The following is a 72,089-nucleotide window of genomic DNA, read 5'->3' as shown; positions in this document are numbered from 1 at the left end:
TGGTCATGTCTCTGTCTTCTTTGGTAAAGTGACTATTCATTTCTTTACATTCTTTTGATGCAGTTGCTTGTTTACTTGTTTTTGGATATCACACGTTTTGGGTATTAGCGCTTTGTCATATATATTGTGTGGAATGTTTTTTCACATTCAGTAGGATGTTTGTTGTTTGTTTTCATGATAATTTCTTTCAATTTATAGTTTAGTTGGTTGAAACTACATATACACATATATTTTATTTTCCTTGCTACTGAAGTCAAATCCCTGAATGCATCATAAAAGCCAAGACCATTGTTGGTGTTTTGTCTATGTTCTCTTCTATATTTTTATGATTTTGGAGGATCAGGAAATTATTTTATGGTCATGGAGGTCAAGGAAATAGCTTAAAGGAGTGTAGCACATGCTTTGCATGTGGAGTCCTGGGTTTGCTGGCTTCTTCTATCATGAAGGAGCAATGAGCTCCCCAAAGAAAAACTGAACAAAAAGGAAACATATGTATGTATATATATATATATTTAATATCTCAGTATTTAATTTTGAGTTAACTTTAACTTTTGGTGTTTCACTTTTTTGATACCCTATGCCCTAATTTTAGAATTAAACTGAATAGTTGAAACTATAGTGATATTTTCTCACATTATTCAGTTGATTCAACTTTGAATTCCCTTTTTACACTTTTCTCTGCATCCTTTCATTATCAACTGTAACCTCTCCCTAAGTGTTCTCTTTCTCTGCCTTAGTCATTTGTTAAATTCTTGAGTTGTCAAATTTGTACACAACAAATTTGCTCACTCCCATTTTCCAGAATTGGTGATCTCTACGCCTAATAATTAAGATGGACAATTCACATGACTGAAATTCACTTTAGCAATATCAGAAATAAGATGGTATTTCCATTTTCTCCATGTTTTCTGTTTTATCACAGGGATAACTTTTGTTCCTAGTAACAGTTGGAGGAATACACACACACACACACACACACACACACACACACACACACACACATATATATATATATATATATATATATATATACAACAGTCCCACCATCTTCATTTTTGGTTACCATATCTGTTCCAGGGACTCCCTTCAGAAGTTATCATTCAGAATAATGAACTCAGATGTGTCTTATGTATCACTGTATCACTGTCATGCCATTGTTCATTGATTTGCTCATAACATCTCGATTCGTCCCTGTCGCGTGCTAGTGTAGCCCAATGGCATATTGGGTGCTATTTCAGGGTCAGGGGAATGAGGGCCTACGTTGTTACTATTTTTGACACCTGGAATACACCACGGGTAGCTTGCCAGGCTCTGCCGTGCGGGCGGGATACTCTCTATAGCTTACCGGGCTCTCCGAGAGGGACAGAGTCTTCTGAGGCAGCCTCTAATCGCCTTTACAGGTGTTCCCAGTCTACCAAGTGTAAGCTTTTGGTCGACTGGCATGTTGTAACAATTTACACACCGATAAACACACACCTACCTGCATCTCTGGTCAGCACCTGGGACATCTGCAGCCTCAGGTTGATCTCCTTGAGGCTGATGAAGTGTGCCTGGAGGTTGTTGAGCAGCTGGCAGAACAGGGCCCTTTCGAGAAGGTCTTTGCCAGATCAAACACCTGTGCCGAGTCCCAGGTCATGTGGTGGTTGGCTGGCAGCACCCCACAGTGGATGAGCCACTGCGCGCACTGCTGCTGCGGCTCTATGTCCAAAAAATTGATACATTATTTTACTTTACGTTATTTTAATATCATAGACATTATATAAAAATATGTTATTTTTACTTTATTTCAATTTAATTTATTTTTCTTTCATATTAATAAAATATTTTATTTTATTTTATTATTTTTTGGGGGTTTTTTTTTTGGTTTTTTGGGGTCACACCTGGCGATGCACAGTGGTTACTCCTGGCTCTGCACTCAGGAATTACTCCTGGCGGTGCTCAGGGGACCATATGGGATACTGGGATTTGAACCCGGGTCGGCCGCGTGCAAGGCAAACGCCCTACCCGCTGTGCTATCGCTCCAGCCCCCCAAAATATGTTATTTTATTTTGTAAGATAAAGTTACAACTTTATTTTATTGTATTTTACTACTGGACACTGTCCAGTAGCTCACGCGGTGGGATGTAGGGTGTCTTATGTACGAAGTAAAATAATGTGTAAAAAAATATAAGTGCACTCGTGCGGAAGGGGGTGATGTGTGTATGTTGTTTGCGGGCTCTCAGGGCGATGCGCTCTCTCTCTCTCTTTCTCTCTTTCTCTCTCTCTCTCTCTCTCTCTCTCTCTCTCTCTCTCTCTCTCTCTCTCTCTCTCTCTCGCCCCTCTCGTTGGGTGCTCTCGAGCTGCTGTGTATGGATGGGAGATCGGGATGGCTCCTCCTTGTGCTCTGCTTCTGTGTGTGCCGCTGTGCTCTCTTCTGTCTGTCTCTCTATCTCCGTCTCTGTCTCCGTAGACTCTCCTCTGGTCTCTTCTGACCTCTCTGTCTGTCGTCTCTCCTCTGGTCTCTTTTGATCTCTCTTCTTCTGATCTCTATCTCTGGAGCCCTTCTTGCTCTCACTTCTGACTCTGACTCTTACTTCTAACTCACTTTGTGCTCTTTCTTCCCCCTGCTTCTGGCTCCGATGACTCCCTGATTCTCTTTTGCTTTGTGCTCTGCTTCTGTGTCTTCTCCCCTCCTTTCTCTTACAGTCTTAGTTTATATAACAATCACATGGGGTGATGACACAAAGGTGATTAACAAATCAACAAAGGGGATAAGACCACTCCTCCAGGAGATTAACAAAATCTCATCTAAAGAGATTACTCCAGATTACTAGGAGATCTGTTTAAGGGCAGGATCCCATCCAGGGTGTATTGCTTTCTTCTTTCCTCAGCTAGTGATCTATTTAAATAGTTATAGTAAATCTACATCTAATATTTCTAGCAATGTCATCCTGTATGAGCACATACAGAGATATATCAAATATATAAATATATATAAATATAAATATATATAAGAGATATATCAAACTTAAAGTTTGGTTCTTCCTGAGGACATTTCACTATATATTCTAGATCACAGTCCTCAGGCCAGGTTAGTCTTCCTAACCCCAGCAGAGTCCTAGTCTCATCGTTACTTTTGGATCATGACAGCATTTGTCTATGACCATGTTTCCATGTAGGGAGCCATTTTACAAGCCCAGCTCTTATCCTCTAGTCAAGCGGAGGCTTACTTGGGATTCCTGTAACAAGGTCACCACTGCTGACCTTACTGATCTTATCAGTTCGCCATTCCTCTCTCACTAGCCAACGCCCATGCCTGATCTGCCCAACGCCCATGCCTGATCTGCATTTTACTATCGTTCCTATGGGGGTCCAAGCATTCATACCACCCCCTCCCACCAAGAGGTATAAGTATTGTAACTGCTGTGAATAAACTCTCTCTCTCCTCCTCCTTCTTGCTCTGCGTCTCTTCGTTCTGTTGCATCCCCTCTTTAGCCCCACGAAAGGTCCTCCCTGCGGGACAGGATGATGCCCGCAGGGGGGACCCCACATTTCCAACTTATAGTTGAGTATTGTGGCGCTTTGGCCTGACCCATTTTGATGCCAGGGTAGCTCACTACTTGCCCTGCGTCCATTCCGTCCCTCATCGAGACCCTGCTTTGGGGTGCTAGGAACTAAGGGCAACTGATTTGAGGAAGCAGATGCCCAGCAGGAAATATTATTGGAATCAATCAGCTCCCAACTTACAAAGCATAATATTAACTGTCTTCCTGTGTCCATACAGAAAGGACATTGCTTTAACGCAAACTAAGTTCCCTGTGGCAAGGCTAAAAGGACAAACCCAATGTTATCGTACAATAATCTATCAACTTTTTTTAAAAGCTAATTTGAAAAAAAAAAGCTAATTTGATCCAGGTGCTGTGCTTACTATGAGATAGCTAATATTTTGAAATATATACATGATTAATTTTGAATGATACATTCAGTTTTAAAAACAGGCATCCAGTGTGTTAACACTGATTCTGAGTAGGTATAAATGTCATTCCTTATTTAACCACATTGCTGAAATCTTTTTTATTTTTTATGTGGGAGCACTGCTAATCTATTCAGCCATTGATTAAGCTGATTGAATTGGGCATGAACTCCACATTGCTGAAATCCTAAACATCCAAAAGGCCTTTGACTATTTTGTGTTTTCTTTGGTTGTTAATGTAACTAACTCAATTATTCCTTTAAATATTTAACACTATGTAAATTAATAAAAACTAATATATTATAAAGCCAATTATTATTATTGCTATTATTATTTTTGGTTTGGGTCCATACCAGAAAGTGTTCAGGACACTAAAGACAGGGACTTTGGGATGATGTAGATATAGATTTAGACTTGCCATTTACCACCAAAAAAATATTTTCAAGTGGTTGTGGCCTTGCTGCTATTTATGTAAGCACCTGTCAGGCTGTTGGGACATTGTTCGGGTTGTGTGAGAATCACTGCTCAAAGCCCTCTGGTCAGTTGAGAGTTTCCAGCTGCTGATAATTTAGGTTCTGCTTCTACCTTAGGTCATGAGTTTCACTCTTACTAGGACAACCCTGGGCTAAAGACAATAAGAGGGTAGGGAAAGATTCTGGCTATTTTTCCCAGCATAGGACTTCTCTAATAAGCCATTTTTGGTTTAAAGCTACAGCTTGATTGGGGAGTAGGGGAGACTTTGACAAATATTGCAGTTTTATGGTTCCTTCTCCCAGGTAAGTTCCTCTTTATTTCTCTGAGAAACTCCTACTGGTTTTGAGGTGTCTGAGCCAAGCATCACTCCTTTGGGTAAACCTGCCTCACCAGGACCAATTTCCCAGTTAAAAACTCACAAAAAACTTTTTCTTTTTTAAAATTTAATTTTATTTTTATAAAGTTGTTCATGGTGATTTATTACATTCAATATTCCAGCACCAACCCCACCACCATTACACCTTCTCACCATCATTCTTTTCTTTTTTTATTCCCATTTTTAAAAATTTATTTATTAGTGAGTCACAGTGAGAATACAGTTACAGATTTATACATTTTCGTGCTCATGTTTCCCTCATACAAAGTTCGAGGACCCATCCCTTCACTAGTGCCCATTCTCCACCACCAATAAACCCAGCATCCCTCCCACCCCCCCAATCTCATCTCCCCCCCCCCCCCCGCCACTGTGGCAGGGTCTTCCCTTTTGTTCTCTCTCTCTAATTAGGTGTTGTGATTTGCAATAAAGGTGTTGAGTGGCCATTGTGTTCAGTCTCTAGTCTACATTCAGCACGCATCACCCTTCCCCCGCATAGCTTCCAACCACATTTTATTTCGTGTTCCCTTCTCTATCTGAGTTGCCCTCTCCCCAGAATGTGAGGCCAGCTTCCAAGCCATGGAGTCAATCTCCTGGTACTTATTTCTACTATTCTTGGGTGTTAGTCTCCTACTCTGTTATTCTATATTCTGCAGATGAGTGCAATCTTTCTATGTCTGTCTCTCTCTTTCTGACTCATTTCACTTAGCATGATACTTTCCATGCTGATCCACTTATATGCAAAGTTCATGACTTCATCTTTTCTGACAGCTGCATAGTATTCCATTGTGTAGATGTACCAAAGTTTCTTTAACCAGTCATCTGTTCTCGGGCATTCAGGTTTTTTCCAGATTCTGGCTATTGTAAACAGTGCTGCATTGAACATACAGGTGCAGATGTCATTTTGACTATACTTTTTTGCTTCTCTGGGATATATTCCCAGCAGTGGTATTGCTGGGTCAAATAGGAGCTCAATTTCTAATTTTTTGAGAATCGTCCATATTGTTTTCCAAAAGGGCTAAACCAGTCGGCATTCCCACCAGCAGTGTAAAAGGGTCCCTTTCTCCCCACATCCTCTCCAACAGTGGTTGCTTTTGTTCTTTTGGATGTGTGCTAGTCTCTGTGGTATGAGGTGGTATCTCATGGTTGTTTTGATCTGCATCTCCCTGATGATTAGTGACGTAGAGCACTTTTTCATGTGCCTTTTGGCCATTCGTATCTCTTCCTTGGGAAAGTTTCTGTTCATTTCATTGCCCCATTTTCTGATGGGGTTGGATGTTTTCTTCTTGTAGAGTTCAACCAGTGCTTTATATACCATTGATATCAACCCCTTATCCGATGGGTATTGTGTAAATATCCTTTCCCATTCTGTAGATAGTCTTTGTATTCTGGTCACTGTATCTTTTGCGGTGCAGAAGCTTTTTAGTTTAATGTAGTCCCGTTTGTTGATCTCTGTTTCCACTTGGTTGGCCAGTTGCATGTCATCTTTGAAGATACCTTTATCTTCAATATCGCCACCATCATTATTTTCAATTTTCCTAACCACCACCCAAGCCTGCCCCAATAGCAAGCCAAATGATTTACTTTGCATTGCTTGTTATGATTAATTCACTAAAAATATGCCAGGTCACAGGGTGGAATTCCCTCCTGTGAGTTTTAGGGTTAAAAGTTTTGCCAAGGAACCATACTGTTTTAGGCTTTTTTCTCTTTTATAGGTTATTGCTCATACTCGAGAGATATGGGCAACTCAACTTTGATGCCCAAAGATTCCCCTCTGGGTTGCTTATTAAAACATTTAAAGAGTTCCGGTTAGATGGCCTAAATAAGGAGTGTCTTGTTGGCCTTTGTAATACCACTAGAGCATGGGGAAAGATGGCCAGTGAAGGGCAGCTTGCATTACCAGACCATTCTGCAGTTAGATTGTTTTTGCAAAAAGCAAAAGAAATGAGATGAAATTTCTTACGTCCAGGCCTTGGCATTGTATCAGGATTCAGAGAACAGAGCTGTCTCACCTGCTGCTCGCAGGAACCAGAACAGACCCTGTAGGTAATATTCTGATGTTAAACTCCCCACAAACTGCACGCATCGGCGCCCCAAAGACTCCAGCCCCACTGGAGGATCTGCTTTCACCTTCCTTTGCGACTCTGCCCAGGAAAAAATTTCAGAGGCTCGAGCAGCCACAGAAAAGGGCCCTCCCTGACTGAGATCACCTCAGAAGCCTCCCAGCGCAGGCTCCCTGGTTCCACAACCCGAGGGCGATCTAGCTCCTACTCAGTTCAGAGAGATGCTAGTGGGGAAGCCCACCGTGACCATAAAGCACTCAGGGGAGCATGAGCAAGTGCGAAGGAGCATGCTTGAGAGGAGCCTGCTGCCTCCCAAAGCAGCTCAGGCAACTGGGGCTGCCCCTCTCCATCAGAGGCCAGCCCAGCAGGGTGCACCTCGAGTGTGCCTGCCCTACTGTGAGGGCCCCGCCCTGTCCAGCAGGTAGGACCCTTTGTGGGGCTGAGGAGGGGACGCAGCCTAATGAACAGACGCAGAGACAGAAAGCAACAAGAAAGAGGAGATTAGCTATTTAATATCAGGATTGAAGTGTGTCACTAAGGCTATTAATTATGACAAGCTGAAGGAAGTTATGCAGGAGAAAAATGAAAATCCTTACCAATTCCACAGAAGGCTAATACAGACAATGAGGAAGTATACAAACACAGATCCTCAATTAGAGGCAGGAAAAGTCCTGAGAGCCTCTTATTTTATAAATCAGTGTGCCTCTGACATAAGAAGGAAGCTTTAAAAGTCAACTATGGGACCCCAGGTCCCTCTAAGCCAGCTTGTTGAAACTGCTTCCAAGTGTATATAACAATCGAGAGCAGGTCGAGAAAACAGAGAAAGTCCAAAGAGATCAGTTTAAATGATGAGACCAGGCTCAGCTGATAACAGTTGTTGTCGATTGTGTCCTGAGACCTCAAAGTAACTTTAGAGACAGACTCTCAACTAGAGAGTCATGGGGTGTCTCCAGCCCTTCACGTGTGAACGAATTCAAGCCCTAAAAACCACTGATCGGTTTGCAACAGACTGGAAAACGAGGCCAGGAATTAGAAGGTTAGCACCAAACGGTTCTAACTGGTCGTGTGGACAGCACCAATGGCCCTGGCTTCCCCCTGGCTAGAGCGGCGATGTACTTTAGACTGCCTGAATGCAGGGTAAGCATGTGCAGGCACTCCATCTGCACAAACCTGCTAACTACCAGTAAATGGTCAACTGCTAAACTAGGTCAGTTTTTCACTGGTATGAACCATTTGGGTTTTTTCTTTGCCCACAAATAGGAAAAGAAGATGTTGCTGAGCATATCAGGTGACCCTGATAAGGCATTAAATGACACCCACGGGGCCCACTGACATCATTAATAGCAGGGTCTTGTGGTGGCAGAGGTGAATCAGAAGAAAGTGACCATCTCTCTTCTCGCCTCACTCATAGGGGTCCACCAACATCACACTTAGCTCTAATCACCAGACTGTCTAAATGCGGGGTCCAGGCAGGTTTCCCACACCAGTGGCCAAACCAGGCAGTCCTCAGTTTGGTTTGTCTCTGTATGTAGTGTGGGGGCGGCACCCAGCACCCAGGTCTCACACATGGGGTCACACAATTCCTGACGACCCCCTTCATGAAACTGCAGAAGCCAGGAATCAAGCCCAGCTGGACACCCCCCACCACACACATACACACACACACACACACACACACACACACACACACACACGTGTTACCAATATGGGGAAAAGAGGGCCACCAGTTCCCAGCTGGTGCATGACCCCATAACAACCAGGAGGAGGACTGGGAAAGTGGGGACATAGAGTGACCAAAGTGAGGAGCAGTTCCTAACTTCTCAGATTCCAAGGGTAGGGCCCCCAAAAGCTGATAATAATGATAATAAAATTAAAAATAAAGTGGACCTCCCTGTTAAGGCCTGGGGTCGATAATTTGCCCCTCCGAATCCCACAGAGTCCAGCCACTAATGTAACATGCAAGCGGAGTTTATTCAAGCCAGCTAGCTGGGGTCAAGCCTTTTTGGCATGCAGGCCAAAGCAAGACCCTGAGCAAGGGAAAAGCTGCTAGTTTTATAATTATTGCTTACATCATAGCCCGCACATATGAATTCAAACAAAAACATAGTGAAAATGCAAGTTTAATGATTCAAAAGAAAACACAATTTTGAATAGTACAAACAAATAGTTACAGATAGGTCATCTTGACATGTTTTTTAGAACATTCTGGTGGTTGCCCTGCTTGCATCTAGGTGGCTTCTATAGATAGCGGGCAGGGGTTATTAAACTATTTGCCAAGTCCGAGTTTTTTCGGCCCAGGTGTCCTTCCCTCACCGATGGCCAGTGGGGAGAAGCAGGGTTTTACAAAAAACAAAAAGGTTTAAGTAAAACAAGACGTGAAGCAGGAACCAGGCATGATGGAGTTGCTCCTGCCCGCCTCGTGTGCAACAGTCCCCACTGCTGGAGTGCATGCAGCCCAACATGGCCTGCACTGGAGGTTCTCTGAGGCAGACCCACCCCTCTGAACCCCTCTTCTCCACCTGGAACTGGGGGAGCCCGCAGCCCCCTATCTTCCATCACCACGGTGCATGGCCAGTCAGCTTGTGTGTTTCTGGAAGCAAACAGTCTTCGTGATTTTCCCTGCTGAGACAAAGCCGGGCTCTGAGCAGATGTGAGGAATGCCCAGATGTTCCCCAGAGGGGAAGTCAGGAGGGGTGGAGGGTGTCCAGCGTGGGTTAGAGGAGGGTGGGAAGTCCTCGGGGCCTTTTCTAGTATTCAGGGTGTGTCTCTGTTCTGTGATGACATTAGCTGGGGGCCATGGTAGGATGGGGAAGACGGGACTGTCAGGGGTGCTGATTCCGGCTGGGCCACAGGAACACCCAGAGTTCTAAAGCTTGCTGCGGTTTCTAAACACTTCCTGGGGTGTTGTTCCCAAACTTTCCCTGCAGTGCTGAGCTCCCATGAGCCACTGAGGGTAAGCTAACAGTAGGTGGTGCCACTTGGTGTGGGACTCTTGGGGGACAGACACTTACTCAGGGGGGTGCCTTCCTGCTGGGCTGTGGTTTGTGAGGAAGGCCCTGAAGGGGCTTTCCCACCCAAGCTGAGGCAGTGCCACCTCCTGGCTTTGTGCATGGATGGGGAAGCCTACTGAGTGCTCCTTTCTTGATGTTTGAACACTGTGGGCTAGCTGGGGGGATAAAATCTAGCTGCTCATCCCAAAAAATGCACCTGAGGGGTGGAGGAACAGTAAAGCAAAGAAGGCACTTCCCTTGTATACTATCCCCGGCATCCCATAGCATCTACTGAGCCCCACCATGAGTGATCTCTGGGTCAGGCCCTTTGTTGTTGGAGGCAGGTCTAAGATACAGGTATACCCAGAGCAGCACCAGAGAGCAGATTCAGAACAAGACCCCCAATCCCCCAAAGATCCCCTTCCTTGTTTCTCTACCAACAAACATCTGCTGTACAGGAGGTAGGCACTGGAATCTCAAAATCTTGCCGAGGGGCCAGAGTGATAGCACAGTGGGGGTGGCATTTGCCTTGCACTCGACAGAACAGGGTCCAATCTCCGGCATCCCATATCGTCCCCTGAGCACCCCCAAGAGTGATTCCTAAGCCCGGAGACAGGAGTAACACCTGAGGATCTCTGGCTATGACCCCAAAACAAAACAAAACAAAAACATCTTGTAGAGATAGACCAAGACCCCTACATGGGCACGAAGCCCTGAGAGTGCAGTGAGAACAGACGGGAAGCTGCACTCACACCCTCATGGGGGTTTCTGTACTGGGGGTCCCCATGCCCCCAGGTCCCAGCCTCCTTGCAAAGGAAAATACTGAGCAAGACAACGAAGAGCAGCAGACCCAGAGAGGGGATGGCGGTCATCAGCAGTACCCTGTGGTCTCTCCTTAGCTGGCATGGGAGGGGGAGAGAGTCCCCTCAGAGCCCAGAACCTGCACCCTTGCAGCCTCCCTGCCCCCACTTCGCATACCCCTTGTACCTCAGATCAAAACATGGCCCCAATTATGCCAGAATTTATTGATTTATTTTTAGATTTGGGCTACCCCCCCAAAAAAGTGTTCAGGGTTTACTCCTGGCTCTGTGCTCAGGAATTACTACTGGAAGGGTTAGGGTGACCATATGGGATGCTGGGGAGTAAACCTGGGTCAGCTGTATGCAAAGAAAACGCCCTCTCCTCTAGACTATTGCTTGAGCCCAGGTTTGTTCTTATTTTGGGAAAGGGAGGCCACCCCTGTTGGTGCTCAGGGCTGACTCCTGGTCCTGTACTCAGGGATACCCCTGGTGGGGCTCAAGAGATTCTGTGGGGTGCTGGGAATTGAACCCGGGTAAGTTGCCTGCCAGCCAATTGCCCTACTTCTGTCCTATCTCTCCAGCCCCTTGATTTACATTTTTTTTTCTTTCTTTCTTTCTTTCTTTTTTTCCCTTTTGGGCTATCTTGGAGGTGTTCAGGGCTTAATCCTGGCTCTTCGCTCAAGAATCATTCAAGTACGACTCAGGGGACTTTCTCGGGATCCTGGGATGGAACCCAGATCGGCTGCGTTAAGGCAAGCACCTACCTCACTGTGCTCTAGTTTCAGCCCCCTCAAGTTTTCCTTCAGTTTTTGTTTTTGTTCTTATTGTTATTGTTGTTGTTGTTTTCTTTTCTTTCTTTCTTTTTTTTTTTTTTTTGGCTGTTGGGCCATACCCAGCCTTGCTCAGGGCTTCCTTCTGGTTCTGCACTCAGGGATCACTCCTGGAGGGGATTGAGGGATCCTATAGGTCAAAGGACCACAGCAACTTCATTTTGGAAAACCAGACTCCATTTTGTGCCTCAGAATCATGAGTTTAAAACCTAGTAAGAAATAAATGCCAGGCTAAATGGCATGTGTTGGGGCCAGAGTAGGCTGTTAGGATGAGCCCATGTAGACTGTCCTGCAAACGGGCAGAAGCACAGGACCCATGAAAATGGGTGAGATTACTCAGTGTCCAGACTGGTTTGGATGAGGCTGAACATCTCTTTCTTTAAGTTGCTAAATATGTAAATAACATAAATTTCAGTAAAGAGTTAGTCTTCCTTTTCTCACAGATCCCAGGTGCTTACTTAGCCTGTTTGTTTTCAGTTTGCAGGTCCCAGGTACTAAGCCTGTTTGTTTTTAGTATGCAGAAAAGTTTTCGGCTTTGCATGTTCTTCCTATAACTTCTTGATAACCTCACTGTACTGAGCCCTTTAAAGGTGTGTACAGTAGGATGGTAATAAAAGGGATCTCAGGACGCTCTATCTTTGTCACATGATCTGAGCGAATTCAGGACCTCCGTGAAAATTAATTTCTCTTGAATTCCTTGTCTCAGCACCTCTGACTGAACAAATATTCACACAACAGGCATGGGACAAAACCACCCAGACATCTCACCACAGATAACAAGGATGATTCAAAAAAATGCAACAAGATGTCTTAACTGCTCTGTTTTGCTTCTGTACCTCCTTGTTTGCTCAAGGCCATGAGAGTGCTCAATCAGGGGGTACCCAGACACACAGGCAAGAGGATAAAGGGCTTAAAAACTTCTCCCTGAGGGCGGCCAGGGTTCCAAGTCTCTCAGGGCCGAGTCCCTTGTATGAGTGTGTTTTGCTGTGTGAATAAACCTCGAAAAATCTGTCCTGTCTCTATGTGTCTCAGTCATCGGTTGAGCTCAGCTTTGTGGTCATTTAACATTTGGAGATTCCATGGGAATACATGGCCTCGTCACTCCCCGACTGTCACTCCTCGAATGAGCGCTTGTCTTCTGTGCATCTGCACACCTGGAATTGGCCGGTTATCTGCACTCACGTCTGGTCTCTGAACACATTTGTCTGTCTGATTTTTGACTTCTGTCACCTGGTTTGAGAGAAAGCGAGAGTGAGAGAGAGTGGGGCAGTCCCACAGCGCCGGCTATAGGATCTGAGTGTGCTCTAACTGCAGTTCCATGGACCCCATCAGGCTTATGGGGATTTGCCCCCGTGAACTCCAGGGAATGGTGGCAACCAGACAGGAGTATTATAGCCATACTCCAATGCCAAGGTGACCTTAAGATCCGGAGAGAGGTCTGAATGGACAAGCACTTGAGTGCTGCCCATCCATGTTTGTATTCTTTTATTTTTTATTATTATATTTTTTAAATAATGTAGGAGTATTGCTGTTTATTCAGCCATTGATTAAGCTGACTGAATTGGGCATGAACTCCACATTACTTTTTTTTATTCTATTCTGAATGTTAACTTTATTTTATTATTTTATTATTATTTTTCCCCTTTTTTTTGATTCACAGTGAGATACAGTTACAAAGCTTTCATATTTGAGCTTTGGTCATATAATCATCAAACACCCATCCCTTCACCAGTGCACACTTTCCACCACCAAAATCCCCAGTGCTCCCCCGCCCCCCACCCATTCCAACCCTTCCCCTGCTTGTGTGGCAGTTTCCCCCATACTTTCTCTCTACTTTGGTCACATTCGATATTTCAGCACCAGTCTTACCACCACTCAAACCTGCCGAAAAGGCAATGCTAGATGATTATTTTTTTTGTATTGTTTGTTATGGATAGAATATAATGTCCAGGAAATTCTGTGGCGCTCTCTCCTGGGAGCTTTAGTTTCTAGTCTCTGGGTCTTGGCCATTGATGTGATTACATGGTGCCAGGGGCAGTTTGTGGGTGTGACTGCCAAGCTTCTGGAAAACTGGGGACCTGGGGAGAAGGAGGCCCAGTCCCGATCCAAGCAGGCTTGGAGATCTGTCACGGGTTCCCACATATCTGGGTTTTCCTGCCGGTCCACTCTCTGGTGAGGTTCATCCCATTTTGGGTGAGGCTCGTGCCCTCTTGGGTGAGGTTCGACTGAGCATGTGGAGAGGAGAGTGGCCTTGGGCATGGCGGTGGTTGGGTTCTGGATGTTTTCGGCTGCTGGGGTTCTGCTTGGGGCACGGAGAGAAACTCAACCTGCCCCCCTCTGAGGTGCCCCAGTGAAGACAGCCTGGTGTGGGGTCAGGGCATTCTGCAGCGCTCTCTTCTGGGAGCTTTAGTTTATAGTCTCTGGGTCTTGGCCATTGATGAGATTACTTCATATTTGTGTTCTTTGCTGACAATCTGTTGGTCTGTCCGCAGCCTCTGTCTGTTGGTTTGTCTGGCATCTTTTGTAAACACGTGCTAACCGATAAGGGACCCCAGAAGCCCTTAAAAAGGTAAGGTGGGTGGTTGACATCAGGGTTCACACTTTGTATTATATATACTGTAGGGATTGGCAGGTGCCTGGTGACATGTCCAGCTGTGAGTGCAGCAGGCAAGAGTTTCACTGCCCAAGAAGTCCCATCCTGCCCCCCAAATCTGGCATAACCCATTGTTTTTGGTTATGGGGAGCACCCGGTGGTGCTTGGAGCTGACTCCTGGCTCTGCACTTCCAGATCACTCCTGGAGGTGCTCAAGGGACCCTATGGGGTGCCAGAGATCAGACTGGGTCAGCCTAAAGTGTTCTCTTGTCCTATGGCCCAAGGCCAGCACCGCCCCCCCCCTCCACCTTGGTTCCTGCTCTGGCTGGCCACTCTGCCCCGGGGATGTGGGGTCGTGGGAAGTCGGTCACTCCTTGGACCAGCCCTGCCTACCATCCTCCTGGCCCATTGTATGCTGACCCCGCCTTCTTGGGACCCCCGGGGTGCTCTGAGACAGCTCTGCCTCACCCCACCCCAGGGCTCTTTCCCTCTCAGGCCTGTGGTCAGACTAGATTCTGCTCTGCTCTCCTGCAGCCTCATGGTCCCCTTGGTTCGGAATTGGACCATCCAGACTCCTGGACCCTCCGGGGACTGCACTGGGACAGCCCTGCCCCTTCTGGGTCTCTGGTGCAGCCCCAATTCACCCTCTCCCCACAACCTGGGGATATCATGGGCCAGCCTCACCCACTCCCCAAGTACCCCAGGCCCCACCCCATTCTGACCCTGGCCCTGTCCACTGGTGTCCAGGCTATCACTGTTCCCCTGTAAGGGACTTGGGACCTGCCCTGAGTTGGCCCTGTCCTCTTCTGCCCCCAGGAGTCCTAGGGTGCCAAAGAATTGGCCCCAGGCCAGCCCTGCCTTTACTGGGGCCCCAGCTCTGGTCTGAGACTAACTCTGGCTCCCCTGAGACCCCCTTGACCCACCTTGGTGCCCCTAGGGCACCCAGAACCTGCCTCATGCAGGCATGGCCTCTCCTAGGGACCACAGGGTCCGGTCAGAGCCAGCACAGACCCCTCGAATTCCCAGAATCTGCCCATGGCCTGCCCTTCTCTCCCCATGGACCCCAGGGCTCACCAGGATTAGCCTTGCCCACCCAGAGAGCACTAGGACCACCCTGTTGGCTCTGCCCCTGCCTGGGCCTCAGGGGACTGCCCAGGACAGGCTGTGTCCAGTCTCTGGACCGTGGGCCCTCCCCCACTGGACTGCAGCCCTCCTTGTCCCCTGGGGTTATACAGGGCGGGCCTTGCTGCTTTGCAACCCCAAGGGCCCTCCAAGGTTGGCCCTGTACCCCCAGGGTGCCCTGGGCCTTGCCAGGGCCAGCCCAGTCCCTCCCAGGGCACCCGAAGCTAGCCCTGGGCTGGCCCCGACCCCCTGGACCCAAGGGACAGCACAAGGAAGGCCCTTACCTCACAAAACCCCTGTGGTCTGGCCCTAGCAGCCTGGCTCCCCCGGGAGCCCCAGTGCCTGCCCCAGACTAGCCCCACCCCACTGGGCCCCTGAATTGGGACCCCAGTCGCTGCCAACATGGAAGTTCTGCCCTTGGCCAGCCATCCCCAAAGTCCCTGGGGCCTATGCCAAAGCAGAGACTTGCCTAGGTTTCAGCCCTGCTCTCCCTGGGGCCACTGCCACCAAGGCCTGTCCTGGGCTTGTCAAGCCCCCTCTGGACCTGCCACCCCTGGCCCCCCTCACTGGACTTGCTAGCCCCCCATTCGACAGTGTACAGTTTACTATTGAACAGTATACACTTGGAAAGTTGTACAATGTACAATGAAACAGTGTGCAGTTTACAGTTGGATGGTGTACATTTTTACAGTGAATAGTTGGACAATGTACAGTGTCCAGTTGTACGTTTTACAATTCGACAGTATACAGTCGGAGACTTGGTGTAAAGTTGGACATTATAGAGTTGGAAAGTGTACAGTTGGACAGTTTGACAGAAAGTGTAGTTAGATAGTGTGCAGTGTACATTTGGAGACTGTAAAGTTGGGGAGTGTACAGTGTCCATTGGACAATGTACATCCTACAAATGCAAAGTGCACAGTTGGACAGTGTACAGTTAGTGTATAGACACTGTACAGTTGGACAGTGTACACTTTAACAGTATACAGATGGATAGTGTACAATTGCACAGTGTACAGTGTATGGTTGAACTTTTACAATTGGAAAGTGTATAGTTGGACAGTGTACAGTTGGTCAGAGTAAAATGCATAGTTGGACAGTATACAGTATACAGCTGGACGGTGTACAGTTGAATAGTGTACCCTTGGGTGATGAACAATATACAGTTAGACTCTGTACAGATGGACAGTGTACAGTGTACAATTGGACTTTGTACAGTGGAACCATTTGACAGTGTAAAGTTGGACAGTATACAGTTGAACAGTGTACAGTCTACAATTGGACAGTGAACAGTGGAACAGTTGGCTAGTGTAAAGTTGGACTTGTACAGTTGAACAGAGTAGAGTGTACAATTGGACGGTGTAAAGTTGGGTAGTGTTCAATGCATAATTGGACAGTGTGTAGTTGGACCAGTGTACAATTAGGCAGCATACAGTTGGACAGTATACAACATACAGTTATACAGTATATAGTGTACAATTGAACAGTGTAGTATAGCTCCACATGTAGTATAAATTTGGGAAGTGTAGTGTTAGACAGCTTACAGTGTACAGTTGCACACTATACCATTGGAAATTTGTACTTGGGACAGTGTAAAGTTGGAGAGTGTACAGGTACAACTGGACAGTTGTACATTGGTACAACTGTACAGACAGTGTACAGTTGGAGAATGTACAGGTGGACAGTGCACAGTTGGACAGTGTACAGTGTAGAGTTGGACAGTGTACAGTGTAGAGCTTACAGGGTACAATAATACAATGTAATGTTGGCAATGCAGTGTACATTTGGACTGTATGGCTCATGCGAGTCAGGGATGAGAGAATGATAGGCACCTTCTCCCAATCCACCTCAGCTACCCGGGAGCCGCTGGGAAGCCTAGGACTGTGAAAGTCTGCGATAGCCCCTGCTCTGCACAGGCCTGAGACCCGCCAACCCCTGAAGTCTGCTTGGTCTTCCAGGCACAGGAATTGATCCCCACTACCCAATTTCTTGGGGAGCCATGGACTTAGGTTAGAGCGAGGGTTTGTTCTTTGCAGGAAAGGAGAAACCAGTCCCAAGCCTTACCCAGGGTTTGGAGGGTTCTTGTATCACCTCGCAGAAAAGAATTTCAGGAGTAGACAATCAGTGAAGTAAAAGATTTTATTTGAAGGGTTTTTGAAGGTGTGTGTGGGGTGGGGGCAAAAGAGACAGAGAGAGAGAGAGAGAGAGAGAGAGAGAGAGTAATGCACTTAAGAGAGAAAGCAGACTTCTCCACGGGTGGAGAAAGCCCCTACATACGCATCCCAGCATTAGATATGAAAGCATGAAAGCATACATCCCAAGAGGGGAGATGCGGGTGACACATGTACTCGTGTACCACATGTGCTCGGCCATATGGGTACAAACAGCACATGGGCCAGGGCAGCATATGCGCTCCCTCCCTTTGTTCAAGGTGTCTTTTATAGGGTTTTTCCAGGCTATGCCCATGTGGGGCTTTCTAGCTAGATAAGAGTTCGTGGCTAGGGTTGTTGCTAAGTTTGTAGAGTTGGGAGTGGCCTTCTTTAAAACTCCTTTTCTTGACCTTTGGTCCTGCTGAATCTTCCCTCAGAGAGTGAGTTCAGCCTTCTCTGGTGTGGGCTATCTGAGGGTTCATCGGATTAAAGCAAGGTATTGAGGGTTCTCAAGTAATTTCTCTCACTCAAGACCCAGCTGGAGAAGATCTTATTAGGTCTTGCTTTCTATATCCACAAAGTGGGTCAGACATAGGACTGTGGCTTTATTACTTCCCAGAAATTTCACCGCCATGACGTGGGGTGGGGGTGGGGAAGCTTCGCTTACCTGTCTGCCTACATCACCTGACTCAGTCCATCCCAGTCTCAGTGGGCACTCACTGCCATCCAGACTGAGGCAGCCGCTGTCACCTCTTGGTGGACACGATGAGAACTGCACCATCACTGCAGACAACAGGTTCTGGCTCCAAGATCCACTGGCACAGCCCTGTCCCTCACGCCCCCTCTCCTGCACCCCCGGGATTCTGAGGAATGGGCAGTGCTGACATTGTACAGCCGGGGCACAGGCTGGCGCACTGGACAGCCGCACCACCCTGGATGTGGGCAGCTGGTACTTGTTGCCCAGGATGTAGTCTCAGCCGGTACAGGCCCGTGGGACCGCTGCCTCAAGCCAGCCGGTGGTGGGCACGGTCACCCCAGCCAAGGCGGCTTTAGACTGTGGGCCCGTCTGTGGGCACCGGCCTGAGGAGCTGCGGGTAGCCCTTGCGGAAGGACAAGCCCCGTCGGCCAGACCAGGGTGGGCACGGTCGGGGCCACTAGGTGCTTTGGAGCCATGCAGGAGATTTGCGGCCACAGATGCCGGCAGCGCCTCGGCCGCTTCCCGAGGCCGGAGGCCGGGTGAAGCCCACCCGCAAGCCCTCGCCGGTGCCGGTGCCAGGTGGGTATCAGACACGTCCTGCCCCTCGGGAGAGAGCAAGGCCCGGCGCGGAAACCTCTTTGGGCCGGACCACGTGCGCTGCCCCCGCACCCACCGCGGCACGTGGTTCGGGACCTGGCGGGGTCTTGCGCTCTGATCTCCCCCTGACCCCCGGCCACAGTGCGCTCCTGGGAGACAGGCGGTACACGCCTCCCTGAGTCCCCGCGACTGTCCGGAGCCGAGTAGCTAAAGACGTCCAGCCTTTCCCGAGCCAACAGGGCGCACAGCCCTCTTACCCTGTTGGGGGCCACCCGTCTGGGACCCAGAGTCTCTCTGACAATCCCTAGGTGCGAAACCACCTAAGGGAGCTACTCCCGCCATCAGGGGCCTGTGCTCAGCCACCCAAGGTCTCTCTGTCTCGGCAGGGGCAGCGTCCTTCTCAGACCTGCCTGTGCCCCGCAGGCAACCCAGCCGGTCTCCTTTCTCTTCAACCAGCTGCCTCCTCCTCTTTCTGCAGCAGCACCTTCAGTGTCCTCTGCGTGTCACTCCCACCCACATTCCCCTCAGCTCACTGGGCCTCCCAGGTGAACTCCTGCAGCACCGCAAAGCGTGCCTGGGCACCGATCCCAGTCTGTGTCCAATGCTCTGTCTTTTTGCAGGGAGCAGGTGCGGTGGAGGGCCTCAAGGGTCAGGGGTGGGGAGGTGGAGAGCAGGAGCCGAAGAACATGCAGTGACTCCCAGGGGGCACAGCGCTGGGCCACCTTGATTGCACCAGCTCCTTCCCTTCGAATTGATGCTGAGAGCCTTTCCCACAACGTTTCCCACTGAGAGACAGGAAGCAGTCACTCACTTCCATATAGGCTGTCTCAGAAGCTAGGAGGAGGTTTGGAGATGGTCCTGACCACTCAACCTGAGCCTCCCTCTTCCGGATTGTTTCCAAGTGCCACCCATACACCACACACCAGCCCAGTCTTGCCCAGTCTAGCCCCGTCACCACTGTGCAGCTCAGCTATCCCACCCTTACATTCCATGTCATGTCATCCTATCCTAACTGGAGCTTTTGGTTCTCAAGAATCTCCTTCTAACTGGGCCTGTCAGAAATGGGGGTTGGAGGGCCCATCACTGCCTATGAGATGGTAGGAGGAGAGAAGGTTGGAATGCACCTAATCCAAATAGGATCAGACTGCTTACGAGAGAGAGACAGACAGACAGACAGACAGACAGACAGACAGACAAATTCAGACCCAGCAAGAGCGCATAGATCACCTGGTAGCCAAAAATGCACAGAGATACAAAGTCAGACAGATAGGACAATCACCCTGAAAACTAATCAGTACTAATGCAGCTAAACTCAAGCTCATTTTTTTCTCAGAGAATACTGTGTTTTTAGGAAAGTGAATTTTCTCATTGATTTCAATGGGAGTTTTAAAGTGTTGCAATGCAAGAAATAAGTGACCTTAGTTTTAAACCCATAGCAGGCAGAAGATGGGCATTCTATGAGTGCAATAATTCTATGTCTGTCCTCCTGACTCATTTCACTCAGCATGATATTCTCTATGCCCAAAGATGGACAGCCTCACTTCAAGTGTAGTTCAAAGTACTACATATAATTGTAGTATTTCTAAGTTCTAACTCACTATTTCTCAGAGCTTTTTATGAAACTGCATTTTTCTACTAATTTCAGTGAGATTTTCTATTGTACTCAATAATAGGAACATGTGACCCTGCTTCTGTAGAGAAAGAAGGTAGAATATGGAGATTTCCACTATAAGTGTAGTTTAAAGTATTATATGGAACACTAGTGCATGTGGGGCCAGAAATATCATACAGTGGGTAGGGCGTGTGCTTGCACCTGGCCAGCTTGGGTTTAATCTCTGGCATCCCGTGTGTTTCCTTGAACTCAAGAGTTACTCCTGACTGCAGATCCACAAGTGACTCCTGACCATCACCAAGTGTGGCCCCAAAACAACAACAAATAAAGCAAAAAGAACGAACAAACAGAAAAGCTCCTGCTCACTCTTAGTCAGATAAACTGTATTTTTAGGAAGGTGTTTTTTGTATTGATTTCATTAGCAGATTTAAAGTGTTTCAATATATGAAATATGTCACCCTAATTTGCAACACATATCAGGCAGAAGTTGGATAAACTCACTACAACTGCAGTTCAAGCAACTACATATAATATCAGTGTGCCTAAGCTTTAGCTCATTCCCCATTAATTTCAATAGCAGATTCAATATGTTGCAATATAAGAAAAATTACAGAGAATGTAGAGAATGTAGTTATACTGGAAGCTCCAAATCTTTCATTCAATAGGCATAAAAACATATGTATATATGTTATATATATATATATACACACATATATATAGGAGGGTGGGACTGTGCTGGTTGGTGACAACCTAGGCTTACTTCTGGCTCATGGCTCAAGGATCACTTCTGTTGAGGTTCTGGTGCCCTGGATCAAACCCAGGTCAACTGCATGCAAGGCAGCATCCTTACCCATTGTGTCCTTACTTCCTGGTCCCATAATGTATGAGATTTTTTAATGAGTCATAAATGTACAAATGCACATATATTTAAATGTAAGTGTATAAATGTATTTAACATGAAGATGCTATCACCTACCAACTTCCACAATAATATTAGAATCTCTCTGGACTCCTCTTTTCTCACTGTCCACATAGGTTCTTCTTTCAAATTGGGTTGAGTGCCTCTGAAAGTCTTTCTGTTCACCCTACCACCCCATCCCTAATTCCTGTTATTAGCACCTAGCATATTTATAGTACTAAAATACCACTTTTTTTTACCTCTTCAGCAGTTCTTGGTTAATTATTATTATTTTATAATAATTATTTATATTATATATAATATATTAAAAATAATAATTACTTAACTGTATCACTGTAATCCTGTTGCTCATCAGTTTGTTCGAGTGGGCACCAGTAATGTCTCCATTGTGAGACTTGTTGTTACTGTTTTTGTCAGGGGTAGCTTACCAGGCTCCGCCGTGGGGGGCGAGATACTCTTAGTAGCTTGCTGGGCACTCCCAGATGGACGGAGGAATCGAACCCCGGTAGGCCGCATGCAAGGCAAATGCCCTACCTGCTGTGCTATCGCTCCAATCCAATAATTACCCATTAATAATTATTAACTTTAATCCAAAGCTCTTAACTCTGTTAAAGAACTTTGAATTTAGATCAAACTTAGTTCAAGATCTACATGATTAGCTTCACCTGTCTTCTATATATATCCATTCTGTTAACTGCTTGGCTACCTGGTGGAGGTAGTTAAGTTCATAGATAACCTTGAACCTTACCTTTTTCAACCATACCATTGAATATGCCTTTTCCTAAAGTGAAATATTTTCCACTTTATCTTTTTTGTTCTCCTATAAGGAAGAACTGATTTAGTTTTCCTTTGAATTCCTATTTCACAAATGTTCAGTGTTAAAAGTTTTTTATTGAGATTCTATAATTTATAAAACAGTTAATGATGCACATAATTCCAATGCCACACCCATCACCAGTGTCAAATTCCTTACGTACAACCCATTAAAATGAAAACTCCTTTTAAGAGAAAGAACTTTATTAATTTTGTGCCTTTGCAGTATTTTATGGGGAGTAAATAATGAATGCACATCTGCCAAATAAATGAGCAACAATTATAAACACTTGAGTTTTTGAAACAGTTGAACATATCTAACTGTACTTCATCTACTGAATGCCTCTCACTGTCTCCTATTTACAAGTATCTGGATTATCTCAACTCAACTAAAGGACTGATACTTTATATAACTGGAAATACTAAGACCACTGGTCAGTCAGAAACCAGTGGTGGAAATATTTATCATTCTGACCTGCAGTAACCTTTGCAGTCCTACTGCTAAATATTTTGGTATTTACCTTTGATTATAAATAAGATTTAATTATAAGATTTGATTATAAATAAGATAATTAATAGTCATCTTTTCACTGAAAAGTCTCATAAAAGTGCCAACAGATTCAGGAATAGAAATAAAAATTACACACTGTTGATATTTCAAGGTCTAGGGTACATTCATTAGGATTCAGTCTTCATGTAAACCAGAAGATATGCAGTTTCTCTCCTAGAAGGAAAAATTACAACAGTATAGTAGAAATTACTCATATTTAAATTAAAATTAGACCTTAATTCATCATAGAACAAATTTAAAATTTTCTGAGTTGTTAGATCAAATCTTCATCTCAGGATAAAAAGTGTATAATCTGGTAAAACAACTTGAATTACTATATTAACATTTAAACTAGTAGCTGAGGAACTGGAAAGTAGTCTGACATGCACAAAGCTGGAAATTCAATCCCTGTACCACATAGCCCCCTCCCTAAAACTATTTGGTGGCCTCCATCACTGCTAGGAATGGCCTCCAAATTAATATGTAGACAGATGATTCAAATAGCTGGAGCACCCTGGACATAATCCACAGCACTGAATGGTTCTCAAGTGTGTCAAAATAATAATTATTTTATTTAAAACAATAATAATTTAGCAATTATTATTAAAACAATAAATTATTGAAATTGTTTAAAAATAAAACAACAATTTAATAATTATAAATAAGTAGATAGATGTTAACAAATGGGGAGACAGAACAGCCATGCTGATTCATTCATGTGTTACCTGTTCTGCTAAGCGGTTTCCCCAAAGCTCACAATGCCTAAAATATTTACTTGCTATCCATTTGAAAAGAAAATTTGCCAAACCCTGATCTTAGAACTGAGGGAATCACAGACAACCAGAAAGTGGCAGCTGTGGGAGATGTTTAGAATAAAAAGAAGAGAAAGATTAAAAGATCAAGGATAGAAGAAGGTTTTAAGCCTAAATTTTACCTAATACATCATGTAATTTTTAAATCATCAGTCTTTCTTCTCAGTTAAAATAATCTCAAATATTATTTTCAAATACTACTTTTCATGCAAAATGTCATTCCTAGAGGCCCCACCTGGAAAATTTTAAGAGCCTTTCTTTCTTCTCTTCATTGAGCTTTTTCTCATTCATTTTACCCTACTGTAGTTTTCTTTACTGGTTTTAAATATACTTATTGGTATTTACTAAATGCCCGTCATTGTACCAAAGAAAGCGGAAAAGCTACTTGCACATTAATACTGTTGAAGTCCAGTTGGTTTTTTTTTTCTTTTTGGCGGAGGGGATGCATTGAAATAGATTGAAAGATAAGACTGAACAGTCACTGTGGAGTTTTCCTAATATTAGTGATAGTTAAGTTCAACAAAAACTCCGTGTAAGAACATCAGATTTTTACACTTCTCTTACCAGCGGTAGTTATGATCTCCAAAAGTGCAGCGGATGTCTTCCCAGGAAACCTATAAGAACATAAATCAAATTATGCATCCAATTAGTATTTTGCTAAGCAATCAGAGAGTACAACTTCAAGGATGCCACCATTTGTTATCACTCATTCCTTAACTAAAACCCATACCTAGTAATTCTCCAGATCATTTTGTAGTAAGATGTATAATTTCTCTTTTAAAGTTTAAACTTAACTTTTGCTAAAACTTTCTGTTTGAACTTAGCTCTAGAGTTCTAACCTTTATATTCTAATTCTTGATTTTCATAAATTTCTCATAGAATAAAATTGCTGAGTAATGAACCTAGAATACCAGAAATCTAGACAACTAGCTAAGCAGACTTACATAGGAGGAATTTTAAGCAGAAAAACAAAACAAAAAATACCAAGAACAGAATCACAATGTGTTTTGACTTTGGGAACCTATCTAATCCTGGACTCAGAAATTAATTGAGTTTATAGGTCATTTGGTAAGTTGTTCCTTACCCAACAAACATTTGAATCATTGAAGCAGAACCATTTTCCATCCACAGAATTCCGTATATAGGCACAGTAATGACCAAAATCAGCCATTCCCACATGTGCAATCACAGCAAAGAGTTCATATTGTCCTTCAAGCTGTAAGGACATGAGAAACTAAATGATTCATTTATTATACTTCATTTTCTAAAGAAGAAACCATCAGTTCATCAAGAAATTATTTACAGCCTACTCTTAGCCACATTGGTATTTCTAGAGGACTGAAAAACAGCCCTTGGCCTAGAGAAGGAGAGACACAGAATGATCTCTCTCATATTCAGGATGAAAAGAAAGGGGAGTAACAAATGTCCAAAAGCAATAGAAACAAGAACACGAGACCTGGTCTTCAGTAGGAGGCATGCCACTGGGGACAGGGACAGCAAACAGGATGGGGAGGGTGGGGGAACACTATGGCAATGGCTGAGGGAAGTGGTCACTCTGGAGGAGGAGGGGGTGATGGAACATGGTAATGTTTTAGGCATAATCCATATCTGCAACAATACTGTAAACCATAGTGCCTAAAAGGAAAAAGTTCCGGCCATAGAGGCAGAATGGGGGATGAGAGGAAAACTGGGGACATTGGAGAAGAGAAGGGGGACACAGTCAATCAATTGGGGGACTGGGATTGAAACATTATGTGCCTGATACTCACATAAATAACATTGTAAGTAACAGTGCCTTAATAAATATAAAAGAATTTCTAGCTAATAAGCCATAATAATACACATTACATATACTAATAGGGAAGACTCAACTTTTACCAAAAGTTTTGATATGAAGCAATCAGCTGAGGAAACAATGAGCTACTAGTGAAGGCTTCCCAGAGAAAATATGCTCAAATTGGTTTTAAAAGATTAAAAAAAACTGATAAACAACTTATAAGATATGCTATACTTGAACACGTATATGCAAAGGTTAGCAGCATAATAGAGGACAGCATATTAAGAAAATATCAGGTACTAGGTGCTTGCTCTTCATATCATGTCCTTTGAACATGTATCTTGCTTGTCTCTGAATCTTTGCTTGTTTGCTTTCCACTTTTGAGATTTTGCTTCTGTACCTCCACTTGCTTGCTCAAGGCTGCTTGAATGCACCTGGCAAGGGGCATCCAGGCATGTAGGCAGGAGGGGCATATGGCTTAAAAACCTCTACCTGAGGGCAATGAGGGTTCAAGCCCAGGTAGTGGTCCTATATTGGAACCCTCAGAGCTGAGTCCCTTGTATGAGTGTGTTTTGCGGTGTGAATAAATCTCAAAAAATCTATCCTGTCTCTGTGTGCCTCAGTCAGCGGGTGAGCACAGGCTAAATAGCACTGTAGCGCTGTTGTCCCGTTGCTCATTGAGTTGGTTGAGCAGGCACCAGTAATGTCTCCACAAGTAACATGAGACTTGTTGTTACTGTTTATGTCATATCGAATACACCACAGGTATCTTGCCAAGCTCTACCACAGGCTAAATACCAACAAAAAATATGGGTAAGAAAGACTTCAGCATTGAAGAGAATAACTTTAAGAAAGAAATATTAAGGATAGTAGGACCAATAGCAGAAGCGGATTAACAGCATAGAATAACTACAAAGAAATCAGGTCAGGAAAACCCCAAAATGTATCCCTTATATTTTGCAGTAAGTCATTCTACTCACTCAAAGCTTGGAAAGTCAAGATAAGAAATAATTCTCTGTGAAAATGAATAATAGCAATAGAGAGATAATTTTGATGTGAGAAGGGCCTCCACATTGGACATAAATTCTATTTATAGAATAAATACTACTCTACTTTTCTCAGTATATCAAAACTGTCCCTTTAAGACAGAATCAATGAGGAGGGGCAAGAGTGTAAGTACAAAGAAAGTTAAGTCATCAAAAGATTTTAAAATTGTCCTATTTTCCATTAGGGGCTTTATGCTGTGTTTTTTACTTTGAGGTACTATAATCTTCAATAATGTTAAATATAGAATTTAATGCATGAAACATCCCAACACTATCCCTCCACTAGAGTGTCTACTTCCCTCCACCATTATCTCAGTTCATCTCTTCCATCTTCCATCCTTCTTTCCCACTGGTCTCCCCTTCAAATCTGTTGACTGGCCCTCAGGTTCTGTTACCTTTGGCCATTTGCTGTTTCTTTATGTTCCATATATGAGATAAATCATTCTGTACATGTTCTCTCCTAGCTTCACTAATGCTGGATTCTTTTAATGCAAGACAATTTCCAGGTCTAGTGAAAAGAAATAGTACCAACCAGCCTGGTACCAGTACCAACATGTCTTGTACATATTTCCCATATCTTTATAATATGTATATATAAAATTTCAACTAACAAATATCAAGGAAAAAAAGTATGGGAAATATGAATAAATTTAACCTAGCTAAAAAGAGAGATGGGGAGGAGAAAACAAAAAATTTCAAATAAAAATCTTGTTTAGATCTAGATAAAACAAAATTATAGGATAGTCAGGGAAATCTGAATATTGATAGGATATTAGATGATATTAAGCATTATAAAATGAATTGGTTACTTCTAGAAAATAGTATTTATTCTTTGGGAAAAATAAGGTGATTTATAAACATCAACATGCATAAACCCTATTTAAATGGGATTACTAGTCCACAAAAAATGTATGTGCATGAGTACATAAGCACATTAGTTGCAGATTACTTGCATCTCCTACACAAAGTGATGTTTTTTCCATCAGAGAGACTTAGAAGTCCTTCAGATGTCGGACAATTAGCCAGAGATTTGAAGAAATGAACATAGGTGTATCTTCAGAAACACGTGTTTTATTTTTGTGTTGTTTCCAAAAAAAACCTCAATTTGTTATTGGGATGATTGATTGATTTTGCCTGAAGTCAACACTTATGAAGGGGTATTATATATGGGATTTACTTCAACATAATACACTTAAAATAATCCACCTAAAAGGCCAGGGAAAGAGGGCAAAAATGTAAGTAATGCAAGACTGGCCGTGAGCTTTGATAACTGAAGCAACTTGATAGTCTTGGAGATTCAGTGAGGAGTAAGCTCAATCTTTTTCCATAATAAATATTTCAAGCAGAAAAAGAAATATTAAATAATTTCATCAAGTAGACTGTGTGAGTAGAAATAAGAAAAAAATTAAAGAATAAAAAACTGTAGAGAATGAATATGCCACAGTGGGAAAGAAGCTATGTCATAGTTGAAAAGATTCTTTTTTGTTTTTGGACTAAACAAGGCAGTGCTTAGAGGTCTGTATCTGGGAATTGCTCCAGGTGTGATTCAGGGGACTATATGGAATGCTGGGGACCAAATCTAGGCTGGCCATATACAAGGCAAATGCCCTGCCCACTGTACGATCCCTTCAGCCCCTATGGTAGGAAAGATTCTGAGGTCTATCATGACTCAATTTTTTATATACCACAGTTTTGATCATTAAAATATTATTTTAAAAAGTAACTTCTTATGGTGGCCCTTTATGCATCACACAAAATTGTTGATCAGCGTTTTCCCTTTTGTGTATTTCAAGTATGGGTAGTAGAGGATATTTCTGAGATGAGAAAATGACACAGACAGAAACCCCCAAATGCAGTGCTAATTAATGATGGGATACTTCAAGATACTTAGGGTTAAGATAAGGAAAAAAGGGAAAGAATGTGATGCTTTTAACTATAATGAGTCAGGAAAGAATATCTCACATATTCCTCAGCACTGCAGAGGTCTGGCTCAGTCAGGAGGACCTGATTTAAATCCAAACTCTGAGGGAAGTAGAGTGAGTGGCAAATTTTTTCTGTCTTCGAATTCTTGATGGAGAAGCGCTTAAGATGAATTGTCAAGGTTTGGGGCAAATGGGTTACCTTGAAGACCTAAAAGAGAAAATCACTCTGGATATAGAGACCTTGGCACTTGGAATGGATTAATTCATGGAAATACTTGGTCTAATGGTATGTTCTTTCCCAGAAATAAGAATAATATAATTCAAAGGGCCCTCATTGCTGAACCTACGGAACTCTCCCTTAGAAGACAAAAGCAGCCCTAAGAAGCTAGTCTAAGGGAAAACCTCTGTCCCCCTCTCTTAGGCCTTTTTTTCTTTACCTTAAAAGGTTAAGGGGTTGGGGAGGGAGATATATCAAGTGAATGGAACAATACCTTGCAAATAGGAGCTCCTGGTTCTATCTCCAACCCCACAAGGTATTTTGAAGAGTGCCAGGAAAAAACCCAAGCATCTCTGAGTGTGCCTCACATTCCAAGAAAAGACTTCAAGGAGGACCAAAGATAAGTCTTAAAGACTGTAGAACATGCTTTACATGCAGAAGCCCAGGCTTTAAAAATCAGTACAGACTACATACACACTTCTCCAATTACCTCTGGGAATGGCTCAAAGACCAAATCCAAAATATAATCCAAAAAGAACATCCCAGCTCTGGGGATTAGAAGCCCCAGGACCGTAAGTACTAGTCTCAATCATTAAGAGGTATATTCAGGGGCTCTCTGAAGATTCATAAAGTCCACTAAGGTGAACCAATAACTAGGTTTCTGAAATCAGTACCTGTTTCCCAGCAGTTTTCTTCTCACAGGTAACGCATAAGCACTTGTTTTGGCTTGATAACTCCTTAGGATGGAAGAAATACTGAAGAGCATCTTCCTGTCCAAGGGAAAAGGAAATATCAGGATTTGTATTTCCCATGTATAGCAGATGAAAGGATGGGAACTATATGACCCACTGTGGGCCCTAAGATATTCCTAGGTGAAAATTTTCATAAATTGTGGACCTTGGCATGAGACATGGCATGAAACTAAGCAAGTTATGCCACAAAAATGAAACAATGTTATAATGGGGATATGTTCAGATAGAAAAAAGGTTGAAAGGTTGAAAAAACAGTAAAAGCCTTCCAACTACAGGTAGAAATTAAAGTTCTTCTGAGTCTTTGCACGTCCCCTTAGTGTGAGGCACATAGTAGGCTCTCAAAAAGTACTTTCTGTATCATGTTGAGTGAAATGAGTCAGAAAGAAAGAGACAGACATAGAAAGATTGCACTCATATGTGGAATATAATGTAACTGAGAAGTACAAGTTGGCAATGATGCAACTTCTGGCAGATATCTCTCTGGACTTAGTTACTAAAATACTAAATTACAGAATCCCAAAACTGAGAGGCCGCTAAGTGTGGTCACTCGACCTCATACCTCTTCATCCTCAGCAATGGAAAACAAATTATCTAATGCTTCCTTTTCAGCAGGTCTGACTTTAGGGGAGAGACTCTCCAAACAATAATAGTGAGTTTTGTTGAAATATTGTATGCAATCAAAGTGAAAGTAAAGTGAAATTTATTAGTTACACAGGCGGGGGGGCTTAGGGTGGGGGGGCTAGGGGCATGGGGGGGCTAGGGGTGTGAGGGGGCGGGGTGGAGCTATACTGGGATTCTTGGTGGTGGAATATGAGCACTGGTGAAGGGATGGGTATTCGAGCATTGTATAACTGAGATTTAAACCTGAAAACTTTGTAACTTTCCACATGGTGACTCAATAAAAAAAAATAAAATAAAAAAAATAAAAAAGGTACTTTCTGATATTTGGAAAACAAAAGAAGGGGCAATTGTTAAAGAAATGGTGTAAAGGAAAAGTAGGATGGATAATATTCTTTTTTGCAAAATCAAGAGAGAACATAGCTTGAGTCACACAAAGCAAACAGAAATCACCTTTTAAAATTATTGATTGAGGTACTTAAATAAATTTATTTTTTTATATAAATAAATTGATTGAGGTACATAAATAAATAAATTGATTGAGGTACATAAATAAATTTACAAAATTATTAATGATGGCTTCCTGTGTGCAGAATTCCAACACCACACCCATCACCAATATATCCACCTTCCTTATCCCAAGGATACCAACGCCCATCCCTTCACACACACACACACACACACACACACACACAAACACACACACACAGAGTTTCATGGTAAATTAAAAAAAAACACTGAAGGATATAGGTAAGATTGATCCTACGGAGGTATGGGAGCAACAAAATCAACAAAAGAAATTACCAGTGTATTTATGGGTTTTGAATCCTTGTCAAAAAGAGAAAGGGGGAGGGTCAACATGCAACTATCTCTGCTACTCTCCATGGAACACTCAGAGCAAACCACAGACTCCTTCAATCGAATTGTGTACAGGGCCTGCAAACTTTCTACCTGCAAAAGAGAGGAGGAAAGAAAAAGCACAGGTCAAAGGCAAAAAAAAAACAAAACAAAACCCAAGTGTGGTTAGGCTCCAGGAACAAAAGCCACTAACACTCTTTGTCCTATTAAAAAAGGTTTCAAATAGTAATAAAAGTAATACTAAAGTGCGATAACATTTTATGTAGATTCTTTTTTAATCCTCTCTACTTGAGTTAAGTCCAGTGAAAAACATCTTAAACTTCTGAATTCCCTAGTTCTTAGATCTTACCAAGTCCACATCAGGGATTTGGTCTTTTATTAGGTTCCACACTATGAGGTAAAGTTGAACAGCATCCTGTTGGACAAACACTGTGCAAAGAGAAAAGTAGCCAAGTAAGTGAGATGGCCAGGGGTATTTCTTATGTCCCTTTCCCCAGTTCCTTAGTCACACATGACCCTAGAGTCCTCTAATAGCCTCCTTCCTCACTTTTCAGAATGCTTCCGTTACAAATTGAGTTCTCATGCTGACCTCTTAGGGTCTGTGCTGCAAGCCATAATGCCCAAAAGTAGAGAGAGAGTACGGGGAATATTGTCTGCCATGGAGGCAGGGGGAGGGAGGGAAAGGGGGGTATACCAGGGATATTGGTGGTGAGGAATGTGCACTGGTGGAGGGATGGATGTTTGATCATTGTGAGATTGTAACCCAAACATGAAAACTTGTAACTATCTCACGGTGATTCAATAAAATTAAAAAATAAATAAATAAAAATAAAATAAAAATAAAGATAAAAAACAAATTGAGTTCTCACAAACTGGATGAGAATCTTTCTCTTAAAACTTAAATTTAGTCCTATGACATAATACAAGTTATTATTATCTCGCTGTCAACCACCCCTCTTGATCTTTGTTAATCTTAATGTTATCCAGTTAGATAAAATATATAGTCATAATGATTCTCTCCTTCTCCATGCAAACTCAGTACTCTAATTGGACTCCTAGAGTGATTCATGTCCTTGTGACTTTAACTGTTTTCTTCATTGATTTCATGACCCTAAAAGTTTTGATTTCTCCATATAAGAACCAGATTTTCCCTAAAGTTGTCTACAAGAGGGGAAGGATCATTTCAGTCTTAGATGATGCTGGCTAGGAGATAGGGACTCCACAGTGGATTCTAAGTGTTTAACAAGTATTGAGAGGATAAAATTATTGTGTTATAACTAAATATAAACATACAAATAATAAATTTTAAAGAACTATGCCATTTTAAAAATGGTAAATAAAAGGGTAGAAATATTTTATTTGTGTGTTTGTTTTATTTTGGGCTACACCCAGCAGTGCTCAGGGATTACTCTTGGCACCGCAGTCAGATATTACTGCTGATGTTCCAGTCAGCCATGTGCAAGGCAAGTGCCTTACCCACAGTACTATTCTCCCCATACCCCAAAAGGTAGAATTGTTGTATATGATTGAAATTAGATTGTCATAGTTTAAAATAAACTGTTACAGTTATAAGAAGTTTATGTCAGTCATAGTGTAACCATAAAAAAATTAAAGTCAATATTATATACTAAAGATAAAGGAATCAATTATACCACCACAAGAAATTATCAATTTACCAGAGGAAGGCAGTAAGAGAGGGAGAAAGGTAAAAATGAACTCAGAACAATCAGGCAACAACAAAGTAGCACCAGTAAATCCTTATTTCTCAACAATTGTGAAAAATTTAAAAGACTAAATTATCCAAACAAAATATACATTGCAAATACCTATTTTTCTCCTACAATAGTTAGTCTTGCTCAGCATCAGCACAGCCATCTCAGAAAAGCGCAGCTTTTGCCAGTAACCATCAGTTGAACCAAATAACACCCATTTATGGGGATCAGCTGAAAAAGCAGAGCGATAGCACAGCGGGTAGGGCATTTGCCTTGCACGAGGCCGACCCAGGTTCGATTCCTCTGTCCCTCTCGGAGAGCCGGGAAAGCTACTGAGAGTATCCTGCTCTCACAGTAGAGCCTGACAAGCTACTTGTGGTGTATTCGATATGCCAAAAACAGTAACAAGTCTCACAATGGAGATCGTTACTGGTGCCCGCTTGAGCAAATTGATGAACAATGGGACGACAGTAATACAGTGCTTGAAGTCAGTAGAGATAACCACCAAACCTTAAAAAAAAAAAGTCACCAGACAGTGGCACAAGATGGTCAGGAAAGCCCCTTGCGTTTTTAGAGTATAAAAGAACCCTGGAAAGAAGCAGAGGGGTCCCTCTCGCACTAGAGGGCATGGCCCTGACTGTCAGCTTTCGAAACTCCATACTTGCTTGACTTGTGCTAAATAAATCTTATACTGCAGAGCCCATTGCTTTGTGTGGTCTTGCAAACACCAGACCTTAACACACATGATAATTAAATAAATCCTTATAAAATACCTAATTAGAAACTAAAGAAAGACTCAAGTCATGAACTACAAATCATGGACTTTCATTTACAAAGCTAGCAGCACATACTCCCTTTTTGCACTTCTGTGTGTCCCCACATCAATGTAAAAATTAAAATATTTGGGGCTGGAGTGATAGCATAGCGGGTAGGGCATTTGCCTTGCACGCGGCTGACCTGGGTTCAATTCCCAGCATCCCATATGGTCCCCTGAGCACCGCCAGGAGTAATTCCTGAGTGCAAAGCCAAGAGTAACCCTTGTGCATCACCAGGTGTGACCCAAAAACAAACAAACAAAAAAATTAAAATATTTAAAATACTTGGGCTGGAGCAATAGCACAGCGGTTGGGCATTCACCTTTCAAGCGGTCTACCTGTGTTCGATTCCTCCGCCCCTCTCGGAGAGCCCAGCAAGCTACCGAGAGAATGGAGCCTGCATGGCAGAGCCTGGCTAGCTACCTGTGCGTATTGGATATGCCAAAAACAGTAACAATAAGTCTCTCAATGAGAGACATTACTGGTGCCTGCTCGAACAAATTTAAAATACTCAAAAATATAACATCTACAGAAGACTCACTTCAGCTTTAAGGAAATACTAAAAATGAGAAAATTATGCCACACAAATGGAAAATAAGAGCAAATGTAATTATATATCAAAATATTCTTTAAGTCCTCCTGTCCTGATCACAGTATCACTGTGTCTTCTTTTTTTTTAATTTAATTTTTTAATTGAGTCACCGTGAGAATAGTCACAGGGCTTTTAGGATTGAGTCTCAGTCATACTATGCTCAAACACCCATCCCTTCACCAGTGCACATGTTCCACCACTAATAACCCCAGCATACCCCGCCTCCCACTCCCCCTCTGCCTGTGTGGCAGATGATTTTCATTTTACTCTTTCCTTACTTTGATTACATTCAATTTTTGACAGGAAACTCACTATCATTATTTGTTGTTTTATCCCCAACAGTCAGACCTGTCAAAATGACATCATTAGATTTTATGTTTTCTATTGTTGGTAACAAAGAGCATATGATGTTGCACGGTCGCAAAGTGGCCGCCCAGATTTGGAATTCTAGTATTAAGTCCAGAGGTATTCCTGCCAGCAGCCTCTGCATTCCGAGATTGGTTTCTGTGGCGCTGGGATCATGGTTGTTCAGGAGCAGAGGAGCTGTCCATGGGCGACCGTTCGGGGTCTCATTTGGGCAGGAGGCAGAGCCAGTTCTGCCTCCCTCATCACAAGATTCCCCATGCATCCCATCCCATCACTGCAAACTCCTACCTCTCTGTCCCACTGATTCTGAACGGTGGCGGTCGCCATGCTGTTGCAGGGGGGGAAAGGCCGAGGGACAGAAACCCTTCCCCTCCCGGGGCTGCACGGGGACGTAGCTTGGTTCAGAGTCCAGGAGTAATCTGCCAGCAGCCGCTGCATTCTGAGATTGGTTTCTGTGCCTCTGGGATAATGGACGCTCAGGGGTGGTGGAGCCATTCCAGAGCATATATTTTGTATATCAGGATAGGTTGCGCAGTCGCATAAGCGACCGCGTGGTTTGGAGATGTCCAGTCCTGCATACCGGAGCCGTGTTAGTAGAAGCTCAGTGTCGTCGGGGCTCCATTTGGAGAAGGCGTGCTGGCTGTACCTTCCCCGTCTTGCACCCCAGTGTTGTTGGCCCGGTCTGGGGTTCGGAGCATTCTCCAGCCTGCGGTGCTGCTGGAATGGCCTGGATTCTTCACTGCTGATTATGGCAAGATGGCACCAAGGGCTGGTCAAGGGCATGACTTCCGGCGGCCGAGGCAAATTGGAAGCTAGACTGGCGCCGCCCTGCTCCAGTTCCCCCACCCCCAGGTTTGGAGATATCCAGTCCTGCATACCAGAGCCATGTTAGTAGAAGCTCAGTGTCGCCGGGGCTCCATCTGGAGAAGGCATGCTGGCTGTACCTCAATGTGTCTTCTTAAAAGTCAGACTCAGACTAACTTTTCAGAGCTCCTAGAGAAAAAACTCTCCGAGGTACACTTGCCAGGTACCAACATAAGGAAATTCAATTCTACCCATCTGTCCTGACCCCAATGTCCTACAGTGAAGCTCAGACCTACTCTACACCAACAACACTATTATAACATGGGATCTAAGCACACCTCACTATTCCAAGCTTTAAACCCAAGAATGCTATCTGTACTTAAGCAGCAACAGTAAACAACACTGCTACAGTATAACCTCATAAATCTAACGCAGTGGGAAAGCAAAAGAACACAGAAGACAACAAAAACCCATCAGACCTCTGAAATCTGCCTGAAGAAGACTTCAGGACAGCAATCATAACAATGCTCAACAATCTGAAAGTGATGTTCAAGCAAAGAATCAATAAACTTGAAGAGAGCTTGATAGAAAAAGATGAAAAGTAACAAAACTTAAGAATGCAGTATTAAGCCTTAGGAGCAAGATGGCCTTAGAAGCTGAAAAGTAAATTAGTACTCTTGATTACACATTGTGTCTGTATAACAATTTAAGTAGGGTGGTCATTTTGACAATGTCAATTCTTCCAATGCATAAGCACAGAATATTTTTCCATTTCCTGTTGTGCTCTTCTATTTCTTTCACAAATTCTTTCACAATAACTAGAGTTTTCAAAGTATACATCTTTCCATTTTAAAAGTTGATTTGTAGGCACTTGAAATTTTTTTTTTTTTTGCTTTTTTGGGGGGAGTGGGAGTTCACACCCGGTGATGCTCAGAGGCTCCTCCTGGCTCTGCACTCAGGAATTACTCTGGCGGTTCTTGGGATGTCGGGGATTGAATTCAGGTCGGCCTCATGTCAGGCAAATGCCCTCCCTGCTGTACTATCGTTCCGGCCCCGATACCTGAAATTTTTAAATAATTTTTTATTTCCTTTTTTATTGAATCAGCATGAAATAAACAGTTACAAAGTTGTTCATAATTTGGTTTCAACCATACAATGTTTCAACAACTGTCCCTTCACCAGTGTATATTTCCCACCACCAATATCCCCAGTTTTGCTCCCACCCACCCCCAGCCTGCCTCTGTGAAAGATTCTCTCTCTCTCTCTCTCTCTCTCTCTCTCTCTCTCTCTCTCTCTCTCTCTCTCTGTCCTTTTGGGCATTATGGTTTGCAATAAAGGTACTAAAATGTTATCATGTATATCCCTTTACCTTGAATACCAACCCTGAATACAATTTTTTAAATGGGGTAGTTTTAATTTTCTTTTCCACTTAATCATATGTATATGCAAATGTATTATATATTGATTTTTGTGTATTGTTTATATATCCTTTCATTTTTCTGTGTGAGTTGATTGTTTCAAATAGTTTTTAGTGAAATCTCTAGGGTTTTCTATACATAATACCATGTCATCTGCAAATAGTGATTGCTTGATTTCTTTTCCAATTTGGATCTTTTTAGGACTGGAGTGATAGCACAGAGGGTAGGGCGTTTGCCTTGCACGCGGCTGACCCGGATTCGATTCCCAGCATCCCATATGGTCCTCTGAACACCGCCAGGAGTAATTCCTGAGTGCAGAGCCAGGAGTAACCTCTATGTATTGCCAGGTGTGAACCCCCCCAAAAAAAACAAACAAAACAAAAAACACAATTTGGATCTTTTTGATTTCTTGGATGTTTGTTAGCCTCTCTTGACATGGCTGACTTCCTTAATTTATTCACTAAAGTTTAAATTATGTAAGATTTATCAATTTAGTGTAAATCTTACATTTTTAGCACAGAATTATGCACTAATTTCAAATTTATATGGCAATGAAAAAGATATAATTTTTGAAAAAGGATTTTTTTCATCCTGCTGCCCCCCTCTTAAATTTATTTTTTGGCTTTTTGGGTCACACCCGGTGATGCATAGGGGCTACTCCTGGCTCATGCACTCAGGAATTAACTCCTGGCGGTGTTCAGGGGACCATATGGGATGCTGGGAATCAAACCCTGGTCGGCCGCGTGCAAGACAAATGCCCTGCCTGCTATGCTTTCACTCTAGCCCCCCACTTTTTTTAAACCTGAAAAGGAATTTTTATTTGATCAAGTCAACACTTACAACATTTTAAAATTCCAGGAAATTATCTCTATTCACTAGTGATGTGTATAGGTGTCACTACCTACACAATTAAAAAACCAAAAAGGTAACTCTCCTAAATTTTTTAAAATGTAGTAAGAGAACAACAAGCCGTCAAAAAAATCATAACTGAAGATTTTGTCTACAAAGCTGAGCTTAAATAGGAGCATGCTTAGGGGTCTTTGGATAGCGGGAAGTCTCTTTGGTGGTGAGTATAGTGTTGGAATGTTATATCCATAAATAGTATGATTGACTAACAATACTGTAAATCCAAGTGCCTTAATAAATATAGTTTAAAAACATATTATAATCCTGTTACAAAAACTACAAGTTTTAAAAAGTTTTTAAAAACTAGAATTTAAGCTTTCATATGACCCAGCAATACCACTTCTGGAAATATACCCTAGGGGTTCCAAAACACAACAGAAACACCATTTTTCACTTCTATGTTCACAGTAGCCAGAATCTGGGAACAACCAAGTGCCCAAGATCAGATGACTGGATTAAGAAACTATGCTACATCTACACAATGGAATACTATGCAGTTGTTAGGAAAAGATGAAGCCATGAAATTTGCTGATAAATGAATGGACATGGAGGGTACTCTAGTGAGGGAAATGAGTCAGGAGAGGGACATAGAATGTTTGCACTCATTTGCGGAATAGAAAAAATATATTATGAGACTATTACCCAAGGACAGTAGAAACAAGGGCCAGGAGGCTAGCCCACAGTTGGAAGCTTGCCCCAAGTGGTGGGAGGGAGGGCAGTTAGGATAGAGAAGAAACCACTATGACGATAGTTGGAAATGATCACTCTGAACAAGAACTGAGTACTGAAAGTAGGTAAAGGGATATACATGGTAACCTTTCAGTACCTGTACTGTAAACTATAATGCCCCAAAAGAAAGAGAACGAGAGAGCAAGAAAGAGTAGGAGAGAGAGAGAGAGAGAGAGAGAGAGAGAGAGAGAAGTGCCTGACATAAAAGCAGACTAGGTCTGGCGTGGTGAAGGAGGGAAACTGGGGCCATTGGTGGTGGAAAATGTACACTGGTGAAAGGACAGGTGTTGGAACATTGTATGACTGAAACTTATCATGAAAAACTTTGTAGCTATGTATTGGCTTGGAGACTGGTCTCTCATTCTGGGCAACTCAGAGAAGGGAACACCAAGTAAAATGTAATTGGAGGTCATGTGGGGGAAAGATGATGCGGGCCCAATATAGACTAGAGACTGAACACAATGGCCACTCAACACCTTTATTGCAAACCACAACACCTAATCAGAAAGAGAGAACAAAAGGGAATACCCTGCCATAGTGGCAGTGTGGGGTGGGGGGAGACAGGACTGGGGAGGGGGGAGAGGGATGTTGGGTTTACTTTTGGTAGAGAATGGGCACTGGTGAAGGGATGGGTTATCAAACTTTGTAAGGGAGAAACATGAGCACAAAAAAGTATAAATCTGTAACTGTACCCTCACGTTGACTCACTAATTAAAAATAAACTATTAAATTAAAAAAAAATCAAAAAAAAAGAAAAACTTTGTAGCTATGTATCTCAGGGTCATTTAACAATAAAAATATAAAATATTAAATAAATTAATATTATGTTCAAAACTTTAAAAAAAGTTTTAAAATCTCAACAAAATAAAAATAGAAGGAACATATCTCCATACTGTAACAGCCATTTAAAATAAACTCAAATCCTCACTTCCATTTCAAGAGGTACAGCTCCATATCTCCTGAACTTCTGCTTACTGCCGCACATGTCCAGGTAACATTAATCTCCAGCCTCTACACCTGACCTCTGCTATTTCACAGGCCCTGTTTATATGGCTGCATGACAGATCCTCATCAAATACCATACTACTCACAGTTTTACTTCCCACCACTGGGTGAAGATGAGCAGGGAAGACAAAGAGCAATTCCCATCCTAATTCCTAAGTCCAGAAGGGATGTGGGGAGACACTACAAAGGTTCACCCTCAGCACAACACCAGCACAACAAATCCACTAGGGAAGACATATAGAAGCCCACCATGTTCAATGAGCAAAAACAGTAACACTGAAAACTCAACCAGCAACAATAGATCAGTAAATCCTCAGAGAATGACTTTAGTGACACCATAATTTTCATGGGAATGGAATTTCCCCCAGCTTTGTGGGTGGAAAGAGTGGGTCTAGAAGGTGGAACTCCTGAATTTTGAGAAGTCCTCCCAACAAGTTCCACATCTAACAAAAGAAAGGTGTGGGGGTGGGAGAATGTGTGACCAGTGGCCCTCGAAGCTGGGGTAGAAGTCTGATGTCCTCAGAAGTCTGATGTCCTAAGGGAGATTGCTATGTACCAAAGTCCTCCTGAATGACTGCTTCGAAGACTAGGGCATTGGCACGACTGCCCAGTCGCAAGGAAATAGAGTGTACTAAAGTTGTCAGTGCCCCAAACAGACGGCAGGGATCTGAAAAGAGGACGCTTCCTCAAACTTGGGGACCATAAGCTCCTTTTCACATGATGGGGCCCTGTGGTATTTGAGTTTGGAGACATAACTACACCAATTCTCCCCACTACCACAGACCACCTCAGACCCCCACACCATCACCTTTCCTCTCTGATTGCTGACAGCCAGGTTGGAGAACTCAGAAATTCCCCCTTTTATTCACCCTTTCCCTCTCCTAAAGAAATAAATCTCGGGGCTGGAGCAGTAGCACAGCAGGAAGGCCGTTTGCCTTTCATGTGGCCAACTCAGATTCGATTCCCAGAATTCTATATGATCCCCCAAGCACCTCCAGGAGTAATTCCTGAGTGCATGAGCCAGGAGTAACACCTGTGCCTTGCTGGGTGTGACAGAAAAAGCCAAAAAAAAAAAGAGAGAGAGAGAGAGAGAAATCTCCTGATATAATTCCTTAGTCCCCCCTCTATGGGCACTTACTTCAGGTCTATATTCTTAAAGTATATATTTATATTTTACATATGTTCTTAAATTATATATAACTTATATATGCATTTTATATTAAATTATACATATACTTAAAGTATATATTAATTTTATATATTTACAGAATATATGGGCTGGAGCGATAGCACAGTGGTAGGGCGTTCACCTTTCATGCAGCCGACCCGTGTTCGATTCCTCCACCCCTCTCGGAGAGCCCGGCAAGCTACCGAGAGTATTGCATCCACATGGCAGAGCTTGGCAAGCTACCCATGGCCTATTGGATATGCCAAAAACAGTAACAATAAGTCTCACAATGAGAGACTTTACTGGTGCCCGCTCGAGCAAATCGAGGAGCAACAGGATGACAGTGACAATGACAGAATATATACTTTTCATCTACAATAACCATACCATGAAAGGTGTCCTTCACCAAAGAGTATGAGCCCCCTTGGTCCTGAACTGACAACTTCCAGAAGACTTAGATCTCTGAAAACCTAACTTAATGGTCCCGTAAGTCTTGATTTTGACTACCTCTTGCAGCAAGGACGTCTCTCCTGTGCCACCAGCCCTTTGGTTCCACCAGGACCTCAGAGAACACCACTTGACTTCTTGATTTGACTGCCTTGGTCCCAGCTAGACCTGCCAACTGCCAACTGCTCTGGATTACAATTGAGAGCCCCGAGGTGAATTTTCAGAGGTAAAGGGGCTGAGTGCATGGAGTGGAGCAAGGAATCAAAAACTGATGCTGGAAAATCTGGCTATCCTCATGTGAACAATATAAACCTAGACCCATATCTCACACACTACCCAAAAGTCAATTTGAAATGGAACAGGCCTCCATATAAACTTGCTGCTATGAAATACATCTAGGAACATATTGGCAGGTCACTCCACTCCACATATTTACCTGAGAGGAGCCTTCAGTTAGACAGCACCGACTAGAAGAGAAGACAAAGACGTAAATAACTGAGGCTCACCTCCACACTTCACACTCTCTTTTCGCTCCTCTAATCTTTCAGGTGGGGTTAACCACTTGGATTACATCTCTGGGGCCTTTTGGGGACCAGAAATGGATTCCTCTCCTTCCTAGCTGGGTCCCAGAAGCCTCCACAACTGCCCTCTACCATCTCAGGAGGTCCACCTACGCATCTCATGAACCACAACTGCACCACAGCTCTCCTTAGAACATCTCACACTGCTCACAGTTACACCTCCTGTCACTGGGTGAGGAAGATAGGCAGGGAAGAAAAGGAGCAATAGTCAGCCTAATCCTCAAAGTCTCCCACGGGAGCTAATTACAAAGATTCACCTTTAGCACAGCAGGAGCATAGCAAACACAATGGGGAAAGTGCTTAGAAGTCCACTAAATTCAATGATTGAAAATAATAATATGGAAGACTCTACCTGTACCAACCAACTCTGTAAATTTTCAAAGAATTATTTTAATGAGGATTTTTATATGATCTCAAAGAAGTGATAGCACAGAGTACAAGAAAGTATGACACCAGAAATGAGAAAGATACAATCAAATGACAGAAATAAGGAGTATGATAGGTCATATTTAAAAAACTCAATACAAGTTCTGAGTATCAAAATAATAGCAGCTGAAAAAAAATATTGAGAAGTTCCAAGATACAGGAAAACTCTAGAAAACAAAAGAAGATGAGGATGGGGGTAGAAAGTCTAAAAATAAATAGGTAGTATCAGAGAACTATAAGATGAGTTAAAGAGGAACTATTGGAGTCCTTACTGGAATCACTGGAGTCCCTGAAGAACAGGAAGAAAATTCAATAAAGAACACGAGATAAGAAAATCACAGATAAGAATTTCCACAAGTTGAGGACAACAGGCAGAAATATCCAAGAGGCCCAAAGGATCCTAATGGGAATAGACCTAAATAGAAAAAGTTTAAGACATTATAATCAGAATGACAAAAGACAAAGACAGAAACAGAATATTGAAAGTGTAATGTACAATTTACAAATTGTGATTTTTTAAATTAGCTAAAATGTTTTTTATATGCTATTTGTTTTGAACTTTTTTGAGAAATTCTTTTAGTTGCAATTTTGCAAAACCATTAAACTCCCTGGCAACAGGGAATTCTTAGATTTGGTCTAAACTCCTTTGTCCAACACCTTGCATTATGACATCATGTTTTAACTCCAATACCCATGTTGTGTTACCTGTTGTGTGATAGATTAATAATGCAGGTGAGGCAGAAGCAACAGCAGCAGGTCTCTGTGTTCATTCACAATTCCCAGAATCTCCAATATTTTCAAGAATGAAAACATTGAGTAATAAAGATGCTCAGACTCAGAGATATTGGAAAGTAGAAGAGAAAAGTAAAGGAGGGAGGAACTTAGTCTAGGATGACTAAGTTAAGGTAAGGAAGTTTTGTGTGAGCCATTTTAAAGGCTCCTTGCATTCATTATTGATTGGTGAGGGTTTACAAAAGATGCCAGAATATCACAATGATAACTGGCTGGTCAAACTATCTCTGGGCAGAGGGTTCACTAGTGAGTTCTTTCATACCTTTAAAGAGGATCTACTCCCAATCCTTTTTAAGCTTTTCCAGAAAATTGAAGAAACAAAAAAGCTTCCAAACAATTTCTATGAAGCAAATATAATCCTGATACCCAGATCAGACAGAGACAGCACTAAAAAAGAGAAGTACAGACCAATATCCCTGATGAACACAAATGCAAAGATCCTCAACAAAATACTTGCAAATAGAATTCTACAAGTCATTCAAAAGATCATATGCTATGACCAAGTAGGATTCATCCAGGGATGCAAGCATGGTTTAACATTTGCAAGTCAATCAAGAATATACATCATATCAATAAAAATATGATCATATAAATAGATGCAGAGAAAACATTTGACAAGATCCAGCACCTATTCTTTATTTTTATTTTTTTATTAGTGAATCACCGTGGGGTACAGTTACATACTTACAAACTTTCATGCTTGCATTTCAGTCATACAGTGATTGAGTACCCATCCCTCTACCAGCCTTTCTCCACTACCAATGATCCCAGTATCCCTCCCATCACTACCACCCTTGCCCCCCACCCCACCCTGCCTCTGTGGCAGGGCATTCCCTTTTGTTTTCTCTTTCCTTTGGGGTGTTGTAGTTTGCACTAGAGGCATTGAGTGGCCATTGCGTTCGATCTATAGTCTATGTTCAGCTCGCATCTCTCAATCCGAGTTGGTCCTCCAAATACCCTTTACTTGGTGTTTCCTTCTCTATCTGAGCTGCCTTTTCCCCTAGCATTTGAGGCCAGCGTCTAATCCATGGAGTAGACCTCCTGGTCCTTATCTCTACTATTCCTGGGTGTTAGTCTCCCATTCTGTTACTTTGTATTCCACAGATGAGTGCAATCTTTCCATGTCTCTCCCTCTCTTTCTGACTCATTTCACTTAGATTGATATTTTCCATGTTCATCCATTTATATGCAAATTTCATGACTTCATCTTTTCTAACAGCTGCATAGTATTCCATTGTGTAAATGTACCAAAGTTTCTTTAACCAATCATCTGTTCTTGGGTACTCAGGTCTTTTCCAGATTTTGGCTATTGTAAATAGTGCAGCAATGAACATACAAGTGCAAATGTCATTTCTACTATACTCTTTTGCCTTTCCAGGATATATTCCCATATATTTGCTGGGTCAAATGGGAGTTCAATTTCTAATTTTTTGAGGATCATCCATACTGTTTTCCAAAAGGGCTGAAACAGTCAGCATTCCCACCAGCAGTGAATGAGAGTCCCTTTCTCCTCACATCCGCGCCAATAGCGGTTGCTTTTGTTCTTTTGGATGTGGGCCAGTCTTTGTGGTATAAGATTATATCTCATTGTTGTTTTGATCTGCATATCCCTGATGATTAGTGATGAAGAGCCGCAGACCAATGGAACAGGGTTGAATATCCTTATATATATATCCTCAAATATATGATCACCTAAACTTTGATAAGGAAGAAAGAAACATGAAGTGGAGCAAGGAAAGCCTCTTTAACAAATGGTGCTGGCAAAATTGGACAATTGCATGCAAAAAAAATGGGCTCAGATCTCTACCTAACACCATGTACGAAAATCAGATCAAAATGGCTTAAAGACCTCAACATCAGACCAGAATCCATAAAATACATTAAAGACAAGGTTGGCAAAACCTTCCACAACATTGAGTCTAAAGGTATCTTCAAGGATGACACACCACTGACTAACCAAGTGGAAACAGAGATAAATAAATGGGACTATCATAAACTAAGAAGCTTCTGTACCTCAAAAGAAACAGTGACCAGAATACAAATAAAATCTACAGAATGGGAAAGGATATTCACCCAATACCCATCGGATAAGGGGTTGATATCAAGGACATACAAGGCACTAGTTGAACTCTACAAAAAGAAGACATCCAACCCCATCAGAAAATGGGGTGATGAAATGAACAGAAACTTTCTCAAAGAAGATAACCGAATGGCCAAAAGACACATGATCAAGCACCTATTCATGATAAAAACTCTCAACAAAATGGGAGTTAAATGAACTTCCTCAATTTAGTCAAACCTTCTGCCACAAACCTACAGCAAGAGTTTCTCAATGGGGAAAACTATAGGCTTTATCTCTAAGATTAGGCACAAGACAAGGCTGCTCACTCTCTCTACTCCTATTCAGTATACTACTGGAAGTACTTTATGTAGCAGTTAGGCGAGGAAAAGACATCAAGGGCATCCAGATAGGAAAGGAAGAATTCAAGCTTTCATTCTTTGCAGATAACATGACATTATACTTAGAAAATCCCAAAGAATCTACAAAAAAGCTCCTAGAAACAATAAATTTGCATAGTGTCGGGTTACAAAATCAATACCCAAAAGTCCATGGCTTTCCATATACAAATAATGAAAGAGAAGAGAGAGAGAGATATTAGAAAAACATTTCCAGTGGGGTTATGGTGCCACCAACAGGTCAACCTGCACCCACAGGGCGAGTACATCAGCAGCCTGATGGTGCCTTCAGGATTCCTGATACCCCAAAATTGCCGCTGTGCCTTTGGACAGACCCCAACAACTAGAGGCCAAGTTTACCAAGAAATTAAACAGCCAAAAGTTAGGTATGTGGAAGGCATGCCCACAAACCACCTCCGACCCAACTATACAAGCTTTTTTATTGGCCTTATTTCAGAGACCCATAGATAAATCTCAAAAGAGATCAAAAGCCACAGTTAATCTTGGACTTGCACATGGCTGACAGACCGGGGTTAATTGGAGGGGGGCGGGTTGGCCTCGTGTCTGCCCACACAAAGCCCCCTGCAGCTGCTTGCTTCCACAATCCAAAATCACAGCCATACCTCCAGCCTGACTCCACCGTCTCAGGACGAACCTCACCAAGATATAATCTGCTGAAAATTCGAGTTGCAGATTTTGTGACTGGAATCTCCAGGCTTTCTCGTGGTCTGGATTAGCTACTTCCCCCCACCTTCCTCTACCTCCGGAAGCCTCAGCAGTCACATCCACATGCCAAAGAGGCTACCCAGCTGAAAACCTACTCCAGTCTTACTGTCCCAATAAAAATACTGAATGCCCCAAACAAACACGATGACCTCCTAACACCTATATTGCAAACCATATTGCACAAAAGAAAAAGGAGAGAGAGACAAAGAAGGAAAGTGCCTCCCACAGAGGAAGGATGGGGGTAGGGGGTGGAGAGTGGGGGTGGGGGTGGGGAAATAGGGGACACTGGTGGTGGGAGGTGTACTCTGGTGGAGGGATGAGTGCTGGATCATTGTATGGCTGAAACCAAATTATGAAGAGCTTTGTAATGGTCTATCTCATAGATATCCAACTAAAAAAATTTTTTTAAATAATGTGGAGTTCATGCCCAGCGCAATAAGCTTAATCAATGGCTGAATAAATAGCAGAACTCCTACATTAAAAATAAATTAATTAATTAAATAAAATTGAGGAGATTCTGAGACATTCAAATAGAATAGCATTACCTACAGTAGATTAGTTCTGAGACATGAACTAATTTTAAGCACCATCAACCTAGAAATGACTGAGACCACAGAATTTGATGTGATCACCAATGGACAGGAGGAAAAATTGAAACAGATTTCTAAGGGGGGAAAAAAAGCATTATAGATTGTAACGTATTCTAATTCATTCATTACAGAAATGAACTTAAAGTAAATCTAAATACATAGGAAGCAACAAGATAATAATCCTTAAATTTACTCTGTTTATTATTTATCCCATATGATACTTTTTATTTCAGTTTATAGTGAGGCTTAATGAAGTTGGAGGTACATAGGCAGTAACTTTTATCACAACTGCATTCTAGTTTTAATAATACATTTCACCAATAGCAGAATATTTATTGATAAATTAATATTTAGCATAAAATTTATACTTGCTTATTATTATTAACTTGGTATTTGTTCAAGCGGGCACCAGTAATATCTCTCATTGAGAGACATTGTTACTGTTTTTGGCATATCCAATACACACGGGTAGCTTGCCAGGCTCTGCCGCGTGGGCTCGATACTCTTGGTAGCTTGCCGGGCTCTCCAAGAGGGGCGAAGGAATCGAACTCGGGTCGGCTGAGTGAAAGGCCAATGCCCAACCACTGTGCTATTTTGATATAAATATTAATTTTAAAGGATACACCATAAACATGCCTTCAGACCCTGTGCCAGGCTGTTTCATCTGGGGCAACCTGGAGGGGGTGATTTCCCCTCCCTGCCCCAATGAAGCCAGCCCTGACAGCCGAAAACCTCCAGAATTCAATCGCTGCCATGCCCACAGCTGCTCTCCACACGTTCAAATGAGCCTCACCCACAAGTGAATTTATTCCTGGAATGTGCGGCCACACGGCATCTAATACTTTACATTATTGATATACCAAGAGGAGCACACCACATTTGATGGGGTTTAAAGTAAAAGGCAACCAATCTTAGGGGAAAATATATTTATACAGATAATATATAAATAAATATATAAATACATATATATGCATATAAGTACACAAGCCTCAACTCTTAACAACTTGTTACTACTCTCTTATAGAAGGGCGGACTGGAGAGATAGCACAGCGGTAGGGCGTTTGCCTTGTACGTGGCTGACCCATGTTTGATTCCTCCATCCCTCTCGGAGAGCCCCACAAGTTACTGAGAGTATCCCGCCTGCACAGCAGAGCCTGGCAAGATCCCCGTGGCGTATATGCCAAAAACAGTAGCAACAAGTCTCACAATGGAGACATTACTGGTGCCCACTCGAGCAAATCAATGAACAACGGATGGCAGTGACAGTGACAGACAGTGCTATAGAAGGACATATGGTGAAATACAACAATCTTTATACACTTTCCTCTAAGAAACCTTTCTTGAGTCATTTTTAGTGAATTATTCATAACAAGCAACACAAAATAAATTACTTTGGTTCTGCTTTGAGGGCAGGGTTTGGGGTCCTGGATGGAAACATTCGAAATATGGTGGTGGGAAGATGTAATTATGGTGGGATTGGTGTTCGAATATTAAATGTAATCAAATATTGTGAACAACTTAATAAAAATGTTAATTGTAAAGTAAAATTCTGCTGCAGTTATGAAAAATATCAAGAAATGGGTAAAGGAGCTGAATAGAAACTTCCTCAAGGAAAACATAGAAGCGAACAGGCAAATGAAAAGGTTTATACTATCAGGAGTTTTTCAGAAGTGTCTTCCACAGAGGCAGTTTGGGGTATGTGGTAGGGGGGCATTGTGTTGGCAGCGGGGAGACTGGAGATGCTGGTGAAGGAAAGTGGGCAACATGAAGGCATTGGTGCTGGAACCTTGTAACCCACATTATTTCAATTAAATATATACATATATTTAAAAATAAAGACTGGATTTGAACTACCTCATACCATTTATAAGAATGAGCTATAACGAAATAAAATAAAATTAAAGAACTAAGGTGAATTTTATTCTTAATGAGTGAACTTTATTGTATATCTCAATATAGATTTTTTCAAACTTCTCTAGTGGCCAAGTAGAGAGCTCAAATTGTGTTGCAGATCCAGAACGAGAGTTCAATCTCCAGCACCTCATGGCCCCATTAGCACTGCTCAGAATAGCCCTGGAGGCCCACAACCATCACTGAATGTGGCCCCTATTTTAAAAAAACTTTCCTTTTATGAATTTTCTTTTGTCAGAACACAGTTTTACCTTGCTAATAATTTATTCTGTTTTCTGGAATTCTTTCCCTTGCAGTTGAATCAACTTTGAAAAAGCTCTGGCCTATTTATTCTAATGAGAGGCACAAAAGAATAAAAGTGAAGGTAATGTGTGCATAAATAATAGTAATTCTGCACCCATGAAAATGTGTGGCCTTTAAAATATTCAGATCTACACAAACACTTCCAATACAAGGGGTCCACATCCACCCAGTTCCTTCTTTTCACCTTCTGACCAACAGACCTCTCTTCTCTCTCTCTCTCTTATGCCTGCCTCCTTCCCTTCTGATTCCCTACTACACCCTCCTCTTCTTCCTCCTCTTCTCTTTCTCTTTTCTCTCCTTCCATTCTGATCTCTCCCTCTTACCCCACCTCTCTGTCTCTTTCTAAGCCCACTCCTTTAGAGTACTAGCGAGGTGCTACAGCTGAACGGATCATCTCACGTGGTACATAGTACTTCTGGAGACAGTAGACAAGTTCCATGGGCCGCACTGCTCTCTGCCGTCTGTCCTGCATCTTCTCCATCAGCAAGAGAAGCTGAAAGGGGAAGCTTCTCCTCCGCGCTTCCACTTCCCTTGGCACTGTGATCCTGACAAAAAGAACAACCACGAATCTTACACTACAATCCCAGCTGTACCACATATTTAAAAAGAACTCCACATCCTGGCGCATATGCTGCCTGAGCCCATGTGCTGCTTGTGCCCACGTAGCCAAGCACATGTGGTGCCCGAGCACATGTGTCGCCCGCATCTCCCCCCTTCAGATGTGTACTTTCATGCTTTCGTGTCCAGTGCTAGGATGTGTGTAGAGCTTCCTCCACCCTTGGAAAAGCCCGTGTTCTCTCTTGAGCGCGTTACTCCTACTGTTTTTCTTTTCCGTTTGTCCTTTCCTCCTTCCTCTAAATAAAATGTTACTTAAAAAAAAAAAAAAAGAACTCCACATCCAAGTCATTTTGTAAACTTAAATTATAACTGGGTAAGGACCAGTTATCAGAATTTTAAGTTTCCAAAATAATGTTCTAAAACTATGTTCTAAAACTAATATTCTAAAACTAACCACTATGTTAGCAAATCAGCTATAGAAATCACCCTTTTTAGACAGGTTTAGCAAAGCTACCCTACTCTGCCTGATAATCACACTAATATTAAAAGCAGTTGAAGTGGGTTTTAGTCCCATAGCAAATTAGCCAGGCAGCAAAATTTCCAACCTGAAGAAGTCCAAAGTGAAAAATTGTGATTGGTGACTAGCTAGGTACAGGGACAAAGGGTAACCTGAGGAATTTAAGTGTATCTTGGCATTTTGACAACGGAAAGAGAAAAATAGCACAAGGTAGAAAAAATGTTTGTGTGTGCATATTGGAAGAAAATTAATAGATTTTCACACCAATTCCTTCACCATTGTCCACTTTCCCTCACCAATGTCCCCAGTTTTCCACCAGCCTCCCTCCCTTCACACTTTAGTCTGCCTCTATCAAGGCACTTAAAAAAAAAGTATAGGGGCAAAGGGGTGTACAGGGTTAGCGGGGGGGGGGGGGGGAGGTGGAGGCTAATCAATGGTAGAAGGAAACATACTCAACTGAGGGTATCTGTTGGAATGGTGGTGGTGTTGGAATGTTATATGCATAAAACTCTATCGTTGACAGTGTTGTAAAGCGTGGGGAGTAAAATTTTCAAAATTTTAAAAATTTTCTTAATCAATAGAGTCACAGACCTACTCTTTGATTTATTTGTCCCCCTGTACTTGTCTGTCCTCAAGTCTTTCTGACCTAAGTCCATAGTTATGTATTCTGGCTCTAATTTATTTTATTTTTGGTTTGGGGGCCAGAGGCTGCAGTTCTCAGAAGCTACTCCGGGCTCTGTCTTTGTGTCACTCACAGCGATGTGCTGTGCTAAGGACCAAACCTGAATCTCCTACATGAAAATCGTGTTCAGCTTGTTGAGATAGCTCTTTGGCCCTCTACTTTTATTAAAAATATTCAGGGGATCTTCTTTTAATATTGAGCTCCACAGAAAATAAATCTTCCAGGGTGGGATTTACCTATGTTCTATTTTTATAGTTTATATTGCTTTCTTTAACTTTTTAGTCAAAGTTATATTTCTCTATCAACTTTTGAAGGAATACTTATAAAAACAATTCACTTGAATAAAATAATTAAAATACTTCACTATTTGAAGTCTTACCTCTTCAATATCTTGGTGAAGCCTGTATTCATAACCAACACTTGAATCACAGAGTTAAGGCAGCAGGTCTGTCCAATATTGTGTAAACCAACTGGACCTGTAAAGAGTAGGGAAAAAACATTGAGATGTAAGGCCTAACTGATTTCATAAATATCAAATGCTTTTCTAGAACCTACTAAAGAATAAAACCTAGAAAATATTCTCAGAGAATTTCCTAAAACCTCACAAATAAATTGGAGAGGAATTATAAAGAACCTTTGAAAAATGAAATAGCAGTAAAATTTTAATAATCAGAAATGGAAGATATCACAAGAAAGTATATTAATCATTGTGAAACAAGTAGCATGAGCAATTATGAGAACAAAATAAAAGGAGCAGTACAGAACACATAGCTATGTATTGTAAATTTCTCCCATTCAAATTGTATCTTATAAGTCCAAAAAAATAGTTCAACAGGCTGAAATCATGCTTTGCATCCAAGAGATCCAGTAACACAAAGACCCAAAGCACTGTTGAGAATGATACTGGAGTACTGAGCTAGGAATAACCCCCAGTACTGCTGGTTATGGTTGTAAAAAAAAACAAAAAAATTGTTCCTTATAGAGCTGGGTCACAATCAATAATCATCTTGGATACCAGAGATAAGAGTAATGTCCTAACTATTATATAGTTGGACTTCGGCAGAAGGGACTCTTTTCACTCCCCTCCATGTCATTAAAGAAAATCAAAGAAAACACTCACAGAACTCAACCACACAAAAATCCAATGAAAAAAAAAATCCAGTGCTCCCATTCACAAACAGGGTAAGGAGATGAATAGACACTTTCCTAAAGAAGACAAATAAATGGCAAAACGATATATGAAAAATATACATATATAGCACTCATAACTAGGGGAATGCAAATCAAAACAACAGTGAGATAACACCTCAAGGCAGTGAGAATAGCACATATCAAAAAATTTGGAAATAAAAATTTTTGATGGGGTTGTGAGGAAGGCTGTCACATCCACTGTTGATGGGAATGTTGTCTAGTTTAGACTGCTAAAGCAACATGGAGATATATTCCAAAAACAGCGATAAAACTACCATATAACACAGCAATAACATTTCTTGCCATCTATCCCCAGAATGCAAAAACAATTACAAAGGATATATGCACACCCATGTTCATTGCTGCACTTAATGTAATTGCCAAATATGTAAACAAACCATGGGTCAAGGTGTTGTGGTTTATATATACAATTGAATACAATGAAGCTCTAAGAAAGAACAAAATCATGACATTTGCAGCAACATAAATGGAAATGGAGGATATTATGCCAATTGAAGTCATTCAGAAAGAAAAGAATAGTTGCAGAATGGTCTGTCATATGTGGGACTTATAGATACACAAAAGTGATCCACACAATTGGTTGGTGAGAGAAGGTCTTAAAGGAAGGGGCATTAGGGTCCTTGGGGGAAGAAGGTAGTTACACTGGGAGTGAGTGTGGTGTTGGAATTCTGTGCGTGAGACTAACAGTATTGTAAATCACAGAAGAGAGAAAGAAAGAAAGAAAGAAAGAAAGAAAGAAAGAAAGAAAGAAAGAAAGAAAGAAAGAAAGAAAGAAAGAAAGAAAGAAAGAAAGAAAGAAAGAAAGAAAGAAAGAAAGAAAGAAAGAAAGAAAGAAAGGGAAGGAAGGAAGGAAGGAAGGAAGGAAGGAAGGAAGGAAGGAAGGAAGGAAGGAAGGAAGGAAGGAAGAAGAAAGAAAGAAAGAAAGAAAGAAAGAAAGAAAGAAAGAAAGAAAGAAAGAAAGAAAGAAAGAAAGAAAGAAAGAAAGAAAGAAAGAAAGAAAAAGAGGGAGAGGGGGAAGGAAGGAAGGAAGGAAGGAAGGAAGGAAGGAAGGAAGGAAGGAAGGGAGGGAGGGAGGGAGGGAGGGAGGGAGGGAGGGAGGGAGGGGGGAAGGGAGGAACGGAGGAACGGAGGAAGGGAGGAGGGGACGGAAGGAAGGAAGGAAGGAAGGAAGGAAGGAAGGAAGGAAGGAAGGAAGGAAGGAAGGAAGGAAGGAAGGAAGGAAGGAAGGGAGGGAGGGAGGGAGGGAGGGAGGAAGGGGGGAAGGGAGGAACGGAGGAACGGAGGAAGGGAGGAAGGGAGGAGGGGACGGAAGAAGGATTCTTGGTGGAGATCCTGCTAATCTACATACATCTACAATGACGGAAGCCAGCAGTAGTTTATGAAGATGTCAGAAACCCAGAGACAGGACTTCTCTGACCCTCTGGCAATGAATCTCTTCTTTACCAAACCAAATTTGGTCTCAGCAGGTCTCATGAGGTGAGTAATTCAGAGAGAAAGTATGGTAAACTCATATTTTCCAGGGAAATGGTGTATACAAATATACATATATATACACACATACACATATAATCTACATAATATGTATTTATACTATACAATGGTGTATACAAAATATACAAAATATATATATTGTATATTTACAGTGAATAGAAGTAGAATAACCCAGTGGAGAGAAACCAAGGGAGTAGAGCCTTGGCACAGCATTTCTTGATCCCCTAAACACTGCTAGGCATAGCTCTTGTGATCACCAAGTAATACTCTAAACCATCAGGCCTGTATTGCCCAGGAAGCATCACTTTGGAGTGGCCTCCTGGAAACTCCTAGCATTGCTGAGGAGGCTCCTATTTCTTATAAAACACAGGGGTGGAGGATAACCACAGGTTTCCACTCCTGAATCAATAGAAGCACTTCACCTCTGTACACAGGAGTAACAGTAAAGAAAATAAAGCAAAGTACTATCTACTATATGGCAAACACTTGTTTAAAGAAATTTCCATAGATTATCTCATTTTCTCCCAACACATAGCACTATAATTAATCATGTTTACATATGTAGAAATGGAGGTATAATTAGCATGCTGAGTGAAGTGAGTCAGAATGAGAACAGGCATAGAATTATTGCACTCATCTGTGGAATATAAAAAACATAGTATGGGACAGTAGAAATAGCGGCTAGGAGGACTGATTCACGGTTGTAAGCTTGCTACAAGTGTGTGTGGTGGTGATGCAAGGGTTAAGGGTGCCGAAGGGCAGTTAGGATAGAGAAAGAACCACTATGACAATAATAGTTGGAAATGATCACTGTTCTGAAAGTAGGTAAAGGGATATACATATCCTTTCAGTACCTGTATTGCAAACAATAATGCCCACAGAGAGAGAGAGAGAGAGAGAGAGAGAGAGAGAGAGAGAGAGAGAGAGAGAGAGAGAGAGAGAGAGAAGAAAAGTGTCTGCTGTGGAGGCATCCTTGGTGGAAGGGAAACTGGGGACATTGATGGTGGGAAATATATACTGGTGAAGGGACAGGTGTTAAAACATGACTGAAATGCAATCACACAATTTGGTAACTGCATCTCAGGTGATTCAATTAAAAAAAAAAAAAAGGAAGAGAGGCTCAGCAGTGAATCCCAGAAGACAGCAGCTCGCCTGAGATTTCTTTGGGCCCCGTGCCAAGCCGATTTCACTGGAACACCTCAGCTGGAGTGGGTGTCCTCTCTCCGCCCACTCTAAATGAACCCCCAGTGGCCACAAATTTCCAGAGGAAAAACCAAGGTAGGCGGGACCAAGAACAGAAGACTCCAGGCCACATAGCAGTGGTGGGGACAGGCTGTCCCTTCCCATCTCCTCGTCCCCAGAGGGTTCTGGCTGCCATGCCCACGAACTGCCTCTGAGTGCCATTTAAGCACATTAATGGCCTTGATCCAGAGACTTACAAATGAATCTCAAAATGGATTAGCTCCATACAGAGGTGTCTTCGGACCCCAATCATTTACAATTTTAGAATTCTAGGAATGTGTGGGCTGGAGCGATAGAACAGCGGTAAGGCGTTTCGCCTTTCATGCGGCCAACCCATGTTCTATTCCTCCGCCCCTCTCGGAGACCCCGGCAGGCTACCAAGAGTATCTAGCCCGCACGGCAGAGCCTGGCAAGCTACCCGTGGCGTATTGGATATGCCAAAGACAGTAACAATAAGTCTCACAACGAGAGACGTTACTGTGCCTGCTCGAACAAATCGATGAGCAATGGGATGACAGTGACAGTGAGGAGTGCGTGGCCACTTTTGCGGCTGCGTGACTGCTCATGATATCCATAATAAGCAATAGAAAATAAATTATCTAGCATATTCCTGTGGCAGGCAGGCTTGAATGGTGGTGGGAAAATTTGAATGCTGAGAAATAATGTTGGTGGGAAGGTGTAATGGCGGTGGGGTTGGTGTTGAAATATTAAACATAAAAAATTGATGCAAACAACCTACGACTAGTGCAATAGCACAGCAGGTAGGACGTTTGTCTTGCACACGGCCAACCAGGTTGATTCCTCTGTCCCTCTTGGAGAGCCCGGGAAGCTACCAAGAGTATCCTGCCTGCACTGCAGAGCCTGGCAAGCTACCCATGGCATATTCAACATGCCAAAACCACACTGGTTGAACTCTACAAGAAGATGGACAGAAATGAACAGAAATTTTCTCAAAAAAGAAATCCAAATGGCTCAGAGGCACATGAGAAAATACTCTACATCACTAATCATCAGGGAGATGCAGATCAAAACAACAATGAAATATTATCTCACACCACAGAGACTGGCCCACATCCAAAAGAACAAAAGCAACTGCTGTTGGCACGGATGTGGGAAGAAAAGGACTCTCCTTCACTGCTGGTGGGAATGCCAACTGGTTCAGCCCTTTTGGAAAACAATATGGACAATTCTCAAAAAATTAGAAATTGAGCTCTCATTTGACCCAGCAATACCACTCCTGGGAATATATCCCGGAGAGCCAAAAAGGTATAGTAGAAATAACATCTGCATTTGTATGTTCATTGCTGCACTGTTTGCAATAACCAAAATATGGAAAAAACCGGAGTGCCCCAAAACAGATGACTGGCTTAAGAAACTTTGGTACATCTACACAATGGAATACTATACAGCTGTTAGAAAAAAATGAAGTCATGAAATTTGCATATAAATGAATCAACATGGAAAGTATCATGTTAAGTGAAATGAGTCAGAAAGAGAGAGACAGACATAGAAAGATCACACTCATCTGTGGAATATAAAATAATAGAGTGGGAGACTAACACCCAAGAGTAGTAGGGATAAGGACCAGGAGGTCTGCCCCACAGCTTGGAAACTGGCCTTACATGCTGGGGGAAAAGGCAGCTGAGATAGAGAAGGGAACACCAAGTAGAGGATGTTAGGAGGACCCACTCGGATTGGAAGATGCGAACTGAAAGTAGATATAGACCGAACATGAAAGCCACTCAATACCTCTATTGCAAACTACAATACCCAAAAGGAGAAAGAACAAAAGGGAATGCCCTGCCACAGAAGCAGGTTGGGGTGGTGGGGAATGGGGTGTGGGTGGTGAAAAGGATACTGGAATCATTGGTGGAGGTGAATGGGCACAGGTAGAGGGATGGGTAAACGATCACTGTATGAGTGAAATGCAAACACAAAGGTTCATAAGTTTGTAACTGTACATCACAGTGATTATCTAATAAAATTTTTTAAAAAATAAAAATAAAACAAACAAACAAACAAAAAAGACCAAAAAAAAGTAACAAGTCTCACAATGGAGACATTACTGGTGCCCGCTCGAGCAAATCTGTGAACAATGGGATGACAGTGACAGTGAACCTTATGAAAATTAAATTTAAAAATTAAAAAAGGAAGACACAGAATAAGGAGAAGAGGAAAAGGAAGAAGGAGAAGCAGCAGCAGAAGAAGCTGGAGGAGTAGGGGAAGGAGGAGGAGGAATGGAGGTATAAGAGACCAGGAACAACAAACCACAAAGCTCTACTACCTTAGAGTATTGTAAACGAGAAAACTGTTTCTATACACTCAAAAAGAAAACATTGAAGGAATATAATGACCATAATTATAGTCCCACATACTGAGGTTTTCTCTTAGCTTTACTCTCTTCCTCTTCATTTCGTCCTCTTCCTTCTTCTCAATGGGTTCTGCTGAGAAATGCTGAGACTGTGCCACGACTGATCTCTTCAGGGGTTCAAACGCTTGCCTTTTAGGAATCATTACATTTTCCAGGAGGCCAGTTATCTGACCCATAACCAGGACCGCAAAACCTCACTTCCAGGAGAAGCTACCATAAGTTAATCTTGGTGGAATACCTGAAAAAAAAATCACAGGTAGGTGAAGATTTAAAAAGGGTAAAATATATTCATATGTTCAGCTCTTATTCCAAATATTCAAGTTTATAAGACATAAATTTTGAGAGGATTGCTCATAAAATTGGGTCTAGAAATGACATTTCCTTAGATACCCTCTACTCTTCATCAGACAGTTCTACATTTTGTTTTGTATCCCAGGGAACAGCCATATTCTCATTCCCCAATGTTGTCTATTCTAGCAAAAGGTACCGACACTCAACATGCTCTCCACACCAGAAACCTGATTTTCTCCAGATCCTTTCTTCTGTACCCAACCACTGAGGGTTGTCAATGTTAATCTACTCACTAGGACTCTCCTTGATATCCACAGTTGAATACTCCTGCAGACCTCTAGGTCCCAAAAAGGTATTTTCTTTTCTGGGAACCTGATTTGGTTCCTCAAGCAGACCTGGATGTCATCAATGCTCCTATGCACTTTGAGGGGAGAGTTCACAGCTCCCAACTGAGTCCCTATTCAATTAATGAACAGTGAAAGAAAATCTTACCATGCAAGAATTGAAATAATTCTTAAGGATGAAATAGTTCCAAATCTCTAGAGTGCCCTCTTAAAATAGACTGAAGTTTCTGTTGACAGTGTGGCAACTCGACCACTCCCTCTGCTCATTCCTGCTTTGCTCATACTACCAGGTATACCCAGAATCACTTCCCAATAATCTTCTCACACGTACATCTCAGAGTCTCAGTGTTTGTCCTAAGATCCTAAAACGCAAGAACTTGGAAGGCAGAGATGTGAAAACTACAAAGAAACATTTAATTTCAAAATAAATAAGAACTCTCAGGGACCATGAGCCGGGCCTAGTAGAATTAAGTTGTCCTCATTTAGTTATTGAAGCAGAGGGCAATCCTTAAAGAAAAGAGTGTGAAAATATATTGAATAATCTGGGTTAGGAGGAAGTGAGTTTTTTTTTTCATTTCCCTTCCAACACAATTTTTTTTTCTTTTTTGGTCACACCCAGCGATGCTCAAGAGTTACTCCTGGCTCTGCACTCAGAAATTACTCCTGGCGGTGCTTGGGAGACCATATGGGATACTGAGGATCAAACCCAGGTTGGCCATGTGTAAGGCAAACTCCCTACCTGCTGTACTATCGCTCTGGCCCAACATTTACATTGTTTAAGCATCGATGTGTGTGATAAAATGTTTTAAAAATTATAAAAGCCATTATTTTATATTTAAGTGTTAGGGGATGATACAAGTAGACAGCAGGTTATAATTTTAATTTAGACACCGATTTGAAGATTTGTTCAAATGGGATTTCAGGCATAGAACATTCCCACCTACAGTCCTGCTACCCTGTGTCCCCATCTCTCCACCTTAGGTTCCTTCCACCACCACCCCAACCTAACTCTAAAACAGATAAATATATATATTTTTAGTTTCATTATTGTTGTTTGGGTCCCACACTTTCAGCAGTGTTGTGTATAGTAGTTTATGTACAAGTACCTCATCTTGTGTCTTGCCTCTATATTACTTCCAGACCAGCTCTACTTGTCTTATGCTCCATATTACTCCTCCCTTGGCATTTTCATTTCTGTAATTTAGATCCAATGTTCCCTGCATCTTTGATACCTTTCATTAGACACCACAGAGTAGTGAGAATGTCTAGCATGTGTCTTTCCTGTAACTTGCTTCACCTAACAGAATATCCTCAATTTCTACCCATTTTTTAGAAAATCACATAATTCCATTATTCCTGTGGCTGAGTAGTATTATATTTTGTATATATAACAAAGCTTTATTACCCACTCTTCTGTCATCTGGCACCTTGGTGGTTTTCATCTCCAAGTTATTATACTAAGTGATCCAATGAATAATACTGTGCATATATCTTTTCTAATAAATGTTTTGCATATTATGTAGACACCAAACAGTGGGATGACTGGATCATATGGCAGTTCCATTCTTAGGTTTTGAGGAGTCTACATACACTATTCCTCAGAGACTGAACCAGACAACAATCGCAGTTGCATGAGAGCACCATTTTTACCACATCCTTACAAACACAAGTTGTTTCTAGAACTTTGATGTCTGCCAGTCTTACTGATGTGAGGTGAGATCTCTTAGTCACCTTAATTTTGATTTCCTTAAATCATCATCTCATAGCTGCCTCCATGTAAACAATGGCCCAGCTTCACACCTAATCCTGGAAGAGATGCAAGCCAAGCCACTGAAACTTCTGGGTACACCTACTGAAAAATCTAAGGCCACCTTGAGAGAGGGGTGGCTGAAAATCATCTCAGTTCTATAGATCCTGAAGCTCCTGTGTACACAGTCATGTACACAGCTCTATGACACCTCCAAATTCCACAATACTGACAGCCAAATAAGGGCACACCAAATTAGGTGGGAAAGTAGCATAGAAGCTAACTAAACTCAAAAAACATAAATAATAACACAGAAGTTTCAAACAGCAACAAACACCTCAGTAAATCCCCAGGCAATGACTTTAATGACACCATTGTGATGTATAACAACTTTCACAAATGTTGTTTTACTGACACATTTTTTTAATAATTCCTTTAGCCAGTTTGTTGTAACAAGCAATATAAAATAAATCATTTTGTGCCTACTAAAGAAGCAGACTTGGAGGGTGGGTGAGAAACTGGGATTAACAGGGGAAAGAAGGTCACACTGATGGTGGGGTTCAGTGTTGGGACACTGAATGCCTAAAGTAACTGTTCTATGAACAACTTTGTAAACCAGTGTTTAAATAAAGGAAAAATGATAATAACAATAATTGATGACCAACACTTTTTCATATACCTATATCCAACTATCTTCCTCAGAGAAAAGCTACAGAAAAAAGTACCAATATTTCCTCTCCCCATTTTATATAGGATTATTGAGTTTATGATGCTGATCTTTTAGTGCTTTGGATAGTAACCCTTTATCAAATGTATTTTGTGCAAATATTTTCTCCCATTCATTGGGGCACTTTTTAGTTTTAGCCTGTTTTTCTTTTCTTTTTTTAAAAAAATTTTTAATGAACCACCGTGAGATAGGATTACAGATTTACATACTTTCATGATTATATTTCAGTCATACAATGGTCGAGTACCCATACCTCCACCAGTGCCCATTCTCCACCACCAATGTTCTCAGTATCCCTCCTGCCATCCCCACCCCATCCCCCCCTAACATCTGTGGCAGGCACATTCCCTTTTACACTCTCTCTCTCTCCTTTTGGGTTTTATGGTTTACAATTCAGGTTATACGTTAGCCTGTTTTTCTTTTGCCATGAAAAACTTATTTATTTGTTATAGTCTCATTTGTTAATTTTCCTCTTGCCTTTGCAATGGAATCACATAATTTAAATGGAATCAGATTCTTAAAAATTCCCTTAAGAGCTTCGCAGCTGATCTCAGAGAGAAGCCGGCAGGTGAGTGATTCCAGGCATAGATCTCTTGAGCTTCCAGGGGAATAGAGGCAGACCAAGTTCCTGTCCTGCTAAAGGCCCAACAATCCATCCCCCACCAATTCTGGCTCCCACCCTCACCAGAGAATGGCCCGGCTTCACAGCTGACCTAGGGGAGATGCCAGTAGATGCTAGTCCCAGTTCCAAAGCTCCTGAGGTACGCGACCACATATGCACATGAGGCTGCACAATACCTCCAAACTTCACAGAGCTGACAGCCCAGTAGAAGCACCGAAAATTAGATGAAAATATTGTGTAGAAACTCACTAAGCTCAATGGTGGAAACAATAACAATAGAAGGCTCAACTAGAAGCAAATAATGACTTTTGTAACATTATTACAAAATATATGTTGTGATAAGCAATATAACGTAAATTATTGTTGTGCCAGCTAAGGGAGCAAGCTTGGAGAGTGGGTGGGAAACTGGGGATATTAGTGGAGGTAAAGGCACTGGTGGTGGGACTGAGGTTGGAACAATGAATACCTAAAACATTTGTTCAGACTGGGTTGGGAGGTGGTTTGGGAGACAGAAGGGAAACTGGGGACATTGGTGCTGGAAATTAGTGGTGGAGGAATGAGTGTTGGATCATTGACTGAAACCCAAGCATGATTAGATTTGTAATGCTTTGTCTCACGATGATGCATAAAAATAAAAAAAATTAATTAAAAAACCTCCTTTAAATCCCAAATTCTAGAGCATTCTGCCTATATTTTCCTTAATGTATTTTATGGAATCTGGTCTAAATTTTAGGTCTTTGATTCATTTTCAGTTACTTTTGTATAAGGTGTGAGATAAGGGTTTATTTTTATTTATTTATATTTGCATGTAGCTGTTCAAATTTTTCCAACACCATTTGTTGAAGAGACTACCTAAGTATTTATCATTGAATTCTCAGTTTTAATCCATTAGTCTGACAATATATCCTTGTTCTAGTGCTGTTTTGATTACATCAATTTATAGTATATTTTCAAGTCATATAATGCAATACCACCAAATTTCTTATTTCTCAGAATTACCTCAGATATTTGGGTTGTTTTATAATTCTAGACAAATTTTATCAGTGATCATTATTATTCTTTGAAGAGTTTCATTGGGATTTTGATTGGGATTGAATTGAAGCTATATAATTATTTATGTAGAATGGTCATTTTGGCAATGTTTCTTATTCTAATACATGAACATGGAATATTGTTTTCATTTCCTAAGGTTCTCCTCTATTTCTTTCTTCAATGATTTGTAGTTCTCCAGGTAAAGGTCTTTCACCCTTTTTTTGGTAAGCTGATTTCTAGATACTGGATGTTTCAGACATTACTTTAAATGGGAAGTCTTTTTTCTCTTTCTCTTATATTTCACTATTTTCATATAGAAATACAAAAGATTTTTATGTATTCATTTCTAGCCTGATACACTGTTTTGCTGTTTCTAAAAGTGTTTTAGTGGAATCTTTAGAATCCTCACTGTATATATCATGTCATTGAACATATCTCATCATTCAAGTGACTCAATTGCAAAAAATATACCTTACAATAATGTATAAGGACTATCAGATTCAATTCAATTTACCTTCAATATCACTTCTTGCTCTGTTCCCCCTTTGGCTCATAAATCACCAGTCATATGGGCCTGCAACATTCCAAAAGATCTTTAAGGATCTTTTGGTTTACCTTTATTATGCTTGGAATTTCTGATTATAACATTTCAACTACAGGTTATTAATTTTCACTGTACTATTGTTTATCTGTAAAAATTTATTTTTATACTTCAAAAATCACTTTATGTATTTTTAAGAATAAAGTAAAATGATGTAGTCACAAGGAATGATAAACTCATGCATGTAATTTGCTGCAACTTGGATATAACTGAAAACTATCATGTTAAGATCCTGTTAAGAGATGTTAAGCATCTGGGAAGAACTGCTATCTGGTCCCCTGAGTCTGCCAGGAGTGATCTCTGAGCACAGAGCCAAGACTAAGCCATAGTCACAGTTGGGTATGTCCACCACATACACACACTAAATTAAATAAAATGAAACTATTTTAAAGCTAGGGAAATAGCTTAAAAGGCTGGAGCAAATACTATGAATGCAGGAGATTCAAGTTTGATCACCAGCACTACATGATTCCCTGAACAGCACCAGAAGTGACCCTTAAACACAAAGCTGGAAGCTGCCTCTGAACACACCAAGTAAGGCCCCAAATAATTTTATGTTATTTAATAAGGCAAATAACTTATTATTAATAGGAACTAAATTACTATATTGCTCACTAAAAAGAGAAATTATAATTATGAAAATTTTGCTAACGGTAATATCACACCCAAACAAGTACACAAAAAAATCTAAAGCAAATTATAACCAAAATGTCATTAAAAGGTACCTCAATACAAGTCATTTTTATCTTCATTACTTCCCCTAAATTTCCAAGTTTCTTATCATTTGTTAATATGTAAAGGAATATTTCATCTAGAAGAGAATTTGAAAGGAGACTTTATTCATAATTTTTCCTATTCCAAGACCCTAAAAAATTAATGAAAAATAGATAAAAAGTGCTAAGGTTTCTTTTCTCAATTCTTTTACAAATGTGAAGGAAAGAGAGAATACGGAACTAGAACACAGCTATTAGTGGCATGTTATATTGTATTCATGCAAATGGCTAAAGAAACCTCTTTTAGGAACCGAGAGCCGAGGCACGAGAAGCAGAGCCTCCGCGCCTATTGACTGTGATCCTGAGATCTCCTAACCCATTTTGGCACCAGAGCGGATTCCTGCAGCCATGCATTTTGACTGTGAACTGAGCTACAACCTCGTGCAGCCCGGGGAGGGATTTTTTTCCCTCTCCACCCCATTTTTCTGAGCGAAAATGGTGGCAGCGGTAGCAACCACTGGTGAGAGCCACCCTCTAAGACCCCTCAACCAGGAGGTAGGACTTTCTTTAGTGACGTAGCCTGTAGGTGGTCCTGGGAGGGGGGGCGTTCCCGGCGCGCCTTCCGCCCAGAGATGAACCGGGAGCCACGGCACGAGAAACAGACCCTCCGTGCCTATTGACTGTGATCCTGAGGTCTCCTAACCCATTTTGGCACCAGAGCGGATTCTTGCAGCCATCCATTTTGACTGTGAACTGAGCTAAAATATTAAAAACCCAAAACCAAGACTTAAAGTCTTCACTCTTAACTGAGCACAGCGGCCACTCAACACCCTTATTGCAAACCACAACAGCTAATTAGAGAGAGAGAACAGAAGGGAATGCCCTGCCACAGTGGCAGGGTGGGGTGGGGGGGAGATGGGAGTGGGGAGGGTGGGAGGTACGCCGGGTTTACGGGTGGTGGAGAATGGGCACTGGTGAAGGGATGGGTTCCCGAACTTTGTATGAGGGAAGTATAAGCACAAAAGTGTATAAATCTGTAACTGTACCCTCACGGTGATTCTCTAATTAAAAATAAATAAATTTAAAAAAAAAAGTCTTCACTCTTAGCAATCAAGAGAAATTATTAGATGATGCTTATTCAGCAGGCCTGATTGTTGGGGAAAATTTCCAATCAATAATAGTGAGTTCTGTATGGAAATATGGAATGTACTCAATATATATAGAGAATAATGGGAATATCATTAGCTACTTGGATGGGGGGTGGGGTGGGAGGGGGGTGTATTGGGGTTCTTGGTGGTGGAACGGGTGCACTGGTGAAGGGATGGTGGTTTAATCAATATTTGACTGTGACTTAAACCTGAAAGCTTTGTATTTTTTTCCTTTTTTTCACGGTGGTTCAATAAAATATTTCTTAAAAAAAAAGAAACCTCTTTTAATAAATATTCATATTTAATGGTCATACATAATTGTTCCTTTATGAGGCTCAGCCTAGGAGAGTTTAACTATAAGAGAAATGATAGTAGTACACAATTCTATAAGAAAAAAGTAATTTTGAAACCACATTGAAAGAAATGTGATGAGGCATGATAGAAAGAAACCCACCTGTGTTTTTTTTTTCTTTTTGGGTCACACCTGGCGATGCACAGGGGCTATTCCTGGCTCTGCACTCAGGAATCACCCCTGGAGGTGCTCAGGGGACAATATGGGATGCTGGGAATCGAACCCGGGTCGGCCGAGTGCAAGGCAAACACCCTACCCACTGTACTATCCTTCCAGCCCCCCAACCATGATTATTTTAGAGACATTCTGAGCTCTAGAAGAACATTGAAAATATTAGGTTTTCAGTCACAAAAGGCAATAAAGCCAGTGGAGCATATTATCTGGGCAGCCAAACAGGTCAGATTCCAAAGGCAAAACAGAAAGCAGATGTCTTCAGAGCTGATCACAGAGGAACAGGTGTGTAGGGCAACAGACATCAGGAAAGTGAAACTAAGGACAACGGAGAAAACAAAGTGGGAAGAGAGAAAGCCTTCAAGTTAAGCAGGGTATGGTGAGGGCTTAAGGAGGGGAAAGGGAGACGGGAGCAGAGCGGGGAGATAGTACAGCTGGAAGGGCACTTGCCTTGCACACAGACAGATTGGTCCTCAGCACCCCATATGGTCCTCTAAGATTGCCAGGACTGATCCTTGAATGAAGAGCCAGGAGTAAGCCTGAGCACCACCAGGTATCCCCCAAGCCCACCACTCGCTCCTCCCCGCACGCACACACACACACACACACACACACACACACACACACACACACACACAAAGAGGAAAAAATAGATATTTTTCCAAGGAAATTCCATTTTTTTTCTTTTTGGGTCACACCTGGCAATGCACAGGGGTTACTCCTGGCTCTGCACTGAAGAATCACCCCTGGCGGTGCTCAGAGAACCATATGGGATGCTGAGAATCAAACCCAGGTCGGCTGCGTGCAAGACAAACGCCCTACCCACTGTACTATTGCTCCAGCCCCAGGAAATTCCATTCTCAAACTCAAACATTAACAAAAGAAATGTATTCCAATACACGATTTTTTTTACAGTTAAACTATTCTGGGGGGCGGAGTGATAGCATAGTGGAGAGGGCCTTGCACGCAGCAAACCTGAGTTTGATCTCTGGCATCCCATATGGTCCCCTGAGAACCGCCAGGAATCATTCCTGAGTGCAGAGCCAGGAGTAACCCCTGATCATCACTGGGTGTGACCCAAAAAGCCAAAATAAATGAATAAATAAATAAATACAAAAAAACTATTCTGTACTATTTTATACGTACTACACATTTGTCAATGTGCATCAAGTGCAACCACTAGTTATGAGCCCTTATGCTAAGTATGAAATCTGGCTAATATGTCAAAGTACATACATGAGTTTTATAACAAATGCACACTCTGGTAGATGTTGTAGAAAGTGGGAAAATCTATGCTTATTTAAGCCGCAAGAGCCATACAGAATATCTCTTTTTTTACCACTGAATTTTTCTAAGTATCTACAATTTCTCTTAAAAATATATATGGGGACCTGGAAGATAGCTCAAGTGGTAGAACATAATGCTTTGCCATTTTCAAGGCAAATATGAGTTTGATATTTGGCACTGGCTCCTAAATACCACTGGCAATAGCCCCTATAAAATAATGTATTATTTTAAAACTTAGTTCTGTTCTAAAGTACTAGACTACATTTCCTGAGATCTTTACCTTTAAATTAACTGAAAGGTGAGAATAAGAGAAGCAGCTGGCTTAGAGGCACCATCATAAGTGGCCACAGAATAAGCCGGGGAAAAACATGTTACAGGGAAACTGGAAAGGTCCCAGGATTTTTAAGAGAAACAATACGGGCTGGAGCGATAGCACAGTGGGTAGGGCATTTTCCTTACACGTGGCCGACTCAGGTTTGATTCCAAGCATTCCATAGGTCTCCCGAGCACTGCCAGGAGTAATTCCTGAGTGCAGAGCCAGGAGTAACCCTTGAGCATCAGCAGGTGTGATCCAAAAAGCCAAAAAAAAAAAAAAAGAGAGAGAGAGAGAGAGAGAGAGAAACACAATAGACATCATTGGTTCTATTTGAAGAAGCCAAGAAGGAGTCAGTCTTTTCAGAACAAATAGGGTTTTGAAAGATTATGAACAAATGAAAAATTATATTGTTAGACAAAAGGTAAGACTATCTGCTTAACTCTAACCACTATCTGAGTGTGAAGTTCTCAGTCACATTCAGAGACAGTCACTTCAAATATTGTGATACACAAGCCATTTATGGTATTCTATAAATGAAAATGGAACTATATATCTGTTACTCTTCTACCCACTTTGTTCCTATTAGGTAACGTTTGGTATCCTACATATCTAGATTTTAACTATCTGCCTTACTCTGCACAAATAACACTACCAAAAAAAGTTTTTAATTGTTTATAAAACATTTTCCTACTTTTCTGAAACTATTTCCAAGTAAAGCTCCTTGAAGCACTCAGTTAAAACCTCGGTTTTCTCGGGGCGCCCTGGAAGGGGGTGGGTGAGACCCCTCCCCGCCCCAAGGGATCCAGCTCGGGCAGCCAAAAACATCCAGAACCCAGCTGCCGCCATGCCCATGGCTGCTCTCCATACACTTGGGCCCACCTCACCCATGAGTGAACCTCCGGAAAAACCCAGGTATGCGGGACTTTGTGAATGAGAACTCTGAGTTCAGTGGGACAGGGAATGAAGATTCTCCGCCCATACCCTCCGGTATCCAGTGACTCAGCAGGTTCAACCTTTAACAACATGTTAGTGATCTCTTATAGAAGGGCTTAATAGCCCCTGGGTGAAATACAACAACCTCCACACTCTTTCCTCTAAGAATATTTTTTGTAGCATTTTCAGTGGCTTTTCACAACAAACAATGCAAAATATATTATTTCGATTCTGCTTTGGGGAACGGATTGGGGTTCTGGATATAAATATTCGAAACATGGTGGTGGGAAGGTGTAATGGTGGTGGGGCTGGTGTTTGAATATCAAATGTAATGAAATATTGCGAACTACTTTATAAAATAAAAAAATTAAAAAACCTCTGTTTAATTTTCAAACACTTAGAACACAGTTATTAGGATCATAGAATGAAGGCTTACTTGTAAAGATCTAAATTTAGCTTTCTTTTAAAAAAATTGGGTTGGAGGAAGTAAGAAGGCTGGATAATTCTGACATATTAAGTTGTGCTGTTTGACAAAGTCAAATTTCTCAAAAGGTATGTTCACCGACCCAACAACTCCTCTTCTAGAAAATTTTCACAAATATATTTTATATCTTCATCTATTTTAAATAATATTCAAAAATGCATTATCTTTATCAGTACAACAGGAAAACATCTCACGGTCCATGAATTGTTTGAATAAACGCAGCACTTAAATTATGCAACATTTTCTAAAATGAGGTTGCCAAGAAAAGATGTCTATAATATACTATAAAATGAAAGCAGGAATTTCAAAAGTATTTTAGAAGAACATATATAAGAAAAAATTTAGCAAAGATGCTGAATTAAAGATTAAGTGGAATTCATGTCTACTTTACATATTTGTCTGCATTGAACTTTTTTTAAAAGCTTGTAACATTTTAGTAATTTTTCTTAAAATTGAACACAAAGTTATGCAAAAAATCCAAATAAATATATCAATATGGAAATGTATGTAATGAAAATACAAACCGTACACTCACATAGTTTTCTTATTATCAAGAGCCAATTTGATTTCTTTTTTGGAAGGAAAGTTTCCAAAATAGCAAAAGACTTACCTAAGTCCCACGCAAATCCAAACCTCCACTGACTGAATTGATGCTTGGGAAGCTCCAAAAAGGCTTCCGTAGGGCTTGACAGCGAGTGAGGCAGGCGGGAGCGCTGACCTGCACGTCTCTGCTCTCCCTCCACCCGGCTCTGCCCACTGCAGGGCTCTGCTGGCGGCACTGCTGGGCTTTCGTTTCCTCTGAATGGAAAGTGAAACTTAGCTGGGGCTGGAGGAGGGGACTCCACCAAGCTTGCTGGGACTGCCTGAGTGCTCAGGGAAAAAATTATTATTTTCCCCGTACACTTTATAAAAACACCAGGATTTACAAAGTTGTTCATAATGATTTGTTACAAGCAGTCAGTATTCCAACATGCCTGGATGCTTTTATTTGTTCATTTATTTCGATTGAATCACCAGAGATACACAGTTACAAAGTTGTTCATGATCCCGTTTCAGTGGTACAATGTTCCAACACCCTTCCCTTCACCAGTGTACATTTCCCACCACCAATTTCCCTCCCACCCCCACCCCCCAGCCTGCCTCTGCCTCTATTGCAGGCACTCCCCCCTCTTCCCCCTCCTCCCTCCCTCCCTCTCCCTCCCTCCCTCCCTTCCTCTTTCTCTCCCTTGCTCCTCTCTCCTCGCTTCTCTCTCTCTCTCTCTCTCTCTCTCTCTCTTGCCCCCATTGATCTGAGGGTCTGTCTTTATTTCAGTGTTATGCTATTTTAATTACCATCATTTTGCAGTACTGAAGTTGGGAAAGTAATACCTCCCATCTTATTTTTCCCAATGATTGCTTTGGCTATTTGGAGGTATTTATTGTTTTATATGAATTTCAGAAGTGTCTTGCCTATTTCTTTGAAAAATGTCATGGGTATTCTGCCTTAAATCTGTATGGTGTTTTGGAGAATATTGCCATTTTGATGATATTAATTCTCCTAATCATAAGTAGGGATGTGTTTCTGTTTCCTCGTGTCCTCTTTTATTTCTTTAGTGATTTATAGTTTCTTTGTATAAATCTTTCACCTCTTTGGTTAAGCTGATTCCTAGAAATTTGATTTTATGAGTCACAATTGTGAATGGGATTTTTTTTTAAATTTCTCTCTCTTCTTTTTTTTTTTCACTTTACTATTTTTATTTTTATTTTATTTTTTTTTTTTTTATTGAATCACCAAGTGGAGGGTTACAAAGTTCTCAGGATTATGTCAGTTATACAATATTCAAACACCCCTCCCTTCACCAGTGCCCATCTTCCATCCCCAACCCCCCCAGTCTATCTGCCGCCCCCTCCCACCTCCCTAGTCCCCACCCTTATACGTGATAAGTTTCACTTCATTTGCGCTTATCTCGATTACATTCCATGTTTCAACACACAACTCACTACCGTTGCTGGGGTTTCCCCCCAAAAAGAAAAAGACAGTCCTATTGCCAATGAGGCATTTGATAATTCTCCATTACTAAGCATATAGAGATATTAAGTCCTGCTGTTTGTTACATAACTTTTCTTTTTCCCCCTTGCCCTGCGCCACCGAGTTCACGCCTGTTTAGTAATCGCCACGCTGTCTGACAAAGGGAAAAAAAACCGAAGAGGATGGTTATTTCCCGTCATCAGCCGGCGTGGGGCTCTGGCTTAGTTGATAGTCTAGTAGAGTGTCTGGAAGCAGTTTCTGGAACCAAAGCTCTTGCGCTGATATTGGCTCCGGCTCGAGATACCACCAGCGTCCCGCTGGTCCATGTACCTAATTTTTCCCCTTATTTCCCATTCCCACGCCACCAGGTCTGTTTGCTTAATGGACATCACACTATGTTTGACACCACGCCACGTTTCTTCCCGAGAAAGAAGGATATTTCTTCTCAGCCAGCGTGGGGATATAGCTTAGTTCAGTCTAGAGAGATGGCTACCATTTTGATTGCCTTCAATATTTCAACAAAATACTTACTATTCTTGTTAGGATCACCCACAAAAGTCCGACCCATTAAGAAGGAACCATTACATACTGCTGATACTAAGATGACATTAGGTCGCGCGGCCGCGGCAGCGGCCACGCGGTTTTGGGTTTCTGTCTAAAGTCCAGGGAAAAAGTTGAAGGAGAGAGAGAGAGAGATTTCCGCACGGGGGACCTGGCGGAAACTCTCAAGTCACATACTGCAGGTTGCTGGTGGGCTGCCGGTGTCCCAAGCAGCTCCATCCTCTTCGTCAGTCATTCTGGGGGTGCGGGCGCGGAGAAATGGGAAAGCCCACGTGGCTGCACTCTCTTTAAGTGTCCGATGTGGGCGAAATTTCTGTCTCTTCTATTTAATTATTTTTATATAGGAAAGCCATGAACTTTTATGTGTTAATTTTGTAGCTGCCACTCTACTATACAAATCCATTGTTCCAGGAGGTTTTTTTCTGTAGTCTTTAGAATTTCCTTAATGTAATATCATATAATCCACAAATAGTGAGTGCCTGACTTTTTATTTTCTATCTGGGTGCTCTTGATATCTTTTTCTTGCCTAATTGCTATGAAAAGTACCTCCGGTATTGATACCTATTCCCTAATTGCCATACAAATTAATGCTGAATTCTATTCTATATTGAATAGAAGTGATATCTTCTCCCCAATTTTTGAAGAGATGGGATATTTTTCTTGTAAAGTTCTAATGGCACTTCATATATTTTGAAAATTGACCCTTTATATAAGATGAGTGATGAGCAAATAATTTTTCCCAGTCTATCTGGTGTCTTTGTTTTGATCACCATTTCCTTTGAAGTGCAGAAGCTTTTAAATTTAATGTAGTTGAATTTGTTTATCTTTATCATTTGTCTTTGTATCTGTTTATTTGGCTAATGCCATGGACTCCTTAAAGCTATATGCCTCTAGCTCTAATGTCATGAAGAGTTCTGCCTGTATTTTCTTCAGTGTGACCATGAGTTCAGGTATGATAACGAAGTGTTTAATCCATTTTGACTTGTCTTTTGTTCCTGGTGTTAAAAAGAAGCTTGACTCCAGTTTTGCTTCACGTGTCTGACAAGTTTACCTGACACTATTTGTTGGAGAGGCTTTCCTTGCTCCACATCATATTCCCTGATCCATTATTGAAGATTAGCTTTCAATATAGCTGAGGTCCTATCTCTGGATTTTCAATTCTATTCCATTTATTTGAGTGTCTGTTCATATTCTGATGTGTGCTGTTTAGATAATCATGACTCTGTAGTGCAGTATGAAGTGAGGGAGAGCAATCCCCCCACTTCTTTCTCCCTAGGATTGCTTTGGTTACGCGGGAGTTGGGCCCATTGACACAGCAGAGGAGATCAGGTAAGGTTGCCAGGTGTAGCCAGAAAGAAGGGAGAGGAATCTGCTTGCCCCCATCTGGAAAAGACCTCAAAGTTGTTAGCCCGGAGATTGGTCTAAATGGAAGGGTTTGATGGCTTCTTGAGGTTCCAAATAAGTAAGTATATCAAGGACAAATAAAGCTGTTTATCCCTGGAAGATAATAATCTTACAAATAAGAGGATCATGAACTAGTAAAATTCAAGTTACCATTATGGATCCATAATGGTTAGTATGTATAGAGATAAAGAAAGACATTGATATAAATATATGTATACACTGTCCTTAGATCTTTCCACTGAAAGGCCTAAGAAGTAGTGATCTCTTATTAGAGAAGCAGCTGTTTCCATGGTTAAGAATAAGATGAGTCCATGAGGCTGACACCCAAGGACAGTAGATACAAGGGCCAGGGGGATTGCCCCATAGCTGGAAGACTGCTTCATGAGCGGAGGGGAGAAGGCAGATGGAATAGAGAAGGGATCACTAAGAAAATGATGGCTGGAGGAACCAGTTGGGATGGGAAATGTGTGCCGAAAGTAGATAATGGACCAAACATGATGACCTCTCAGTGTCTGTGTTGCAAGCTATAATACTCCAAAGTAGAAAGAGAGTATGGGGGATATTGTCTGCCATAGAGGCGGGGGGTGGGTATACCCGGATATTGGTGCTGGGGAATGTGCACTGGTGGAGTGATGGGTGTTTGATCAACCCAAACATGAAAGCTTGTAACTATCTCACGGTGATTCAATAAAATTTAAAAAATTTAAAAAAGAAAAGAATAAGATGAGTCTACACTATCTTTTCTTAAAAAACAAACTTTTTTTAATATAATTACTGTGAGATAGACCATTTCAAAGCTGTTCATGATTGGATTTCAGTCATGCAGTATCCCAACACCCATCCCTCAACCAGTGTACATTTACCAGCACCAGTAACCTCAGGTTCCCTCCCATCACCCCCCCCCACCGCCACCCCCTGCCTGCCTCTATGGCAGGTGCTTTTCTTCTCTCTCTCTCTCTCTCTCTCTCTCTCACACACACACACACACGCGTG

The 72,089-nt window shown here is 41.9% G+C and overlaps 1 protein-coding gene across 2 annotated transcripts; it reads right to left on the bottom strand.

Moving 5' to 3' along the window:
• Positions 1–22,183: 22,183 nt before the first annotated feature.
• Positions 22,184–67,868, bottom strand: USP18 (ubiquitin specific peptidase 18). Of its 2 annotated transcripts, none has more exons than XM_055127947.1 (11): positions 67,734–67,868; positions 56,360–56,593; positions 50,419–50,515; positions 48,682–48,827; positions 30,884–30,963; positions 30,481–30,627; positions 28,981–29,076; positions 28,130–28,297; positions 24,429–24,560; positions 23,909–23,958; positions 22,184–22,706 (listed from the first exon to the last, which is right to left on the bottom strand). In XM_055127947.1, the coding sequence occupies exons 2-11, from the start codon at positions 56,529–56,531 to the stop codon at positions 22,661–22,663; spliced, it is 1,134 nt and encodes a 377-aa protein (XP_054983922.1). In that variant the 5' UTR covers positions 56,532–56,593; positions 67,734–67,868; the 3' UTR covers positions 22,184–22,660. The 2 variants fall into 2 exon arrangements, with proteins under 2 accessions (XP_054983922.1, XP_054983923.1); XM_055127948.1 differs by lacking the exon at positions 67,734–67,868 and adding an exon at positions 65,850–65,873.
• Positions 67,869–72,089: the final 4,221 nt, after the last annotated feature.

Source organism: Sorex araneus, chromosome 2 (assembly GCF_027595985.1).
Source record: "Sorex araneus isolate mSorAra2 chromosome 2, mSorAra2.pri, whole genome shotgun sequence".
Lineage (NCBI taxonomy): Eukaryota > Metazoa > Chordata > Mammalia > Eulipotyphla > Soricidae > Sorex > Sorex araneus.
The sequence above is the reverse complement of the archived record's forward strand: the minus strand, read 5'-3'. Positions and strand labels throughout refer to the sequence as shown.

Bases quoted from the DNA above. Each gene is read 5' to 3' on its own strand.
- USP18 (XM_055127947.1), bottom strand. From the start codon at position 56,531: ATGGGTCAGATAACTGGCCTCCTGGAAAATGTAATGATTCCTAAAAGG. The intron at 30,964-48,681 runs GTGAGATGATCC...CTCTTTGCACAG, and splicing joins CCAGAAGTACTATGTACCAC to TGTTTGTCCAACAGGATGCT. The intron at 29,077-30,480 runs GTAATTTCTTTT...TCCCTTGGACAG, and splicing joins CAAAACCCATAAATACACTG to GAAGATGCTCTTCAGTATTT.